The sequence below is a fragment of the Dendrobium catenatum genome, unplaced genomic scaffold (genome assembly GCF_001605985.2).
Source record: "Dendrobium catenatum unplaced genomic scaffold, ASM160598v2 fragScaff_scaffold_79, whole genome shotgun sequence".
Lineage (NCBI taxonomy): Eukaryota > Viridiplantae > Streptophyta > Magnoliopsida > Asparagales > Orchidaceae > Dendrobium > Dendrobium catenatum.
The window spans coordinates 20465-92553 of NW_021318541.1; the positions used below are offsets into that span (position 1 = coordinate 20465).

The window sequence follows — 72089 nt, forward strand, 5'->3', positions numbered from 1 at the left end:
CTTCCCTAAAAATGTTGAACGAACTACCCAAAACCCCATTGGAGTTTCCAAAAGGAACTTAAATGCCCAGTAAAAAGGCCTCTTTTGGAGTTCCTTCAAATAACTCAATGGATGGAATAGGTCCTTCACCCTAAAAAAATTTAAAAATAAAGTTTAAATGGTGAAGGGAAAGGAAAAAGAAGAATCAATCCCTAAAATCAAACAGGTTATCTCTCCAAATGGCAAGGGGAAATCCCCCAAACATATCACTCTCTCTGATTTCATGTATATTTCAAAGGGTGTTAATGAAATGAATGATCTTTTGCATATATGTTATTTGTCTATTATGATTCCAAAAATGAACCACCTATAATCAAATCTTTTGAATTACATGAATCATGTGAATTTAGATCTAATGATGATTTACATGTGTACAAAATGCAGGGAGTAAGGATTGTCAATGAGCTCGAGTCACTTGACTTAGAGACAAACCAAGTGGAAGAAGAATCAAATTCTGAGGTTTTGGTTCGTTTGACCTTAACTTCTCAGCCTAAATAATTAACATAAACAAATCTCAAAAGTGGTCATGTTGTACCATCTCCAATGGCATCCAAGAAAGATAAAGAAAAAGACCCTGTCAATCAAAATGAGGGTGTGGTTCCACCAACACTTTCTTCGCAAGAGAAAATGGGTGGTGGACCATGAAAAGTATATTATAATGTATTAGCTCACCTTAGGAAACTCCTTGTGAGGATGAGTACATATGATGAACTCATACTTTATCCTGAAATGCGAGAGGATAAAATAAAGGCTCTTCTTGATTCTGAAATTTGTTTTGCTAAACTCACAGAGTGCTCCTTTAAGGAGTCTTTAAACTTAAAATAGGTATCTAGAGTAACCTTTTTTAATGAGGATTTACTACTAGGTACCTAAGATCATAATCACCCACTTCATATAACTATTGATATTAACAATTTCAAGTTGAATAGAGTACTTGTTGACCCATGTGCATTGGTCAACATAATGAGCCTAGGTACTATGGCCAACTAGAATGTTGAAACATAGAAATTAAGTTCTGAAAAAATGATGTTGTGTGGATTTAATGAAAAGGGGTAAAGGCTCTATTACTCTTTCACTGTTGATAGGAGATTCGAGAACTAATGCTGAATTTCACATCATTGATTCTGAAATTCTTTTAAAGCATTTCTTAGTTGGACTTTATTTCATGAATACAAAATGGTTCCTTCCTCTCTACACTAATGTGTGAAATATAAATGCAATGGTGTAGAACACTGCATAAGGGGAGATTTGAAACCATTTAGTGTACATAAAGTAAGGAAATATGAAGATGCTTATTACTATATTCCAAAGAGGCTATCAATGTTTTCTAGATTTGTGGTACCAACTAAAGATCAAGTGGAAACCATTGAACCAGAGAAAAAGTCTCCAACATTTGTCTAAGATCACCCTCAAGAAGTATTTAAGGAAAAGATTAGATGGAATCATGCCCCTTCTTCAGCACAATGAGGAGGTAGGATGGCACAGCGAGCCTGTGGTAGGACTCGTGGCAGAGGAGGCAGAGGTCAAGAAGAGTGGAGGATGAGTGCCACCAAATCCCCATCTCCACCACCTACTCCAGAAAGGCCCATCATCCATGTAGGCTTACGGTCTAATTTATAGGATGAGTCAAATGTGATGGGTAGTTCAACAAAATTTAAGTTTAAAATGGGTTATTACTAAAATGCCTATTTGGAACATAAAATAAAATCTCTCATGTGATGAGGACAACTCTTAGAAAGAGGAGGTGTATAAGTTAACTATGTCTGAAAAGTTGAATGATTTTGTAAAGACTTTAACTTCATTATCTATAGTACGATGGATATTTAAATATATGTGTTGCACCAAAGTTAGAAGAAGAGGTGGGGAAGGAGTGTGTCTTCTATAAAGCACATCAACCCTCAATTTCATAAGTGGGTGTAAAACTTGAGGATCTTTCTTTAAATGAAATGATAGAACTATATTTTAATTAATATCCTGCTGGTGTCAAAAATTTAATTGAAAAACTCCTTCTATGTGGTCCAAGGGTAAAGCTCAACAACTATAAAATTGATAGAACTCAAAATACAAATTGAAGAAAAATAGATATGGTGTTGGCTTGGTACTGTTTGACCAATAGATGATAATGACTATTATTTGGTTATTACTAATAATCTGGAGATTGATATGATCTTTACAACGATTACGACACTATTGGGAGGTAGTGTTTAGAGACTACCAATAATCCAGATTACCTTCAAATTAGGGATGAACCTCTTGAGTTTGAAGACAAAATCAAATCAATAATTAATGAACTAAAAGAAATTAATTTAGGTACTGAAGAAAATCTAAGCCCCACTTTCATAAGTGCATTATTAAATGAAATTATTGCCAATGATATGGAATAACTCCTAAGAGAGATTAAGGACTGTTTATATGGAGTTATGATGAAATGCCAGGTTTACATACAGACATAGTAGTCCATAAACTTACCATTCAACCAAATGTTATTCCAATCAAACAAGCTCCTAGAAGGATGCATTTGGAGATTGAACAACAAGTGATTGAAGAAGTGAAAAATTAATTGAAGCTGGTTTATTCGAGAGGAAAAGTACCCCTCTTAGTTGGCTAGCATTAATCCTATTAAGAAAAAGAACAAATAGATTTGCGTAAGCGTTGACTTTAGAGACTTGAATAAATCATGTCAAAAAGATGAGTTCCCATTATCGATACCTAAACTCATGATTGACATTGCTTCTTCTCACAGTCGCTTTTCCTTTATGGATTGATCCTCGGGGTACAACTAAATTAAAATGGCCCTGGAGGACGACTAATATATTTCTTTTAGAAAACCGTTAGAATATACTGCTATAAGGTCATGCCTTTTGGCCTTAAAAATGCTTGTGCAACTTACCAGTGTGCAATGACTAGAATATTCGATGAACTCATTCATGATAAAGTTGAATGTTACATTGATGATCTCATTCTCAAAAGCAAAGAAAGAGAGGATCACATATCCGCTATATCAATTATCATGTATGTGTTTGAAAAGTTTTTATAGAAATTCTTTTTACTAAAGAATTTTTAAAATAACAAATTCAACCCCCCCCCCCCCCTAGTTAGCCTCGGGCTAGTTCATTAGGATTTCACAACCCTCACAAACTTTCATTAACCTCTTTAAGTTTTATCTTATCAAAATAAAATAAAATTCATTTCTAATTTGTTGCCAAAATGCCTTTTAGAACTTCCCAATTAGTGCCAAATTCCTTTTGACCTTTAGGAAACAACAAATGTTCCTAACCCTTCTCAAGTGATAATAAAAATATCGTTGAGAACCTTTTAGGTAGTAGCCAAAAAAAAAACCTGAACTTTTTAGGTTATAGAAAGATATCCCTAAGCTCTTTTAGAAATAATCAAATTTCTTCTAACCAAGTAAAATTCTTTCTAAAGGTACCAAATATCTTTAGAAACCTTGCTTGGGACATGTCAAAATACTTTTATTTGATCCAAGTTCTTCTTGGATATACCCAATATCTCTAGAAGCCTCTATAGAAATTGCCAAAATGCTTCTAAATTCTTCCAAGAATAATCTAAGACACTTTTCATAAGGTGATGTATAGAAATTTTCTTTTCTTCTTAGATCTTGTCCAAATCCAAGTTTAGGCTTTCATAGATCTTTCTTTCCCTTCCAAATTGAACCATATTTTATTTGGAGGATCTCGTTTCACTATTATTTGGTCAATGCCAATATGTATGACGTACTTCTACTCATTCACCACATATTGGGGGTCCTTTTATTGACACATATTTTCACATCAAAGCTGTTTTAGCCCAGATCAAGTCAAGTCGAGCCAGATTAGGCTCAATTATGATCGATCAACTCAATTAAACACCATTAAAGAAAACTAAATCAAATTGGATCCAAATTTCATCAAATTAAATCCATATTAAATAAAATTAAATCAAATCAATTGAGTCGACCCAAAATCAATTCCAATTGAACCCAATTGGGCCTCGTCAATCCTTAAGTGCTAAAAGCATACTGAGCGGCCTTTTTCATTTATTTATTATCGCAAGTTATGGAGATTTTATTTATGAAAGAGCTTGCATGCCTATTTACCTTAATCATTATGTTATTTCAAGTACAAATATAATTTGACGCAATTTAAAGCAGATTTGATTCTAATTTTGCAAAATCAACTAAATCGGACCCGAAATAACCTAAATCAATTTAGGTTCAATTTTAGTAGTAATTGATCAAATTGGGGAAATTGGCTTCCTAGACTTGAAAATGGAATCTAGGGATCATATTTCACCTAAAGTCCCATTCAATTTCATGTCAAATCAATAAAAAAATCTACTCAAGTGGTGTATCCTTCATTTCACGAAATGAGGGAGAGGGATTGGGCATTTTTGATAGCACGCTTGTGTGCACCCTAAGAGGATAATAGGGAGAGGGGAGATCCATTCAGCTCCCCCATATCTTTCCACCCCATGAGTAAAAAGAAGAGATAGTAAAAGGGTAAGACAAAGAAGGCAGAAAAGGGTTTCACGCATTCGTACTGTCCAGATCCTCCTCTAGGAAATCCATCTCCCCTGTCTACCGAGTCCTCGAGGTTCGATTCTCCTTGGCTGCCAAATTCCACCCTTCCTACAAGCTTTTTTCTAGGAGCTAAAGCTAAGTCAAGAGAGATATTTCCTTCTCTAGTTGAAGATCTTTCCTGTTGCGATTTCCTTTCCTTCTTCAACCAAGAAGGAGGGCCTCCTTGTTGTTGTTGTTGTTGGTTTCCTCTTCCAAAACCCAGGACCAAGGAGAGTTTAAGTCAATCCCTGTTGCAGTCAAGAGGAGGTAGGAAGGGTCTACTTCCTTCCAAATCAATTCTGGCAACATCTTGCCAAAGAAATCCACTTATGAAGCACTCACTCAGTGAGGAAAGCAATTTGGAGGCTTTTGGCAGCTTCCAAATAGCAGTTTGGATCCTTTGGAGTAGCTTGGAAAGCACTTGGAGCTTGGATAGAAGCTTTAATGTCAACTTGGACAGCACTTGGAGCTTGGACAACAACTTGGAGTGCTTGGATAGCCCGGGCGAGGTAAAATTCTTGGCTAGTCAGAGCCTTTGATATGTGATATATATAATCAATCAAATCCCACGTCTTTAACAAACATAGATTATGAAATTATGAAGTTCATAAATGTGCTCATTTAATTTCAAATGCTTGTAAAGCTAAATTAGGTGTATACGACGGACCTTCAAAGGTCTATGTGTCATACCTATTTCTATTATTTTTTTTTTTTAATTATGTAAGTTCATTTATGTAATTTTCTAATTAAAGTGGCCACATAAAACCACAAGCAAACTAGACATGTAAGAGGCCTTAGTTTGTAGTCAAATCAATGTGTTTATAAACTCCCAAACGTCCTAATCATGAAAAAACTGATTTAGGAATCCTTCTAAAGCTTTAGGAGATCAATATTTTCCTTCTCCAAATGAGTCCAAAATATTTGTAGCAGAGTAGAAAGTTCTCTATGTTGGAGTTATCATTGATCTCTTTGTTGGTGATGTTGTGAATTTCCTCAAAATACTCAACATGCCATCTCACAAGCTTTCAAATTTAGAGACAAATTTTGAATTCTTTCATTTTATTTGTTGGAATGCAAAGCTGACAAATGATACCCTTACTTGTTTCCTTGAAAGTCCATATAGAAGTTTCCAAAATGATCTCTATAGAGGCCTAGAATAGCACATGTAAATCCTAAGATCAAATCTTAGTTCATTCCTTTTATTTTCTAAAAGCACAAAATTAGCAAATGAACTTTTCATCTTCTTCATACATGATACTTGGGGTTGTCCTCATAACCACAAGTGGTCAATGGCATGAATCTTGTAACCATATGATAAGAAAAAAATCGTAGGTTCATTTGATCTCGTTTGTTGATACAAAATCAACAAGTCAACACCATTCTTCCCTTTCATGTGCGACAGTTTGAAACATCCAAAGTTTCTAAACATCATCATTACATGAATTATTGGATCTTAGAACCAAAATCTAAGTCATCCACTCCCTTGCTTATCATTCTCAAAGCCCTCTTAGAACTCCCAAATGATCTCTAGAGAGCCTGAAAGAGCGATTAAAAAAAACAAAGGGTCAGATCCTAGTTTCATTTGATTTATTTGTAGAAATAAAAAGAATTATCAAACAATAATCCATATCTCTTTCATACATGATACTCAGAGCCTCTTCAAAGCTCTAAGTGTTAGATTGTATTAGAATCTTCTAATGCATCATCCTCCTTCATGTAGCATACTTGAGGCCTCCTCAAAGCTATAAGTTTCGTGTTTCATGAAGTCTAGCACACATTAGAAGTGTTCTAGTGTGTCTTCCTCTCTCTTATGTGTGATGGCTTTGTAACATCTCAGCATTCCAAACACATCATTACATAAATCATTTGGAACTTGGAGCCAAATTCCAAGTTCTTTAACCTCGAATGTTGGAACATAAAAACTAAAAAATATTTTCTCATGGAAGATGTTCTAGGGTTCCTCAAGCTTTTAAACATATTGTTACATGAGTCATTTAATCATAGGATCAAATCCTAGGTTCTTTTGGTTTGTTTGGTGAAACATAAAAACAACAAACAACCTCTCTACCTCTCTCACATGTGTATTTTGGAGCCATCCCCAAGCCCCAAATATTCTATCACATGAATCATTGGATTTTAGAACCAAATTCTAAGCTATCCATCTCTTGTTTGTTGAGACAAAAATCAATAAACAATCATTTATCCCTCCTTATGCATGTTAACTTGGATTTCCCTAAAATCCTAAATGCATGCCAAGAGACCTTCAACATGGAACCAAATCACAAGTTCTTCTATCCTTTGTTTGTTTGAAACACAAAATCAATAAACATACATCTATCTTTTCCTCCACATGCATGATAGTTTGGAGCATCTTAAGGCTCCAAACATATTATTACATGAATCATTTAAAACTTGGAACCAACTTCCAAGTTCTTCAACCTCATTTGTTGGAACATAAAACTAAAAAATAACTTCGCATGCATGATGTTATGAGATTTCTCAGGCCTTTAAACATATCTTTACATGAGCCCCTTAATCTTAGGACTAAATACTAGGTTCTTTACCCTTCTTTGTTTGTTGAAACACAATGTCAACAAACAAACGTCATTTGTCCTTTCATTTATAGTAACTTGAAGTTTCTCCAAAAGTTTTACTTATTATTACATGAAGTTATTGAACTTAGAACCAAACTCTAAGTTCTTTCTTTCAATTTTTTTGAAACTAAGGTTAACAATTGAACATCCCGCTTAGACTTAGGACCTAAATCCTAGTCTTTCTTCTACATTCACTTAAACTAAATAAGGTGAATGATGATCTCTCTTTGAATACCAAATATTCATATCATGAAATTTTTGTAACTCTCAAGTTACATCTCCTTCCTACAACCCCAAAGTTTTAGGGAGTTTATTAAAACATTTATTCATTGGAACACAAAACCAAAGAATAATCTCTTAGCCTTAGGATTCAAATCCTAGACCTCCCTCTCCATTCACTCAACCCCAACTAAGTAAATGATATATTTTACTTCAACAAAAAAATTTCAAGGGATTTCCCTCAACTTGCAACCCATAAGTTTATTGTTGCTTCTCCCTTCTATAACTCAAGAGTTGTAGGAAACCTTATCATTCTTCTAGAAACTCAAAATTATTAAAGCGCATATCCCTCTTCGAACACCAAATGTTAAAATAATGTTTATGAGCTTGTGACCCCTAAGTTTCACACCTTTTCCCTCATGTTCCTAACACACATTTGGTAATTGATTATGTATCATTAAACACATGGTTCAATGATTTACCCTCTCATATCCAGCCTATAGGTTGTGTATTCCTTCACCACTTTCTACAACTCAAAAGTTGTAGGAAGATCTTCTCATTCTTCTAACCAAAAATAGGAGAGTGTGCATCATTCTTTGAATGTTAAATATTCAAAAAAATTTCAAGAGGTTGCAACTTCTAAGTCACACCTTCTTCTCATCCATCCCTCCTATTCAAATTAGAGGAATGAACCTCCTCTCTTTGAACACCAATCATTCAAGAGATTTGCATTACTTGCAACCTTTAAGTTGTATGTTCTTCTCTTTCACCTCTCCAATCCAAATTAGAGGGATGAACCATCACTTTTTGGACACCAAATGTTCAAAGAGCTTTCTCCAATTTGTAACATATAGGTTCCATTTAGCCTTTTCTTTCCCTACGAGTCAAAATTGTAGTAAATCTTCAAATTCTTCTTTTACTCTACTAAACCCAAATAGGGAGAGTGTATATCCTCTCTTTGAACACTAAATGTTCAAAGGGAATTCATAAGATTATAACCCAAAGTTACAAACTTCTCTCCTCCAACTTCCAAGTCATAATAGATTTCCTCTCTCTTTAGCCCCAATGCTAAATGAGGTTCTCAAACATTTAACCCAAAGCTATATGTTGGACACATTTTTCTTAGATCCTAACTCTAAGTTAAACAACTTTAGTGTGACATACCATACAAACCTCACACACATAGGTTCACAGCCCCTTAGGCATGCTAGGATTAGGATTTTTTTTCTTTTTCTACGCATGTGTTTGATGTTGTGCTGTAATTGTCTATTAGATTCTCTACGTTGTGAGCACTTATCCTTAAGTGGTTATTATAAAAATATATGTGCTTTCTTGTAGGTGGCCATGTCCAAAGTGGGGTGCAAATAAATCATAAATATAAAAAATGCTTGCATGACAACCCCAAGCGAGATTGCTAATAGGGTAGAAGTAGGTGCTTAGGACTTCAAGTGCTAGGTAAATTCTGGATGTGATATATTATATGAACTGCTTTCAAACTCTATTTTGCAGCCTTGAGTCTTTTATAATTTCTACATGAATTTGATAGAATTAGGAGTTGTATTAGACTTATGGGAGTTTGAATTTAAAAAAAGGAAGTGGACCAGAAGGATGTACGTACTGAAGGTGAATCCAACTTTCCTCGGCAACTCAGCTACCAAACTTAGTTGTAATAACTGGATATTATTTATATTTCTGCCTTAATTAATTTACACTTTAAAGCATGTGTTGATTGTTTATTAAATGTACAATAGAAATGCATGTTTTTCTTAGGATTCTTTCTTTTTTTGCTTAGGGGTGGTTTGGATGTATGGATGTGGTAGGATCTTAGAATAAAACTAAGATTTCTACATGTTAAAAATATAAACAATCTAAAATTAACTTAGGCTCAATGATTTTCAAATAAAAAGAAAATTACATGGCTCCCTTTCAAAGAGTTAAGTTTTCTAAACATTAATAATTATGCATATCCCAAATATGTTTAATGTAGAATATCCCTCAATAAGTACTAGATAACAAAAAAATTTATTTTTTATGAGTTAGCATTATGCATACCAAACATAATTAGACATCTTGGCTTCAAAGCCAAGTTGTAAGCCCTACTTCCCAAACAAAAATATCCTCCATACTCTTTATATGCATTGAGACCAAAATCATGCTTTTTAAAAGTAACTAGGTAGGTCTAGCTGGTAGCCCTTTCTAGGCAGGAAAGTAAATCTAGATGTCGGACTGGCTATGCCTCATATAAGGTGCAGTTTGTAAGTCCATTTGAATTTTATTATACTTAGGTTCAAGTTACTACTTCTCGGTATTCTTCACCTTAGTTTTAGGATCTGAGGCAATAGTTGATTCCAATCATCATACAAATCATCATCTTTTGGGTAATTTCTCAAACATATGATGTTGGAAAGTAAGCCCCAAAATTCCATGGAAAATATCAACTTAAATCAAACTTAGATTCCTAAAATGTAAAGCATAATATGGGATAGTTTTAATACCTCTGAGTTTCTCTCATAATCAAGTACTCTTATATTTCTTTTATTTTCCCCTCGTTCAAAAAAAAACTAATTTCAATTTGATCCCCTCTCTTCCTTGAAATTTCTAAAGGCCAAAAGCCTTTAAATAAGATTTTATTGGATTTTAAAAAATAAAATTTAATCCAATGTCTAGATAATTTTTAAAAGCAAGAAAATCATTAATTTAATCAAAATTGTTCTCAAGAATCAAAGCTTGAGATATAATTAACCATAGGGGCTAGCCCTATGGGACACATGTACCCCAGAATAAAATAAACCCCATTTAACCAAACCTTTAATGGAGAATCTCTGTTAAATTACAAATTTTATCATTGAGTCCATAAACAAATGATATTTCTATCATTCAGAATAATATATCATCTTTCTTATGTCATACTCGATCATAAAGTATGCAATCCGTTTGAGGATAACAAAAATTCTCCAATAAGTTCTTTTGTATTTGTTCATATTTGGAATGTAGCGTAACCAAAATTCTCCAATAAATTTCCCACCCCCACCCCTTAATCTTATAATAGTGCTTATGGGAAGGTCATAACAAGAATTATCAGCCTTTCATTGCATGCTAATCACCGCCTTCATGTCTTGTTGAGGAACATTTCATGTATTAGACTATTGTTCGCATACATGATATGATTTTTTTCACATGTTTTACTCTTTGCTCATAAGTATGGCATCTATAATTGAGATGAATTGCTTTCACTTAGATTATGTATTCCCCTTCATTCAATTTGATTATCATCTACTGATGTTTGCTAGTATGCATTATTACACACATTAATCTCTTTCATTTGTAGGAGGAAAATATGTTTGTTTGTGTGACTGATACGTGCATCATAATAAATCATCATCATCTTTATATGGCTTTGTAACTTTTTCCTTCATCAGCTTATAATCAAATTACACATGTTCATGTTGATTTTTGTTAGTGAGGTGTTTCACATCATTCCTCATGTGACATTAGGATCTTTATTTTTCATGAGCCATTTCTCTATTCATTGATGTTCACTTAAATGCTTTAAATTATCATTTAGGATGTTACATTTTAATTTTATTATGTATTTATTACATTAAAGTTTGATTCCCTACTGTGCGTTCAAGTTCAAGTCCAAATACAATCCTGTTAATTATTCAAGTTTAGGTCCATTATTTTACCAAAACTTTAGGAAGCCTCCCAACGACTCATCTGTTTAAGGAAAATTTGAGAATTCGACCTTCCCACCATGCTAAGAAGAGCGTGTATGGTTGGTCAGACGATATCGCAATCATGAAACTTCAACCCCCACCACGCTACTAAAAGTGTGTATGGGTCTACGAAGTACTTGTTTGAAAACCCAATTGCTTTCCCAGCAGGCACTGAGGCTCACATGGGTACTTAAAGTTGTACTTGTCACACTATGAAGAGCATGTAGAGGGCCTACCAACCTCACCGTAAGCATCGCATCAGGTTTCCTCCTACCATGCTATGAAGAGTGTATATATGAGGTTCCCTGGCACGTTTCGAATGCCATATACAGGGTTTTAAGTTTTATAAATTATACCTCGATAAAGGGATGAAGTCGACGGTGCTAAAAATGTATATGTACTTTTTTACTCATTTCATTTCTCTCTCTCTCTCTCTCTCTATCTATCTTTTTCTTTCTCTTGTTCTTTTGTTTATACCTACGTATATATATGTACATATATGTATCTTTTAGCAATAATGATATTGCATATAATCAATGGTAATGGCCAATAACATGAATAACAACATTAATTTAATCAATAATAATAATTAATATCAATAGTAGAAAAAATGATAAAAGAAAAGCTTACCACTATGATTTTGTGAGGGAGTATATAGATAGGTTCACAAGCTCTGTTTGGTTCCAAAATAGGCTTATGGTTAAATGGAGTGTAAGTTGGGCTTTAGGATTGCAATAAAGCAGAATTGTCGGAAATGGGATTGGTTAAAGCTAAGCAAGCGGAGTGGTTATTATTAGACCCTCCTCTCTCTCTCTCTCTCTCTCTCTCTCTCTCTCTCTCTCTCTCTCTCTGGAAAAATAGGGGTAGTCATATCCAATTTCATTTCAAAAAATGAAAATTACAAAAGATAACAAATGATAAGTAAGAAAAACAAAAGAAAAAACTTACAATACCAAACTAGAACCTAATAAATAAATAAAAGAACTCTTTAAAAGGAGATAACAAAGAGAAGTCCTTCATAAAAGAAGGAACAAAAATTATAGAGAAGGAAACAAAAAACCTCCTAATCAACCACTAGCTAATAGGAAATCACACTAGAAGGCCAATATAGAACAATCAACCAGAATAGCACTAACCAACAACAATAACAGAGCTCAAATAGCAACAAGTCCTAGAACAACAAACAAACTCTTCCAGCACTGGAGGAACCAAAAACAGAAACAAATCCACTAAAGAAGGCATAAAGAAATATCTCCCCTAAAACAAGCTGCAACCAAAAAAACTTTTAAAACTTCCCAAGCTTCAATAGAATGTTCAAGTACAGCCCAACCAAGAAAAGCCTCCAAAAAAGCACCAACCAATAAAAATAATAGAGTTCCAACAGCATCAAGTCCCAGAATAGCAAACAAGCTCTTCCAGCACCAAATGAGGAACCAAAAATAGAAGTAAATCCACTGAAGAAGGAAGAAAGAAATTTCTCTCCTAAAACAAGCTGCAACCAAAAAAACTCTAATAAACTTCCCAAGCCTCAGTAGAACATTCCAGTCCAGCCCAGTTAAAAAAACTATTAAACCATAAAAACAAGATATTTTTACTGAAGAAACCTAAAAATAAGTAGCCACAAAATAACAACTGGAAAAATCCAGAGCCACTCACTAGCAGGATCAGAGAGTCAAAAAACTAAAAAGAAGCAAAGCCTATCCAAACCAAAAAACCTCCCTCTGAAGAAACATTTCAAACCACAAAAACCAAGTGAATATAAATCATAAAAAAAAAAACAACACCCAAGGAAAAGGACAAACCTAAAAAAGAAAAAACTGGCTATCCACAATTTTAGAGAAAAACCTGGTTACCATTTCTACGGGCTAAAACACCCATAATAGAATGAAAAGATTTCCAATGAGAAGCCTTAGCAATAAGATTAGAATAAATGAGTCTACTCAAAGTATTGAGTTAAAAAATTTATTCTCAAACTTCATATTATTTCTCTCTTTTCAAATAAAATAAATAAAACAACTAACAGACAGAAATAAGAAATTTTTAACTTGAGAATTAAAGTTAAGAGAGGAAATAAAGTCCAGTAATTGAACTAAATTTAGTCTGAACAGAAAAAAAGAATATTAGGAAAGAATTTAGAAATAATACTAAAAGAATAATCACATTCAAACAATAGATGATTGTGATTCTCATTAGCTTTCAAACAAATGATACAAGAAGTAGAGACATTAATATTCCTCTGAACTGGGACATCTGATGTTTTAAGCCCCTTTAATAAAGTCATCCAAGCATAGAAAGAATATCACAAGGCATACCTCATATGCTAAATCAACTTATAAGACTCAACTTTATTAGAGTCTTCAAAAAAGCTCTATATAGCATACTAAAGGAAGGAAGTAAAACTCCATTCCAAGCAATATTCAAAATTTGAGGATCCATGATAGCAACATGAGAAAAAATAGAACTAAGGGTGGGGCTTAAAGAAGAATCCAAATTCTAGCTTTTATCATAAATTTAATTTCCTAATTTCAGATTAAGAGAATCATAATCCAAAATAACCCTATTAGAAGATACAATTTCCTGAACTGATTTTCCCAAACACCACGGATCCCAATATAAAGAAAGAGAGCTGTTAAGAAAAATGTTAAAATGAATCTTTCCTTTAATATTTCTGGCAACCAAAGAGATATTCTTCCATAACATGGAAATCGGCTTCTACCAAGGTTTCCAAAAGGATAAATACTTAAATTTAACCCAAATAGCTAAAGGACCAATGTCATTGATTATTCTCCAGATAAGAGAATAGTTATGAGCAAAAATGAGAGCAACATGATAAAAAAGGCCCAGACCTCCAACATCTCTAGGCTTACAACTTTATTCCAAGCAATAATATGGATTTTCCTACTAGTAGGATCACCATGAAAAAGGAAATTAGAGCAAACTTTTCTAATAAATTTAAAACAATATTTAGGCAAAGCAAAACCCCTGATCCAATACAAAATAATATTGGAAATAGTGAAATTCAAAATTTGAACTCTCTCAATAAAAGAGAGCAATTTAGCTTTCCAATCAGCAAACAAAATAGTAATCCTATTAAATAAAGGCTGAAAATCAGTAACTTTCAATTTCTTACTAGAGGGGAAAACCTAAATATTTAATGGTATTATAAGAAGTTCTAATGCCAACAATGTAACTAATAGTATCTTCTAAAGGACAATCTTTAGAAAAAATAAGAGAGTTTTTACCGGTATTAACCAATAAGCCGGTGGCAGCCGCAAAATAGTCCAAGTTATCATTAAGTTTTCTACATTCTCCAAGGCAACTTTCCCAAAACTGATAATATCATCTGCATAAAGAAGATGAGAAATAGTATTATCACCAACTTTTATCCCCTCAATGATGTTATTTTGAGAATCATCCTCCAAAATAGTAGACAATGCATCCAAAATAATATAGAAAAGATAAGGAGAAAGTGGACATCATTATCGAATACCTGAAGTAGAATTAAAAAAACTCATGCATAGAACCATTAAGAATAATAAAAAAATGAACATCTTCTATGCAACCTATTACCCAAGTAATGAAAATCTCCGGGAAACCTTTTTGAATCATCCTAGAGATTAAGAAATCTCTAGAGACTGTATCAAAAGCCTTATGAATGTCAATTTTACAACAAAAAAACTTATCTCTAGGAAAATGTTTAAAATATCTAAGAAGTTCAACAGCAAGAATAATATTATCCGTAGATATCTTCTTCTTAATAAACCTAGATTGGCTTTTATGAATAATAAAAGGCATCATACTTTGCATTTTGTTAGCAAGAATTTTAGCCACAATTTAATAAAAAAATATTGCATAAAGAGATAGGCCTAAAATCTAAAACATTAAAAGCATTATTCATTTTGGGAATAAAAGAAATGGCAAACACCATAGTAGCTTTAGGAATAAAATAAGAATTAAAATAATAAAGAACAGCTTTACCTAAAGTAGGACCCACAACCTCCAAAGTATACTTAAAAAATTCAAAACTATAGCCATCGAGACTAGGGGAAGAGTTCTTTGGATTATGAAAAATAATCTTTCTAATTTCTTCAACTGAAACGGGGTAAACCAAAGTAACTTTTAAACAATCTGGAATAGTATTTCCCACTGGTATATTGAAAGAAGAAGAATTAGCTGGCACAGGAGAATTAAAAATCAATTTAAAATGATTTACAAAAGAATTATCAATTTCAATAGGGTCCGTAATAATCCCTTTACAAGAAGAAATTCCATTAATCTTATTGTAATTCTACCTACACTTGATTTTGGAATAAAGAAACCCTAAATCATCTTCCCCATGAGTCATCCATTTTTTTTATCCCTCTAAGAAACCCAAGAAGACCAAAGAGAAAGTTGAACTTTATAAAGAGAATTCACATTAATTAGAGCTAAATTGAGATTCTCATTCATTGGATATTTTCAATAGAAGAGGAAAGATGCTTAGAGGAAACCCAATCTTGCTTCTTAATTAAGACTTTAAGAAGCCTAAGCTTATTATAAAGATTATTGATAGGACTACCAACAGAGGCTTTAGAAAAAATCTTAATAAGAAACTCCCATAAACTATCATATTTGCACCAATAATTTTTAAACAAAAATCTATAATTAGAAGAAGAACAGTTATTGCTACAAAAAATTAGAGGTGAATGATTCGAGCAAAGAGGGATATCAACAACATAAAAGGAAGAAGGAAAAGCATTCAATGAAGAGTTATTAACAAAAACCCTATCTAATTTAATATGAATAGGGTTCTTACTCTAGTGATTGAACCAATTACAAAAATTACCAATATTCGAAAGCTCCAAAAGCCCATAATTAAAAATACAATGATTGAAGGCTCCCAAATTATTATAAGAAATAGCACTACCTCCAGATTTTTCATTAGAAAAATGTCAGCAGTTAAAATCTCCTAATAGAATCCATGGTTCAGTAATGTTAGAAGAGAGATGAAGAATATCATTCCAAAGATTAATTCTATTCATAGCAGAATTAGAAGCATAAATAGTCGTAATAAAAAAGGAATTGGAACCAAATTTAATAACCCAATGAATAAGCTGACTAGAAATAAGAATAGAATTGAAGGAAATACAAGAAGTATTCCACTTTAACCAAATTCTACCAGCACCAGAAAAATTAAAATTATTATAACTACCTTCTTGCTAAAAGATTATGTGTCTAGCCTCAAACCAAGAATTACCAAGAATATCAATATTAATTTTAGCTTCAAGAATGCAATAAAAATCAGCCTCAAACTTGTTAACAATATCAACATATGCCTTAACTTTATCTAAACAATTAAAGCCTTTTACATTCTAGGAAATAATATTATGCAAAGACATTAATGTTTAATATTCAAATTGGTGGCCTTCCTGACAGCTTTTGATCTAGTACATTTACTAATAGTAATAGCGATTTTATTACCAAACTATTTTGGAATAGTAATAACCGATGTAGAAATTCCTTGTAAAGCATTATTCGCATCCAAAGAAGCATCATTAATGAGGGAATCCAACACCTGAAACTTATTATGAGAATCAAAAAAATTGAATGAAGATTTCAACAAAAATGGATCATTATAAATACCCAAATTATTATTTAAATTGAGATTATCAACAATCTCATCAGTAGACAGATTTAATTGGATAAAATCTCATTAGAAGAAGAGATAACAAAACTCTCAAAAATTTCAATCGAATTAACCGCAACCTCCTAATTTTCAGAAACATGAATCAAATTATCCTGAGAACTACAAGAAGCTAAATTTGAATCAGAATTTTGCAACTCATTTAAAGAAACCTCTTTAGAATTTAATAAAGAATTAGAAAGTATATGAGTATTAGAAGGATCATGATCTATCTTTTGAAAAAAATTCTGAGGTTGTTTAAAAGAAGAAGATCTTACTGAGCCTGAAGCAACATTCCAAAGCTTCCAATTTTTACTTCTTCCCTTATTCGGTTTCTGAAAGTCTTCCTGGTTCTCACGAACAATTTTTCACTAGCTGTCATCAATTGCTGTGGCGGTTGAGTTGGACACAACACAGATGGATAAACAATTGAACCACAACCTTGACAAGGAGTAGGCTTCCAATCCTAAATAACTTTTAGAGAAAAAATGTTTCCAGCAATAGAGATATTAACTTCATCTGGAAGAATAGAATCCTTAAAAACTAAAATACAAACTTTATTAAAAGTGACTCTCGTTTGCTCTGCAGTTAAGGAATCTACAGCAATAGGAACCCTAATCAAACTAGCAATCTTTGAAATGCCTTTCGGCGTCCAACATAAAAAAGGTAGATCAAGAAATTTGACCCGTAAAGGAATGGATATAAACTCTTCACGCTTAGGACGAAAAAGAGGCGATCATTTCTGGATAATAAAGGGTTTACCAAAGAAAAACCAAGGGCCACTAGACCACACAAGTTCATAATCTTCCGGACAAAAAAACTTCATAAAAAAAAAACCCCTCATTCAAAGAAAGAAGGGTAAAACCACCTTTCAATTTCCACACCTTATGCATGACAGATTTTAAAGCTTCAAAATAAGGGCTCTTACCCAATGAGTATCCTACAAGTGTAAGGCCCCATTTAACCGAAGCAACAGAGACATCACCTTCAGAGACAAAGCAAGATTATCAGAAGACGGTAAAAAAGAAACTGAGAAAGGTTTGGATGAATATTGACTAGAAGTCAATACTCCATTCCACTCTTTAATTCCCATCGGGAAAACATCTGAAACCAAAGAAGAATTCATATCTGATTTTAAAGTAAAATCAGATAAATAATCCATGAAACAACAAAAGAAAAATGATCGCAAACAATAAAAAAGAGAAAATCCTAAGAGAATCCACCAAGATGGTGGAAGAAAGCAAAAAAACAAGCAAACAAAAACTGCTTAGCGAAACCGGGAAACCCTCATCAAGAAAAGATCTGGGATGCAACTCGAGGATCATCAATCATGAAAAAGGAATGAAGAGGGAAATCCATTTCCTTCCGGAATCTCGCTTCCGCTTCCTCCAACGTTCCCTCCACAGTCCAAAACGTAGATCCCTCTCTCTCTCTCTCTCTCTCAATCTTTTCTTTTCTTTTTTTTTGAAGTGAGGCGGGCTATGAGCTGCTTGAGGTGATTTTGGGCCACTGCTGTTGTTGGGAAATGGTATGATAGAAAATAGGGGAGGAAGGCACTTGAATGTGAAGGAATAGTAGTGGAATCTTGTAGTTAGTGTTCAAGCAAAGGGTTCTTAAGAGGTGTTCACGGAAGCAGGAGGCTTGTGGCTAATAGACGGAAGGGGAGGCTTATTGTAGTAGCTAGGTAGGGATTGACAAAGGAGTCCGACTACAGGAACTTTGAACAGGACCGAAAGGGTTGGAATTGGGTTTGACTAGAGCGATTTTCAATCATAGATGAATGAGAGGGTAGTGCGTGAGGTAGATAAGGAGTTCTATCGAAGGCTTGTGCGAGGCTTGCTGATTGGGACAGGAGGTGGGATGGCGAGGGCAAATTATTAGGTCAGGTGACCGGAGGCGTAAAATAAGTTCGGACATTCAATAAAAATTTGCCGCGTCACCTTGCGCTTTAGTTGCGCTTTTTGACTTGCACTTTAGTTGCGCTTTGGTTGCGCTTTAGTTGTGCTTTTTGACTTGCGCTTTAGTTGCGTTTTACCTGCGCTTTAGTTACGCTAATTTTAAAATAATATTTTATTAATATCCGGACCTATCTCTGCATTCGGTCACCTGACCCGAGGTCGATAGTAAGGGGATAGGCATGCTCAACGAGATGCATGAGAACTGCGACTTCAAACAGTGAAGCAGGGCGGCAACTATGTCAATAAAGAGCTCGGGGCTCGGTTAGGCTTCAGGAAGAGCAGACGAAGGTAGGGATTTGGGGGTATCTCGTTAGCAGGAAAGCGAAAGGAGGCAGAAGCCCAGAGAACATTCGAGTCGTTGAGGTCGAAGAAGAAGCGAAGGTTTCATTCCATCAACATTTTAACAAGGAGCGCAGACACTTAGGCGAGGGATGGGCAACTATTGTGTGTTCATGAACATCACGATGCATAAGGATGGGCACTGTAGATGCGGCGAATATGACTTGATCATGATTCGAGCAGGATATCCGGCAGTTAATTATTTGAGCTCTTTTTTTTATTTTGTATATTCTAGCTTGAAGGTCCACAACATCAGGGTACAACCTCTAGCAAATATCTACTGAGAACATTCATGAATAACAAGATGAATACAAATAATAAATTATAGCTTGTTTGCTAAGAGAACCAAGTTGAATACCACTTGAGCTCATTTAAACTCGGCTTGCTTACAAAACCAACAGCATTGAACAAACATTTAAATATCCCCAACACGTGCATGAAACACACATAATTTATAACCAACAAGAATTAATGATGTCATGATAGCCATAAACAGCTCAAGTTCTCAAACTATATGTAAAGATAAAGTTTCACATAAAAATCAGAATATCACGCCAAAGAAAAACTTAATAGGAACTGAAACATGGCCCGTTTTGCATCAATTAGCAGCCAAGAAAAATTCTCTGATTTCTCTGAGTCACAGGTTTTTAAAAGCAGACTCATGAGCTTGTTCCTGGGGTGTCAGCCTTGCTAGTAATGCCTTATTATGACAATGCTCTGCATCGACAAAATAAAAGTTTCCATCAGCTTTGAAGGTTACAAATGGCCGATTGGTCTTGGCAGGTCTGACATCAGAAAACTTGATTGTTCTGGGAATATAAGTTGCCAACCAACTCATCATTTCAACGTCAAAGGAATCAGAACCAGGCTTCCATCTGAGTTTATGAATGTAAGGGCTGACGAACCAGTGTAAAGCTGCGGTTGTGGAAGCACTGAGAACCATTACAGTGCTAGCAACAGCTCCTTTCAGAATAACATTCATGTCAGGTGAGGTCATGAAAGTGATTACAGGGCCCAAGGAAACTGAGAGACAGCAAGTGGAGAGAGAGAGAAGCTTCACTTTCTTTATTGTCGCTGAGATAGGTCCATAGTAGATGAATCCGCTTTCTTTGTCATTTTCTTCGAGTTTTATGTTTTTTGGTCCAATGCTAATCTTGCTGTCATCATCTGTGGTTCTTGTAGCTGCAGAATGTGAAGCCCATCTTTTTTGAGTTGGGATGGACGGAGAGCATAAGTTCAGTATGCCTGTAGGACAAGAAGTGGAGAAGTGGCTCCTTGTTTCATATCTTGAACTATGGAAATCTGGTTCATCAATAAAGAAGGAAATAAATCAAGTTTGCATTCCAGTTTTTACAGTATGTTTACAACATATAAATAGCATATATCAGCTGTATGATAAAATATAACAGATGCCAAAGGTCATTGTCCATTAATAATAAAAATTAACAGGCATAAGCCCCGAAACTTACCCCATGAATAAACAAATTTAATGAGCCTTTTGTATAATTATCAACAACAGAATGGACTTTCTAATTGGAAGCGAGATCCAATTGTTGTCAGCCTTATGCAAATTGGGAGTAAAGTACAGAAACTTTGTTATCGTGTAAACAAATTTCATTATGCATCTTATCAACAATGTAGATCTTTATCAAAATGTAATGAGCCAGACTGCAATAGGTATTCAATTGGGAACAGTGTATGAATCATCATTCTCAAATCGTTCTATCCATTTTATCATTAAAACTTTTTTTTAACAAATTATTTCACAACTTCTATTCACGTTAACTTTGATAGACTCTCTTCCTAATCTTTTAGGACAAATTTTATTTGCCCATCTTATGAATGCATTTTTAACCATTCATTCTACAAGTCCAAACCTCCCAAACCCGCCTCCACCAACGAAAATACTCTCAACATATTCTTAATACAAGCATTCATAATGCTACCACGCATCCATCTTAATATTCTCATTTATAATATGTTTAAATTGATCATTAGCGACTTTTGTTACAAATCAATAATTAGTCAAAAAAGCTAAATTGTTAAGCAACAGCATATTCAATTGAACACAAAGTCGGTGCAGGCACATTACAACAATTAGATTAAATACTAGGAAGAACAATCAAAAGACAACAAGGCAATTATTAAAGTTCGTCAATGAAGAGGAAGAAAACTTAATGACACAAACACATCTCCACAAAAATAGACAGCAAGCTATCAAGCACTATATGCATTCATAAATAATATTTTAATACATTTTCTTTTAATTACAATTTTGCCCAAATGGTCTAATAAATGACCCACAACGGGTTTGATTCACTCATTTTGTCTATAAATCATATAGTTGTAAACATGGGTATGAAATAAGAATTTCTATTTTTCTCTTCTTTCCGTCTTATAGCTTGGAGTTTGCACCTACTTGAAAGGTGCTTCACTTCTTGCTCCATCAAGAAGCATAACAACTCCCCTCTTCTCCACTTAGTCACAGACTTCCAGCCGTTCAGTTCGCCACCCAGTCTGCCGCCAACCTGCTGCAAGAGCCATTCCCATATGCCACAAGAAGCTTCCTGCTCATCTTCGGCCCCTGTCAGCTTTCATTCCAAAGATTTCAACCCTTCGCATCCCAACTGCCCAGCTCCTTCCAATTAGCCGCCACCTATTCAACCCACCACCTTCATGTCTGCAATTTACTGCTGTCCAGTTTTTCCAATTTCTGCAGTCCACCCACTCCTGTAGCCCATACTTCTTCAAGATCCGGATTTCCTGCCATTTCATCTCTCCTTGGTACCATTCTTGTTAACTCCTTGGCTATTTGGTTTCACATCTGCACTCATCATGAAGAATTCTGACCTTGCCAACACATTGCGTTCCATGCAAACGTACCAAAAATCCCAATTTTCAGAAATCCAAAAATAATTTTCAGCAAGCTGACATGCAATTAACATCCGTTGGAACCACTCTACAACAATTTCAAAATTTCATGAACTCTGTGGACAAGCGCCTTGACAGCCTCTGCATGGACAGCCACACAACTCTTCCTCAAGAACCACTACCGTTCGCCAGAATCTTGGGTTCAACCTCCCATTCTCCTTCCCACCAGCAGCCGCTGGTTTTCTTATGTTTTTCGTTCCTTAAAAATATGAAAATTGAACTACCTCGATTTAATGGATCTTATGTGGGAATATGAATATTTAAAGCTCATGAGTATTTCGATTTTCATTCTACTCAGGATTGCATCGTGTTCGCTTTGCTTCATTTCATCTTGAAGGCCCTGCGGCAACATGGTATCAATGGACTCGTATGAAAGACCAAAATCCTTCTTGGCCAGAATTCATGATATCTTTAACAACATTTTGGCACTTCTTCTTACAAAGGTTTGCATGGAAATCTATTGCAATCAACACAAACTCCTTCCGTTCTTGAATATCAAACTTCTTTGAAAATCTTGCTTTTAAAATTTCTCATTATCAAGATCAACCCTAATTAGCTATTTTATTTCTAGTCTTAAATAAGAATTACTTAGGGAACTTTTACTTGCCAAACCTTATGCTCTATTAAATGCCATGGACTTAGCCCGATGACACGAATCAAAATTTCAAGAATTTTTTTCCCTTTCATTATTAGGTAGAGCTCACCAAAAAAGGCTGGATATAAAATATTAAAAATGATCTTTCTTTATTAGATTTAAACAAGAATTTGATTTTTAACATGACACAATGGGAAAAAAGGTTTCATGTAGCCGACCCCACGTATTGGGACAAAGGCTTGATGTTGTTGATGTTGTCATTATCGCATTGGCGCAAAACAAAACCTAATTTGCATTCTACCAAAACCCCTTAATTCCTCTTCCTTCAACCCATCACCCACCACTCCTTCGCCACCATCAACTCTTTCCACTTAAAACACCTTCACTTCCTATTCAAAAACTTCCCCCAGCCAAAATTCAATTTTGTCATGACAAAGGAGTGCTGACCCCTATACGATGAACGAAGCGCAAGGGGGCAAAATTGGTGAATCTAACAGCGCGTGCTTTGACAAAACACATCACTTGAAAGGTCAAATGACATCTAATTTCCAAACGGACTGCACCGTTACGATCAGGACATCGAATTCTTCTAGGTCGAGGCCCCTTGTAATCAAATCAAATGAGATTAGTCCTAGGGGAAGACCGACACCTGAAATTGATGGCGACTGATGTCCAAATGACTTTCGATCGCATAACAGATCGCGATGTTACATCTGGACTATCGTTAACACTCAAGAACTACATCTTCTGCAGTAAATTGGGATCATCCGAAGTTGTGGCCTGGGGGCCAAAGTGACGACACATATCTCGAGAAAAAGGGACCTCGACATCATCAAAATAACCTACAAATGTGAAACTGACTTCTCCATTGCGTTCAGAACGTCCCAAACACCTAAAGATGATAACCAATTTGTTCGCATGAAAATGTGCGAGGTCGATATGCCGCTAATACCTAAGGATGACAGTCAATCGGGAGGCAAAACATGAAATTTCGAGAAAAAATACGCTCGACAACACCCAAATGGCGTCTGATTGATGAACGGACTTCGTCGTTGCGTCCGAAATGCCACTAATATTTAAAACTGATGATCAATTTATTCAATTGAGGTTGCGCACATAAATTGAGGCGATTCTAATGCAACAACACATATTTCAAAAAAATTAGCCTCGACACTGCCCAAATGATGTTCCATCGCAAAGCGGACTGCTCCACTGTGATTAAGACATCGACAATACCCTAAATTCACTATTAATTTGTTTAATTACGATTACCCGGCGAAATTGACACAGAAAATGAGACAAAATGTGCAAACTTTGTAATAAAATGTACGCAAATCGAGACAACTAGGGGAAGAGAGATAAAAAAATGAGAAAGGAAATATTTCTAGAAAAAGAAGAAAACAAAAGTGAAAAAAGTAATGCAAAATGAAAGTTAAAAGGAAATTTTCGTATTTTATTTCGTTGTCGTTGTCGCCAACACTCCACGCACAAGTATAACCTTGAAAACTCAAAACTTTGAGAGCCCATTTTTGGTGTTCGCGGCGCACTGGAAAACCTCCTACACACGCTTTTTTTAGCGTAATGAGATGAAAACCTAGTGCGGCGCATACACAAAATGGGTAATCATCAAAGGCCCCATTTTCGACATTCACGGCGCACCGAAAAACCGCTCATTCACACTTTTCTTAGCCTGGTGGGATGAAAACCCAGTGCAACGCCTACGGTGAAGTAGGGATACTTATAAGTACTCGTACGCGGGGAAACAAGTGTTATAGAAGACCCATGCACACCTTTCTTGGTATGGTGGAGGACGAAAATTACGGCTGCGATATCCAATGACATCTATCATACACGCTTTTCTTAGCATGGAGGGAATGTCCGGATTTCTGTAGTTTCCCCTAAATGGGAGAGATGCCTGGAGGCTGCCAAAATTTTGTCTGAAAAATGACAAGGACTTAGACAAAATAGGGGACTTGAAATGAACAGCAGGGAACTCATCTTGGACTCAAATGGACCTTAAACAAATGATAGTGAACTCAACTTGAATTTGGACATAAATGAAATGAATGATCAATAAAGAAAATAATTTGAATGATAACACAAAAATTTCAATGATATATTAAGGAATCATTGAGATGCAAGTGTTAATAAACGAATTCGCTATTTAAGTCACCTTTAATTGACGTTTAGAGACTTGTAACATCCAATGTGACTCATCCATATGTAACAACCAATTGACTTGTGGCAAATGAATTTTCATATGCCATTTGCTTGCAAGCAAACATAAATAGGCTATAACCAATTGAGTAGGACACATAAGTTAAAATATGAACAATTCACCTCAATTATGAATGATATGCCGATGGGTAAGACATGGAGGATATATGGTGAATGTGATGACTCCCTCACACAACTATGATGCACTATCTACAAACGAAGGACTTGTGACCTAGTTGCAAATATATACATAAGCATATACAGAGTATACATGAGGATTAATGTGTGGCGTTTACATCAATTTTATAAGAAAGCGCGTTGAACAATGATGCTCCCAACAAAATATCCATGAGTGACAGCAAGAGGTCTACCATGATACGCTCATGAGTAAAGCTTGGAAATCTCATGTGTCTATAAGGATGGTAAATACAAAAGCCAATGATAATTGTCCATATTATTGGCAACAATATTGTGGCAAATACACGTCCAACTTCTATAAGAAGAGAGAAATATTGACGTTGGAGGGCTTAGAGGATGATGACTGTTTGCAGCTCCTCAACAACTATGATGCACCGACACTTCTCCTCAAAGAGGCGTGCAGTGTCTAACACCGTGTCCGACACGACACTCCTCCGACACGTGTCGGACACGCCGAAAACGTGTCCGATTAAAAAATATTAAATGCAAATTGGACACGCATGTCCGACAAGCGTATCTTAAATATTTTATAAATTTTTTTAAATATAATTTCTTGTATTTTGCGGGATTTAAACTAAATTTCTTATTTCCTATCCACAACATCAAATCAACATCCGCACTTAATTCCCAATCATCGAATATTCTCATTTTCATTTCTTTTTTGCAGTGAAGATATTTTCATCTCCTCTCTCGGTGACAGATAAATGGCATCAACATCTGACTCTCGACGCCTGAAATATTAATTGTTGTTTTTTGAAACTCACAAAAAAAGCTAATGTATATGCTCGGTACCGCTAGGTACATGCTCGGTACCGCTAGGTATTGCTAGGTACCGCTCAGTACATGCTCGGTACCGCTAGGTTCAAGCTCGGTACCACTCAGTACATGCTCGGTACCGCTCGAAGGCCAAAGATCAACCTCTGAATCTAATTCTATCATTCCCTCTATTGAGTAGTTGGACCTTTATGTTGTACTAAATAGTTTTTTGCCTATATTTGTGTGGTTGTACTAAATATCTTTGTGTTATAAGCTAAACAAGTTATCATGAAATTGATTTATTATTGTCTGTCATTTTTAATATAATGTCACATTAATTTCTATATATTATATTAAAAAATTATTATGCCGTGTCCATGCCGCACCCGTGTCCTATATTTAAAAAAAAAAATGTCGTGTCTCGTGTCCATGTCGTGTCTGTGTCGACGTGTCCGTGTCGGTGCATCATAGCCTTTAAATAATGAACCTCCATCTCTCAAAAATTCTTTAGACAATACACTTTCTTCCATCACCAATAATTTACTTCATTCTATCTCAAGTTTAATTTGGCATTTTAAACACATCTTTCAAACACCACAAGGTTTGCCTCCACATTCGATTAATCACCGTATTAATCTACCACCACAACACAAACCCATTAATATTTTCCCATATCGCGTCCATCATTCCAAAAAGATTAAATGGAACACTTAGTCACTGAAATGCTAGAAGCAGGAGTTATTAGACATAGTCATAGTCCTTTCTCCAAACCAGTACTTCTCATTATAAAATGCAATGGTACTTGACATTGTTGTGTTGATCATCATGCTCTTAATGCTTTAACAATTATAGATAATTTTTTTATTGCTACAGTTGACAAACTCCAAGATGAATTATGTGGTGCCTCTCTTTTTCTGAAATTGATTTTGTCTAGGCTTCCATCATGTCCATATACACCGAAAATACATTCATAAAATAACTTTTCATACTCATGGTCATTTCGAATTCTTGGTTAAGCCTTTTGTCTTAAGAAATGCACCCTAAACATTCCAATCTATAATGAATAAAGTTTTTCATTCTTATCTTCATAGGTTTGTCATTTTTTTTATGATATCCTGATATATAGCCCTACCAATGCTCTTCATTATGATCACCTTTATATTATTTTTCAATGCTTAGTTGCACACCACTTATTTCTTAACCTAGACAAATGCCAATTCAGTAAATCCTCCTTTGAATACTTAGGTCATATTATCTTTTCTGATACAGTTCAAGCGGTCCTGATAAAATTAAAGTAATGAGTGATTGGCCTATTCCTTCATCTATTCACCAGTTTTGATATTTTTTGGGTTTAACAGGGTATTATCATAGTTCTATATCTAACTATGCTTCTATTGTCGCTCCATTAACAAACCTCCTTAAAAGGATGCTTTTAAATGGGAGATATTAATGCATCTAATGCTTTTACTTCTCTCAAAGTTTTCCAAGACATCAGCTCCTATCTTAACATTACCTAACTTCACTAAATATTTCATTATTGAGACAAATGCTTCTAAAATAGGTATAGGCGTTGTTTTATTACAAAGCAATCATTCAATCGCTTACTTTAGTAAAAAACTTAGTTCCCGTTTATCTCACTCATCTACTTTATAAAAGAATTATATGCTATTACGGAGATAGTAGGTAAATGGTGCAATATCTCTTAGGCAGAGAATTTTTAATACACACTGATCATAAAAGCCTTCAGGAACTTTATTCCCAAATCCTCCGAAGTCCTAATCAACAATATTTTCTTCAAAAACTTCTAGACTTTAATTTCCGTATTGAATACAAACCAGGTAAATCAAATATAGATACAGATTCTTTATCACATATCCTAGACAATAAGTAGCCAATTACACTTTCCCAACCTTCTTTTCTTGCTTTAAAAATGCATTTCTCCTTATCCTTTATAAATGATTTAATAAAGGATAAACATCACTTCACCAGACATCCTTCACCTTACTTCACAACTAGCTAATGGTGATTTGTCAAAACAAGATTATCAAATTTGGGATTATAGTACTGCTTATCATCCTAAGACAAAAGGCGAAACTGGGGTTGTTAACCGTTGCTTAGAATATCTCCATACTTTTACCTCTATTACTCCTTGAGCATGGTCTACCTTTCTTTGTTGGGCTGAATTCAGTTACAACACCTCATTCCACACCACTAAAACTAATTCCTTAAAAGTCTTTATATGGTAGACCCCTCCCTCCATCCCAGCATATATCCTTAGATTTTCCGACATCGCTTCTATTGACACATTATTATCCAATAGTACTACACTATTACAAACCCTTCAACCTAATTTTCTCCAAGCAAAACATAGAATGAAACTCATGGTTGATCACCATCATCGCAATTTACAATCATATGTTGGCGTCTTAGTCATGGTAAAACTCCAACCCTTTCAACAAAGCTCGGTAGTTAATCACAACTATTCAAAACTAGCCAAATGCTACTTTGGTCCTTTTCATGTGCAATTAGTTATTATTCCCGTGGCTTACCGACTTACACTTCCACTAGAAAGCAAGATTCATCCGATTTTTCATATTTCGATTCTCAAACACTTCAAAGGAGACCCTCCAATTATTCCATCTCATTACCTGATGTCACTCATAATAATCAACCAACCAATTTACCACATATAATTCTTGCTTCATGATTAATTCAACTTCATGGTCAGCCTCTTAAACAGGTAATCTTGTAATGGGCACTCACTAAGCCAGAAGATGCAACATGGGAAACTTTTTCAACCCTTGCTACCTCCTTTCCATCTCTCTACCTTGAGGATAAGATTATTTTTCGTTGCGATGGGAGTGTTAAGCAACAACATATTTAATTGGATACAAAGATCGAGTAGGTACATTACAACAATTGAGTTAAATACTTGGAAGAACAATCAAAAGACAACAAGAAGAAATAAGTTTGAGTTGACTCTATTTTCTGGAGTGTCGATCATACATTTTGTTTGAATTTCACATCTTTTTATCAAGGAAAACAAAGGTTCTTGGTTATGGTTAAGATTATTTGTATTAATAATTTCTTACAATTATGTAGTCTCAATTTAATTTATTTTTTCTATTATAATTGAGATTGTTTGTATTAATAATGTCTTACAAATATGTAGATAATAGTGGAATCATTCACATTATCTCATGTTATATACCTCTCAACATAATGGGATTATTGAATGCCTACATCATTATTTACTCAATGTACCCCGAGCATTGATATTCCATGTGAATGTTTCACATCAATTCTAGGGTGAAGTTGTGCTGACAACCTAATTATTAAATGGCATGTTTCAATTGTTATTGGTGATATCACCCCCTCTGTATCTTATATCCTAGGCAATCCTCCCTTCTTCATAACCCTAAAATTTTGGATTGTCATTGCTTTGTTCATTCCTTCAATAAAATTCTCCCGTTAGGCCATTCAATGAATCTTTCATAGCTTATTCTCATTCCAAAAGAAAACTAGTGTTGTTTTAACTCATCTACACCATCTGCCCATATTTTCGTTCATCTTCCTACTACAAGCATTATTCCCTCCTCTCCACATAAACACCTCCAACCACACCATCAAATATAACTGTACATCATCCTATAAGATTTTTTTTATTTCTATATGCTCATTGACCGTCAAAAGAGTAAACGACATTAACTAATTATCCTATTCAATCTTATTTGTAATTAAACCATCTTTCCTCAAGCTTTTGGCATTTTAATCTTTTTCATATATTTCTACTCTCAGGATATATCATGAGGCATTGACATTTTGTAATGTCTTTGTCATATGTTTCTACTCTCAGGTTATACCATGAGGTACTTTAGGATGTTTAATCGAAATAGGCTATATATATTGAAAATGTCTGCCTTTTTTAACTGTTGTGTAAGTGATCTGACTAACCTTCTGATAGGGCATTAAATCAATCCCATGTTGATGCATCTACACCATCAAGTTTAATCCTAATAGTTCCATTGATTCATACAAGGCCCATCTTTTTGCCAACACACATCAAGTCAAGTTCAAGCGAGAGTTGAACTAGATTCAAACTCAACATAAAATCCAAGCTAACTCGGACTCGAGAGTCATCATGGAGAAATAAGTTTTGAGTTGACTCTGTTTACTCGAGTGTTAGTCATACATCATGTTTGTATTTAACATCTTTTATTAAGAAAAACAAAGGTCCTTGATTATGAATAAGATTATTTGAACTAATAATTTAATACAATTATGCAGTCTCAATTTCATTTATTATTTATATTATGATTGAGATTGTTTGTATTGATAACGTCTTACAATTATGTAATTAATAGTGGAATCATTCACAATATGTTATATACCTCTCAATATAATGGGATTGTTGAATGTTTGTAGGCAGGGGGGGGGGGTCAAAATAAGTTGAGTTGAAAATTTTGTAAGTTTCTACTAGATTCAGCTCATCAATGTCTAGTAGAGAGCCTTTTCAGCTCATAAATCTGAAATAAATTAAGGTTCATTCCCCCCATTTGCTGCCTCTTTGGTTTCCCCATCTAGCTCCTCTTTTCATGATTGACTTTTCCCCTTCCTTGTGTCTCCTCGGTTTCTTCCTAGTGTTGTTTTCCGTGGCTGGTTCTTCTCCTTTGCTGGTTCTGTTTCCTGCTTTGCCCCTCGGTTACCCCCTTGGGCTGCTGGTTCTGGTTCCCTGTGTGCCTGTTCCGGTTCACCTTGTGCCCCTTCAGTTCACCCTCAAGCTGCTTGTTTCGTGGTTGCTTTTTCTGGTTTCCTGTATTGCCTTTTTGGGTGTTGTTATGGAATTAATTATGGCCTTTAATTGGACTATTTGGCTGTTGTTTCTGGACAGCCAGCTGCCCCCTTTTTTTGACTTTTCAAGTGATGTTTTGGGCTGACTTTTAGCCTTCCATTTACTTGAATTTAATGGGAGAAAAAAAGGACTGTTTGACTGCCCCATTTTCTTCTATAAATAGGAGATGTTTTGTAATGAGAATAAGCTTATATCAAATTCGAGTAAATCATGTTCAGGTTGAAATTATCTCAAGAAAAGATTCAAGTTGATACATGTTGACTTGAAACTAATTTAGTTGATTTCAAATTAACTTAAAAACATGAGTTCGTAGAAAAATTACCATCCCACTTGCCTGCTTTTCAACACTGCGGGTGACGATTTGGCGCACCACTCAGAAATATTATATAATTCTTTATAAGTAGCATTTTGGTACAATTCATATAGTCTTTATTAGAAATTATATGTATAAGATGGCAACATTGGAAGAAATCCAGTCTATAACTAAAGAGAATCAGCATGAAAACTCATGTACAACATGTCGCTGCAGATCAAAAAAATGGATCGTCTACACTGAAGAATTACAAATGCTACAGAAAGGGAATTATGCAGTGGTTCTTCAATAAGGAATAGAGTGCTGCAAAACATCAATATCGTAAAAGAAAGTTCTTTAGGTAAAGCAGTAATCAATGGCGAACAATTGACAATTGCAACTAAACTTAGGCATACTTCACGGGGAAAATTTTCTACTTGGAAATTAAAAACTCATTAATAACATAGGAAAAGTCAAAGTTGAACAATTAAGATTGAAATTGAAGATTTCAGATTTTAGCAAGCTCTAAACTAAACATGCAAGTAATGAAAGTCACAAACAGACGACATCACAGAAGATAAAAATCAGTCAGCAATTATCATAGAAAAAATTGCCAGATCTAGTTTAGCAGCTCCATATCATATAGAAGCATTACCATTTTAGACCAATCAAACACAAGTTCAAACATGCAAGGCCTAAGCAGCAGTATTACTGTTTCTAAAAAAATAAGAGATTTTCATCCAATCGCATGGCTACAGTATTCAATAATTGCCTCCATTCTTGTATTCAGTATTCAATCTGTTTTTCCTTCTTCTAATGGTAAATACTTGTAGCAATGTAGGCAGTAAATGTTATGAACTTGTGGCGCTTAATTTTAAATATGAAACTTTGCAACAACAACATCAAGCCTTTATACCACTACGTGCGCGGCTACATGAATCATTTTTCTCCATTGTGTCCTATTAAGAGTCAAATTCGCATTTAAATCTAATAAAAAAGGTCATTTCTAATATTTTCTAACTAAGTCTTTTTAGATCTACCTCTATTTTTCTTAACATAGATCAAATCTAATACGTCTACTCTTGTAATCAAGTCATCAAAGGTCGACATTTTATGTGTTCAAACCATCTAAGGTGACTCTCTCTAATCTTATCTATCACTAGAGCTACTCCAAACTTTCCCGTTTTCAAGTATATACTCGTTTCACATTCTATCTTTGAGAGTGTAGCACCTCATCCACCTGAGCATCCTCATCTCTGCAATACTTAATTTTATGCTTCTATTTTAATGGCTAATATTCTGCGCCGTAAAGCATTGCAGGTCTCACTACTATCTTAAGAAAAAATTTCTAAAGTTTGAGGGGTACTTTTCTATCACACAACAAACCCGATGCATTCCTCTACTTCAACCATCTAACTTGAATTCCACTAATAATATCCACATCCTTCATCATCACTTTGAGCAATAGACCTAAGATATCTAAAATGTGTACCCATATTAACGATTTTATCACCTAAAGTAAAAATCTCCCACTAGATCTAGTACTAATAAAATTACACTCCATGCATTCGATTTTAGATCTACTCAAACAAAACTTTAAGGTTGACCTCCATAATTCAAGTTTTACTTTAACTCCCTCTTAGCCTTATCAACAACAAAAAGCATACACCAGGGGAAAAGGTGGCAACTAAAGTGGGGAAGGAACATTCAATAACCTAAATAGACAATGTTAATAGCACCTTATGTTACAACCACACAGCTGATGTAATAGAAGATGATATTATTTAAGGTATTATTTATAGGGCCATAGATCATTAATGTGATCAATTGGTGGATGAGAGAGGTACTCTTCTATTATAATTGAAAGAGATAATATTAATTTTTATGGAAAAGTTACTATAAAGGTGGGTGAAATTTGGAGGTATGCCACAAAACTCTGTAATATGTCCAGTGAATGCAAATCCAATTTCTACAAATTGATTCTCTTTTAACAGATATCCAAATCCAGCAAAGTCGGGTTTGATTTGAAGGGAATGTTGTCTAGTCTATTTCTAGAAAGTTTGGTAAGGTTTGAATAGGTTTAAGTGGTCCAAATATGCTCTGGAAGAGATATAGGTAACTTATGCCTAGAACAGAGCAATGTTAAGGAATTGGTAGTAAATTCCTACGTGGAATTCAATAATTCTAATTGGAAATTATAAAAAAAAAAATCTTAAAAGTGTTGAAAATTTTTATATTTTTGGATTTTTAGTTTTTTTTTTATGTGACTGAAAATCCATATATGATAGAAATAGTAAGCAGACTTAAGAACTAAAGATAATTTGTTCTTCATAAATTTGACTAGAAAACCCCCAATTAATTTTAGGGTTATTGAAGTATAAGATGTCGGTTAATTATCTGGAGATTTTGGTGAAAGTTCATGAAATTTTAGTTAGTCAACTAAAAAGAAGAACAAGACTAGTCCAGCAAACATAGATTTCTTGGTTGGGTCTAGTAATTAGGATCAGACTTGAAATTAGAGGAAAATAATTGAATATTTGTAATTTTTAAGATGGATTACACAAACTAGAGCATAATGACCGGCCACCAAGCATCCTAACCTTTTGAAATTCTCTCCAAAATTGTGTAAGCAAACCAAAACTTTTGTCATTTCAATCATAGAATATTTTTTTACAAATGAAAACATCATGAAGAAATACACCCCTTCCTTTAAATTCAAAATAAAGTGTGAAAAGGAAAGGAGGGAATGGTTGGCCCCATGCTTGGGCCCACTAGAGCCCACCTATAACCATCTCCTTCTCTCATGCATACTAGCATGGCCGGCCATTACATCCTTTTCTGTGACTTGGACATAACCTATTAAGCACTAACAAAGCAAAATACATCAATATGAAATCCACATCACATTTACAATACCATATACATGAAAATACATAAAATATTAGACTAAATGCATAAACTAATTCTTCATGTGATGTTACTCTTGTTCATGCTCTTCATGACTTGAGCTTCTTATGCTCTTGTTGACCAAATCATAGGACCACTTTCATGTGCTACATTATGTGCATGAAAGTTGAAACTACAAATCCAACTTGATCCAAGTAAAATTCTGCTTGTAATAACAAATATATATAACTATTTCATAAGATCAAAACATTCTTAAAAGAGAGAAGTTTAGCTTAATTTATCACAAATTGCATCATTTCACTCAACTATAGCACGTACCAAATAATACACCATTCACAGCACAAGAGTTTAAAGAGGAGCGATAACTAAAAATTGGCACTCCATCCTCTCAAACGAATGATAACAAATCAATATCCTGACCAATCAGTTCCTAAAAAATATCCCTAATAAGGTAAATATAGAAAAAAGAGGTTCATAAACTTTATAAATTAAAAAATACATCAAGATCTCAAACCACCCCATCATAAGAAGCTTATCACAATTATTTCGGTCAGTTAACTTCTATCTATATTGCCTTAGGTTTACCTATTTTTCTTTCTAAACTTTTTACACTAATTTTATGTAATAATTATAACAATAGTAGTAGATATCACTCCAATTGTACCACACAAATGTATTGGGGAGTGCAGTGTACAATTCAAAAGCAGTTGAAGTCAAGTTACTAACAAATTGGCAAAATTATAGAACATCAAACCTCTAGTATTTCTACAGGTCGCCTTAAAGTGGGCCAAGTGCTGTTTAGGATTGACATTGTTGTTGAAGGTACTGAATTTTCGCACCGAGTAACCCTTTAGATATGGCATCTGTCCATACTCAACTAGTTACGGGAAACCTTTCCCTATTTGTTTCTCCACATGCTCCGAAGCAATAACAGCTTTAATTTTCTCATGGTGAAATTTATCAAACTAAGCTACCATCATAGGCCCAAATGTACTAGGAATATTTTGAGGAACTGGCTAGAGTATCATTAGATTTGTTTCATTTCTACCATCATAAGTACTCATTCCAGAAGTTTGAGGTATGCAATTTATTGATGGATTAGCAAAGAACGTCGCTTGTGCCTTGTTGGTAATTTAAAATGGAAGGAAAAGGGCTTGTAGTAGTACTTTTCAATATCAACTACATCATTATGCCCATTTGGGTCATCATCTCAATCATTTTAGCATTTAATTGAGAGATTTCCTTATCTTTAGCTTGTAGTTGGCACTAGATTTGGTTTTGCACCTCTGCTAACATGATGGTATCTACAAACAAGGGATTTTCCTCCAATTCCAGTAGCAATTCATCCCCTGAGGAAGAACCTCGCTTTCCCATTGGATCATTGTGCATTTGTTCTTCAGGGGGAGCTGAATTTCCAACAGCTCCTTGTTCATGGAGTTGTTGCCCTTTTATGGGATTATTAGATGTTTTCCCATATTGTCAACCATAAACTTGAAAAATAGGATGCTCGCTTGAATGCCCTACTACGTATACCACTTTAATCTCCATGATCTTGACATCCTCTTCTTATTCTTATACTTGCATTTCTAAACGACGCTTCCAATGAATCTCTGGTTAGACACATGGAATGAGGAGTTCTCGATTGAGGGACTGAGGTCAAGATTGGACTCTTCTAGAGAGAGTGAGATTGGTTGGCAATGAGAACCCTTAGAGGATTCTCCAAGGTGTCAACTATCGCATGTATCCATAATAGTGACCTTCTTCTTAGGCACCCATTCTTGACTACTTTTATCAAAGGTGGATTTCTAAGAGATGACCCCATATGTCACACCTATCTTTTTCTTCCTTCTCTAAAAATTTTTCTTCTTGGGGCTTAGGCCTCTAAATTTGCTTGCCTTTCAACCAAGATGTCGAGCCCCATGCCGACCCAACTCTAAACAGTTGACAGAGCGCAACAGAGGGGAGACTGTAAATCATTTGCATTATATTGCACTACATTTCGAATAAAATTCGTCATCCAAATACAGAACAATTATAACATTAATAGTAGAAGAGTACTTTCTACCTTGTAGTAGATGTCACTCCAATTGCTCCTCAACATCCAAAATTTATTCTTCTTAATTTTTCACACATCTATCTTAACAATAGTATTTTCATCACCCTTAACTTAGATGTGGCTTTTTTGCAATATAAAACTCAAATCCAAATAACAAAGCTAGCATAATTTTTTTTTATGAAATTACATCTTCATGATATATTCTCATCGTATAGAACTCCTAAAGCACATTTAAAACTACATATCTTTAACTCTAGAAGCTTAACCCCTATTTATATGTATAAATGTATAATAAATTCAAGATACTTAAATATATCACACAAATGTATCACTTAATCTTCAAATAATATTATAATTACTAACATCATATCCACTAAATTACAAGTAAAATGTTTAATCTTTGGTTTATTCAATTTAAGTCATTCATCTTCTAAACATCATCTCCAATGTTCTAGCTTTCAAATCTCCCCAAATGGAACTATGTCATTCACAAAATGAATGCACTAAGGCACTTCTCTTAAATATAATTTGTAGGAATTCTCACAACAACTACAACAACAACATCAAGCCTTTGTCTTACTACGTGGGGTTGGCTACATAAATCATTTTTCTCTATTATGTCCTGTTAAAAGTCAAATTCTTGTTCAAATCTAATAAATAAAGACCATTTCTAATATTTTCTAACCAAGTCTTTTTAGGCCTACCTCTAACTTTCTTAACATAAGTCAAATCTAATACCTCTACTTTCCTAATCGGGTCATTGAAACGCCGCCATTTTATGTGACCAAACCATCTAAAGCGACTATCTCTAATCTTATCTTCCATTGGAGCTACTCCAACATTTTCACGTATATGCTCATTTCATATCCTATCTTTAAGGATAAAGCCACTCATCCAGCTAAACATCCTCCTCTCTACAACACTTAACTTAATATTATGCTCATTTTGTATTGGCCAACATTCGGCACCATAAAGCATTGTAGGTCTCACCACCATCTTATAGAATTTTCCCTTAAGTTTGAGGGGGACTTTTCTATCGCACAACAATCCCGATGCAGTCCTCCACTTCAACCATCCAACTTGAATTCTATTTATAATATCCCCATCTATTTCACCATCACTCTGAACAATATATCCAAGATATCTAAAACATGTACTCTTATTAATGACTTGATCACCCAAAGTCACAATCCCCTCATTAAGTCTATCACTATTAAAATAATACTAAATATATTCAGTTTTAGATCTACTCAAGCGAAAAACTTTAGACTCTAAGGTTGACCTCCATAATTCAAGTTTACCTTCAACTCCCTCTCTAGTCTTATCAACAAGAAGAATATCATCTAGAAAAAGCATACACCAAGGGACATCCTCTTGCAAATGTCTAGTGAGAACATCCATGACTAAAGCAAAAAGATATGAGCTTAAGGCTGATGCTTGATGTAATCCAACTGAAATAGAAAAATACTTAGTCAAACCACCTTGTGTTTGGACACAAGTAATAGCTCCTACATACATATCTTTAATGATTTGAATAAAAGCATTATTAACTCATTTCTTTTCAAAAACTCTCCATAGCACTTCTCTTGGAACTTTATCATATGCTTTCTCTAAATCAATAAGTATCATATGTAGATCCTCCTTATTCTCTCTATATTTCTCCATCAAACCTCTCAATAAATGTATGGCTTCCATAGTAGACCTACCCGGCATGAATCCAAATTGATTTTGAGAAACATTAGTATCACGCCACAAGCTAAGCTCCATAACTCGCTCTCATAGTTTTAAAGTATTACACATTAACTTAATTCCTCTATAATTCGCACAATCTTGTGCATCACCTTTATTCTTAAAAATATTAATTAACATACTCATTCTCCACTCATCTGACATCTTTTGTCTTCAAAATAATATTAAAAAATTTAGTAAGGCAAGAAATTCCTTCATTTCCTAAGCATTTCCACACCTCTTTTGGGATATCATCAGGTCCAACAGCTTTTCTACACTTCATTTTCTTTAAAATCTCTCAAACTTCTATTTTACTAATACGCCGATAAAAACAGAAATCTTTATTTTCATTTAAGGTGCTAAGGTCTCTAAATTCAACCGTATTTTCACAATCTTCATTAAAAAGTTCAACAAAATATCTTATCCACCTTTATTGAATATCAACTTCTAAGAAAAGTATTTTTTGATCTTCATCCATAATACAGTTCACTTAAACTAAATTATTACTACTATCTCTTTGTTTGGTTAACTTATACATATATCTTTATCCCTCTTTAGTATCTAATATATTATAAAAATCATTAAAAGCTAAAATTTTTGCATCGCATATTGCTTTATTATATTCCTTACGTGTCTCTTTATATCTATCTCAATTATAAGAATTTTTACATCTAAACCAATTTTTAAAATAAATCTTCTTATTTTTTAACTTTTCTTGCACATTTGGATTCCACAACAAACTATTTTTACTATTAGAAATTTTTCCTCTCTGATACTCGAAGCACATCTTTTGCAATAATCTAAATAACACTCGTTATTTTTCCCACATAACATTAGCATCCACATGGACAAGACAAAATCTTAAGATTTAAAATCTTACTCTCAAAAATATTTTTGTTAATATTCTTTAAATGCCCTCATCTAATTCTAGAATATCGTTTAACTTTATTTTATTTTTTTGTCTCATTATCTTAAAGTCCAAAACTAATAATCGATGTTGGATACATAAATTTTCACTCGGAATAATTTTACAATATTTGCATTCTAAACGATCTAAGTTTCTTAAAAGAAAATAATCAAATGAGTTTTACTATATCAATTTTTATAAGTGATGATATACTCATCTCTTTTCTTAAATAAGGTATTAGCAATTAAAAAATCTTTGCAATCTACTTGAGGAGCATTAAGCACTTATAATTTTAACAATCTTAGCATCAACAACAATCTTTAAAACTATAATTCTATCTCTAATTCTATTAATATTTATAGCATTATCCTTCAAACTCTTATTTATAGTCACACCTACACCATTTCTATTACAACTCCTAACCGAATACCATATTTTAAATCTGAAACTATCAATCTCCTCAGTCTTCTCTCCAACCCATTTAGTTACTTGAATGCACAGAATATTTATCTTCCTATGAATCATAATATCTATTAATTCTATTAATTTATTTAATTCTCGCAACCAATACAAAAATATATGGATTCAATGCTAATCATTAACGTGATTCTACTATAATGTTGTTGTCACTCCACAATTACCTCTAATGTTAGTCAATACTCTATTACATATATATATATATATATATATATATATGAAGCATGAAATCAAATTGATTCTCTAAAGTTAGTGCACTTTTGTAAGTCCATGTTTCATTATGTTGTCCAGTTGCTTCATTGTATTGATCATAAATTTTAGTTTTTATATGCAGCATAATTCTGAACATCCATTTATTTTCAAATGTTGGTACGAAAATAATTCTTCTCTACTCACTTAAAATCCTATTAATCTTCTTAACAAAACAACTGTAATATCCACTATAACTCTCTAAAACTCATATTAAACAAAAACTTTATCTTTATAGCACCCTAAACCCTAGACATTTTCCTCATATTTAACTCTTTTTGGATCAATCAATGAAATACCATATTGAAGAATAAGAAACAAAAATGGACCCTAAATTAAGAATCAATGTGTAAAATATAAAAACAAAAATTTTGAAGACTCCTACATGCAAAAAGGCCATCGTTCCTCAAATTGCAAAAGCATTAACCATCACCATCACACATATTTTCCCTTTCTAAGGCACTGTTTTGATGACACCCATCTCCTCTAATAGCACTATTGGTGCAACCAACAATGATCTTATCTAGAGGTTCAACTACATGGTGAACAAAAAAAATAACAAAGATGAATGAAGTTGTTGTCACTCCAAACAATTTAGAAAATGTGCCCACACAACCTCTCCAAATGATCAATTGTTGTTTGCCAGTTTCTCAATGTCATAGGCTCTTCAATAACTCCCAATTCATTAATTATGGTGGGATACTCCTTACTGTTAAAAAAGAGGAGACAGAATGACAATTGATAACTATGATTTGTTGTGGTCTATAGATGCTTCTGGTGCTTTATATCAACTAGGGATGGCGTGCATGGTGGTGCTATTTCACTTCTGTACTCAAATGACAAGGAAATAAGCCTTGTCCTGCTTTACTACTTGCACAATTGACGTGATAAAATGGTTAAGGAGGCCAGTTAAAAACACCCCTGACTGCAATACAGTGCTCTGGATTGCTAAAGACAATTGGGTCATGGCCGCTGGCACATGCAATGGTCACAATATCATAGTTGCTCATCTCTAAGAGTAATAGGAGTGCTGTGGCTACCATCACTCACCTTTATTTCCTAATATGATTAACCTCCATCTCATTTCAACTATCAAGGCAATTCAATCACCAAAAGAGGTCCATTTCTGCACATACATAGTAGCTAAGATTCCAAGTTTGGATGCACAGACACGGGCACAATGACACTAACACGATATGACATAACACAGATACGACACATGCAATTATTAAAAATACATAATAGATACAGTTTGGAAACGATATTATAATTTTTATATATTAAAAATGGTGCAAAGAAGTTAAATAAGAAAATTCTTAATAATAATAATAATAATATGAAAAGTAAATAAACTCTAACATTAAATTTGTAAAACAATGATTGAAAATTACAACTAAATTTATTTATTCTATTTTCCTTTTCTCTCATTATTTCTTATTTCTTATACAACTAATTTTCAATCAAAGGAACATATTGGAAGAAAGGTCCCTTACACTATTTTGAATATAACAATAATAAAAAACAATTCCTCATATGGGGAGAAATATTTCTTACCATCGATGTGTTGTGAATTTTGAGAGAAATGTGTCCCAATTTCAAAACCTTGACATGCTTTAGAGTAATTAGGGAAGACAACAATGTTGTCGAGAGGCATAGGCCATCAGGCATTGATTTTGGGAGGGCATCGAAGTTAAGATAGTGTTGGATGTCATCGTTGAGATGTGGAGATGTTAAGATGGTGTTGTGGCATGGGGGTGTGATTGTTTAGGGGACATCAGCATCATAATTGAGTCGCTTTTGAGCACCAAAGTAAAACGCAAGCCGCAAGTCACAAAGAAAATGTTTGAGGCAGGAAAGCATTTTGTTGATGCATAGGTAAAAAATTATATTTAAAATTATAAATAATTTCTTAGGAAATTATATTAAAGAAAAAAGATATTATATTTAACAATAGTTTTTAATTAAATATTTAGGATATGCATGTTAGACATATAGGTACAATTTTTTTAAATACTATTTTAACTGAACACATCTTCACAATGTCTAACACTTGTCCAAGCCTTATCGGGCATATTTTAATGTCCAACATGTATCAGATACTGCATACCTTCTTAGGGAGGAGTGTTGTGAAAAAGCATTGATGCCTGCAGCAGCATCTCCACCTGATCACTTACACTCATAATTAAAGACGATTGCTCTGCTCTACTTTTTAGCATTACATTTTTACTTTACGACTCTTTTAATTCTCACCATCCAAGTCAGTTAACTTTAGGGAATCCTGTATTTGATACCCTTACTATATATATTGATAAACACTATAAGTAGAAGTATGGAAGTTGAATACAACTTTCCCTTCTTCAGCTCTTGTCTTCTTTCCTTGCTATTTTCTGCAGTTAATACATTTCATCATGGTATCAAAGCTCCCTTTTGCTTAACAGCACTTTCTTCAAAACAAAAATGGCTGATTCAACTTTATCTTCTCCTTCACCTCAAATCACTACATTGGACAGCTCAATCAAAGTACATATTCCCTCTTTACTGAAGTTTCTTATCTCAAATATTAAGAATTTCGTGCATATTCAACTTCTACCTGACAACTACCCTACATGAAGATCTCAAATCTCCAAACTCTTTGCATCAAATGGTTTTCTCGGTCATCTCGACATAACTGTAACTTTCCACTCTGGTGGTTGATTGATCAAAACCTTGCGGTAGCTCTTTCCTCTACTATCTCCCTGTTCATTTTATTATACATTTTAAATCTTGAAACCTGTTCCCTCATTTGGACTACAATTGAATGCCAATTTTTCTCCTCCAATCAATCTAGAGTAATACATTTGAAAAATGAACTACACTCACTATCAATGCAAAACAAGTCAATGACAGCTTACCTAACCACTGTCAAAATCCTAGTTGACAATATTGGTGCTGTTGGATGTGCTATTGACACTGAAGATGTTATTCTATACATTCTAAATGGCATTCCCTCAAATTATCAGGCATTCAAGACAATGATATGCACAAAACTGACTCTCATCAGCTTAGATGATTTGTATGCCCTCTTATGAAGTGAGGAAGTAAATCAAGCTACTAATGCTGCTAAAGACCTCGCCATTTATGATATATCTAGTTCACAAGAATCACATTTTGCTCTCACTTCCATTTGTGGATGTGGTCGTGGTCATTTCTATCAAGGACGTGGATGATCTTATGCTCAGTCGCACACCTTCAGGGGCAGTAAAATAAATTTTTTTGGTGACTGTCAAATTTGGGGAAAACAAGGTCATTTTGCACTACAATGTTGGCACTGAACAAACCTACAGTACACACCGTCTACATCATCAAACAACATGGCTCTGTTTCCTTACTCAACTTCTCATAACACAACCAACACTCCTTGGTATCTTAATAATGGTGCAACTACACACTTAACTCCATATCAAACAGCTCTCCAGTAGAGCTCTACTTACACTAGATTAGATCAAGTCTTAGTCGGCAATGGAACTCTGCCCATTCATCATTCTAGGAAAGGCCTGCTACCCACTCTTGCTCGTATGCTTTCCTTATCCCTTGTTCTTCATGTTCCACTTCTATCTCACAAACTATTTTCAATCTCTAAACTTTCTCATGATAATCATTGTGTTATTTCTTTTGATAAATCTCGGTTCATCATCAAGGATTTGAAAACTCAACACACTCTTCTCCAAGATTCTTGCTCAATGGCTTATATCCAATATACGATCATCATCTGAATACTCCAATCATTGTGGCTGCTGTTGCAAACTGGGATATCGAGTTTGTGATTTTTATGATAACAAATATTATTGATTGAATTTTCATTTCTCCAACTATTATATATTGCATATATGTTTATGTATGTACTAATATTTCAAATACAACATATATCATGCAAAAGGATTAAGGGTTCAAGTTTGGGTAGAATAGCATGACAAAGAGTATGTAATCTTTATTTCTTTTATTCTTATATTTATTGAATCATAGTCATGGAAAAGGTGTATGCTTCTGTCGACTGTGCACACACACAGGGGCGTAAGAAAATAATTTTTACAGTTTTTAACTAATCATATTGTATGATTAGATACTTTTGAAACGACATGAAACAGCTCATTTTTTTAATTAATTTTCTTTGAACCAATCGTACTAATCAAGATCGTACTATACGATCTGTTTAAAATAGAAACCCTAGCCACCAATCAAAATTAAGTTTTTCAATTTTCGATTTTTGAACTAATCATATTGTTTGATCAAGTTCGTACAATACGATGTTTGAAACTTGCTCAATCAAAACCCCATGATTAGCAATCAAATCATGGGTTAATTAATATAGGCAATCGTATTATACGATCTTCAGATCATACTGTATGAAGAATATTCATCCCGACAGTCGTCTTGAATGAACCCTTGATTTTTTCTCTAGTCGTACCGTACAATGTCAATCATCCAGACAATGAGTAAAGACAATTTTGGTCATCCCACTAATCGTCCTATATGATCACATAATAATTAAACTAATCGTATGGTACAATCTTCAGATCATACTGTATGATCAAGTATGCAGATTTTGAATAGTTCATCCCGGGAATGTTCAATTATACTTATGGGATTTGATTTTAAAGCAATTGTATAGTACGATCATCGATCATGTTGTACGAATAGTTACGGCTTAATTGAAAATTTAGGGTTTTGGACCCCTTTGTATTCAAGCTCACTTAATAGACTTTTGGGAAGTCTTTGGTTGTTGAGTTTTCTAAGAGGGAGATGTTAGAGATCAAAGAGAGCTTGGAAAAGAGAATGAGAGGTTGTGTGCAAGGAAAAAGTAGTGTGAGAGGATTTCACACAGTTGCTCCAGCAAGCTTCTTCCTTGGTTCCTCTGAATGTCTTGCTTGTTTTCCTAGGTGGATCTGGGAAGAAGAACTTCAAGCTCGAAGATCTTCAAGGTTCTTTGCCTTCACCAGGAGAGTGAAAGTAGATTCAGGTTCTATGTCATCACCAGGTGGGTGAAAAAGGATTCCAGTACTCTACCGCACCGAGCTGGTGGAAGAGATTTCATAAGGGCTTCTCCGCCTTGCTGTGGGCGCTAAATAAGAGACACTAAAGGTTTAGTGCAATACCCATAAAAAGAACTTTGGGGAGTAGCCGTAGGTCATTTTTTAATCGAACCACTATAAAATTCAAGTGTATTCATTCTGATTTTTATTTTTTTAATTTTATTTTTCTGTGATTTATTTTTCTAAAAATTGCTTGTTGAAAAATTTGTATTTGATATTATATTGATTTGAGTAACTATCATCACCAATATTATAATTTTTATTTCGTTAATTTGCATCTACATCGGGTGATAACATTGGTAGTTTTAAGTAACTGAAAATTCTCAAAAAGAATTATTGTGTTAAAGAAATTTTTAAACAACCAATTCATATCCCCACTTGGTGTGCTTAGGGATAGTTCAACGAGGCCTAACATTCACCATTGAACTTTCAACTGCTAAATCCGTCTCCACATCAACCTCATCTTCACTTTGGCACCGATGTTTTAGTCATTTGAATCCCTCCACACTTGCAGTACTTGCCAAGTCTTTACCAAATTTATGTATTTCTACTTTAAAACTTTTATGTATACATGTGCTCAAGCTTAAGAGCCATAGACATTCTTTCAATGAATCAAAATCCATTTTTCATTCTCCTTTACAGCTTAAACATGCCAATATTTGGGATCCTTCCCCAACCATCTCAAATTTTGGATATCGTTATTACATATTATTTGTAGATGACTATTCACGATACACTTGGGTTTTATCCTATGCTTAATAAATTAGAAGCTCCACAAAAATTCATTATATTTAAATCGCTTATTGAAAAATAGTTACAAAAATCAATTTGTACCCTTCGGACTGATGCTGTTGGTGAATTTCTCAACCAAACTCTCCAAACTTTCCTAAAAAAATGGTATTCACCACCAATACACCTACCCCTATACACCTCAACAAAATGGGGTTGCCGAATGAAAACACCAACATCTCAATGAGACAACTCGAGCTCTACTCATTGATTCTCAACTTCCATTTTCTTTTTGGATAGATGTTGTCCTTAGAACTATTTATCTAATAAACAGACTACCCTCACCTACAACATCATTCATCTCTACTTTTCAACTCCTCTACAACACTACACCAACTTACAATCACCTTCACTCCATTCGTTGTCATTGCTACCCATGGTTACATCCTCAATCTCAACATAAGCTAGCACCTAGATCAACTCAATGTATCTTTATTGGCTATGCAAGCGCACAAAAAGGTTACAAGCATTACAATCTTACTCCAGGTCGGACCATAATCTCTCATGATGTAAACTATGATGAATCACATTTCTCATCTTCACAAGTAAATGTCCTTACAATTCCTACTGAACCAACCACTACACCTATTATATATCTCATTCCACAACTTCTGTCACACCAAACAAATACTCAACAACCACTATTCCCACCTCAACCCCTCTGCCATCCATTCCCACAACTCCATTTCCACTTACCTCCACATCTAGCTCCACCACAACTCCACATCAGTCCAGATCTTCTGCTTCATTGCTCATTAGCATACAAGATCATCATCCAATGATAACTAGACTACAAATCGGTTCTCTTAAACCCAGACAATTGCTAAATCTCAGCCATACTCACTAAACCACTCCTTCCTGCTATAGCTTAACCATCTAGCTTCCTCAATGGCATCAAGCATTATCAATCGAGTTTCATGCTCTTCAATCTCAAAGCACATGGACCTTAGTACCTCCACCTTTAGATCAGCATGTCATCAGGTGCAAATGGATTTTCAAGATTAAACATAACACAAATGGTTCTATTGCTAGATACAAAGCACGGTTGATGGCATAAGGTTTCAAACAAGATTATCTTGAAACATTCAGCCCGATTACTAAACCCACAACAATTCGTCTATTACTTACAGTGGCTTCTCACTTCCATTGGCAAATACTTCAACTAGATGTAATGAATGCTTTCGTACATGGGCCTTTATCCAAAATTGTCTACACGAGTCAACCTCAAGGTTTTCATGATCCCCAAATTCTAACCATGTTTGTTTGTTCAAAAAAACTATATATGGCCTCAAACAAGCACCACGTCAATGGTTTGCCACTCTAGGTTCATATCTCCTCAAATTGGGCTTTCGCACTAGTTCAACTGATCCTTCACTTCTCATATTTAATCAAAACAATATTCGCATCTACATCAATATCTATGTAGATGATATATTGCTCACCGAAAATGACCACTCCTCCATAACCACCCAACTTTCAAATTTTCATCTTCAATTTCATATGAGAAATCTAGGTCAAATTTGTCATTTTCTCGGTATTGATATAAAGTCTTCTCCAAGTAGCTACTCTCTTACAAAAAAAGCTTACATTTTCAAACTTCTTCAAACAACAGGAATGTCATCTTGCAAATCCTTATCTAACCTAATACCATCCAAAACCACTACATATACAGCTCAACAAAGGCCATTTCACAATTCTTCATTGTACAGGAAACTTGCAGGATCTCTCCAATACTTAACCCAACTAGCCTTTGCAATTAACAAAGTCTGTCAACACATGGATAATCCACTAGATTGCCATTTTTAGCTCATCAAATGTATTCTTCGATGCCTCAAAGGAACACTTCACTATGGTTTAGTTATCCAAAATAACACCCTACAGCTCAGAGCATATTCAGATTCCGACTAGGCAGGTGATAGTGTCAATCGCAAATCCACCACACGTTTTTGTATTTTCCTTGGTAAAACACTAATTTCTTGGTGTGTCAAGAAACAATCTATGGTTGCCAGGTCTTCCACTGAATCAGATTACCAATCTCTTACGCACATTCCTATAAAGCAGCATGATGTTTCTGACAAACACTAAATTAAGGCTTACCATATAGTCCTAAAATGCCCCAATGCTTCTTCTAGTATGCACTGTTAAAATGATCATTCAATTCAATGTGATATGGCCATAATTTCCTAATAGCATTTCCTACAACCACCACTCACGATGCCAAAATCCTCCTCTTATCATCCTATGCTACAAACTAGGACCAAGACGATTTTTTTCTTTTTTTAAATCATAAACTTAAAACTAATTCGACGACCTTCAAGTTTTGCGTTAAAATCAAAAGTGAGCGGCTCACTGGGAAGATCTCCCTCCTTGTATAGTCAAAAGGAACCTGCTTTTTTCATGCAGCTAAGTCTAGTATTACAGGATTCTCTCAGGGGCGAACTCCGTTGGGTCAGGCAAATGTCGTTTCTTGGCAGACAGTGCGCATAAAGCAACATATAGCGACAGGAAAATCCTTATCGAAGTCAGCAACATGTGAAATGTATCCTACAAGCAACACTAATCAATAAACATTTAAAACCACTTATGAAGAACTCTTCGTCGAATCAGCAGTACCTATAGGATTGAATCATTAGTTACCAAACGCAGAAAAATGTCAAAACTATACAGCACCCTTCAAAACTCGTAAAATCTCACAAATACAGAAACAGGGAATAAATTGGTGAAAGAAGATCCAATCAAGGGCCTTCGGTTTTACGACAGTACATAGCGAAAGAGTTAAAAGAGGACAGACCAGCGAGAATGCTTCTAGTAGCCACTACCGTCAACTGATTCGTATGTTGCTGCCGAGCAAGAAGGAGGCGATTTATGTAAATATAAGGCCGTCCCGCAGCCATTTCCAAGTTCCCCCGAAGCTTTACCCTTTCTCCAGCTTTATATAACCGGCTCTTCTTTGATATTTAAAGAGGAAATCCAAAAAAGAATATCCTCGCCTCAAATAACTAAAAAAATGTACTATATGATTAATTTTAATTATAATTTTAGGAAAAAAAAGTATGTCTCATAACATATATACTTGATTAAATATTTTTGTAATATGCTTATTTACATATATCTAAATGTTGATTTCAAACAAACTTATATCAAATAAGGGATAACTTCTTACATTCGTCGGTTACTCATTGGTATGAAAAATAATTTGAGCTTCACTCAAATTGTGATTTGAATTTTGGTTAAAATTGCGATTATGATTTGCTTCTAACACAAATGCTAAAGATGAAACTCTCATCACAACTTTACTTTTTCTTTCACATGTCATTGTCAACCCATTGATATTTGCTCCTAGTGCCCTTGTCACGAACTCCTCTTCTACTTAATAGGTTGTCGCTAGTCCATTGATGATTGCTCTTAGTACTTCTGTCATGAACTCCACCTCTCCTTCAAAAGTCTAAATTAGTTATCAATGCCTGCCTCAAACAAGTTCTCATCACAAACTCTTATTCTCATTCACACACTATTACTAGTTTGTGGCGGTTTGTCAATACTTGCATCCATTCAAATAAGCATGTTGCTATCAAACACAATCATTCCAACAAAATGACCTCAATGACAAAATTGTTGGAAAATAACTAATATATAATAGCAACATAAATCAATGTTTTCGATGCGAGCATTAACATTCAAATAAGCATGTTGCTATCAAACAAAACCATTCTAACAAATTGTACTTAAGGTAGCCACGTTGGTGCAACAAAGTAACATTGGTGGAGAGTAAGAACACCCTCAAATTATCTCCATATTTAATGTCCTCCTTATCTCATTAAAGTTACTTTCTTGTCTAGGTTGTCCATGAGAGTCTCGTGGACAACAAGAATAGCTTCAGTGGAGATATTGTCTAGGCTACCTAATTTATCTAAGCATTCATGAATAAGCATATTTTTTCTTTTTTTGTAATTAATTTATTTGTGTTATTATTATGGCTGACCAATAATTCTATTAATATAACATTGCGTACCTGTTTCTTGTTACAAATATTTTTTCAACTTACATTTTTTGTTGAATGTTTGCTTCTACTCATTAGCATTGCCATAGATTGCTCATTGCCTTCCTCATTAATGTCAACAAAAACTTGATGTTCCTTTTTGTACACTTATCTACAAAACTATTCTCATTTTTAATCATAAAATTATCACGAGTTGGTTGGAAATCCTCGTGTTCCTCTTACTATGCTTGATTAACATCTAGAATGTGCAATTGCCTCGATCGTAATGTTGTCCCAACAAATTTTCTCAAATGTATAATACTGATGAAAATGGTTCTTATGAAACCTTTCTAGCTTGGGGTAATCCTACATAGAAAGGCAAGAAATTTTCTTAGTTAATTTGTTAGTTCAATCCAAATGTACTATGGAAAATTAATTGTTATGGTTTCAATTATATATAAAATATTTCATCCCACACTTCACCTACCATGGTGGGAAAATACAGATTTGCATTCCATCCCCAACCACTATGATTTGAAAATTGTTATAACATATAAAAATTAGATTATATGTTTTTATACTGTATCAAAACTACCAATTTTGTATAATTTGTGCTTAGTCGATGATTCAATGTGAGTATGACCTCGAGCTACGCTACTTTCTTCAATGCACTATTAGTGATGTTTCAATACAAGAACTGCTCCTAAGTAACTCACATAGCTTGTGTCAGACCTTATATAATGTGGTTGCAATCATGCTTCTTAATCGATTGAAGCTTTGTATTCCAAATCTTATTTCTGAGAAACAGATAGCTTTTGTCTCTAAAGATTGATGATTGATCATTGTCTTTTGGCTCAAGATGTATTTTACAAATTCAGATTCTTTGCTTCAAAAAAGGTTTGATGGCTCTTAAATTAGGCATGGAGCAAGCTTATGATAGTATGAGATGGCAAGATTTGTCTAAATCATTGAAATGTGTGGCTATTCCTATTAAATTCTCCAATATGATTATGCAGTGTGTGCTTACTCCAATATTTTCTCTGTTAATAAATGGATGAAAAATTGAATTGATAGAGACAAAAAGTTGAATTCGGTTGAGATTCCCTTTGTTGCCTTATTTGTTTATCATGTGCTCCGAATTGTTATCTAAAGTTTTTCAACAAATAGGTGGTAAATTGTGTATTAAAATTGCTCCCAAAGATGAACTATTTCCAATCTTCTATATGTTGATAATGTGCTAATATTTGCTTAAGCATCTTCCAAATCAATGAGGAAAATAAATTGTATTGTAATTGATTATTGTTCCTTAACATGCCAAAGAATTAACACTGGTAAATCTATGGTAATTTTTGGTAAGTCGATTACTGATCGGAAGAAGAACAAGCTATCTTCTCAATTGGGCTATAGGTTGGTTAAAGAATTTACTTATTTGGGTGTTAAGGTAGCTTTAAGGAGTTTGGTAGCTTCAAATTTTGAATGTTTATTTAAATATTCTTTTTAGCTCTTCTGTCATTTTGTATTACTTATTCTTTAGTGCCTAAAGGATTTCTGAATGATCTTTACAGGTTATGTAGGAATTTTATTTGGCATAAAGACCAAGGGAGACCAAGCCTTCATTTTGTTGCTTGGGATCAACTTTGTATTCTATATGGACGTTGAAGGATGGGTCAGTTTTCAACCATTGCTACCCAAGGTCCCTTGAGGGCTAGAATTGGTTGGAATTTCTTTCATAATGCTAATTCTTTACTTAATATAAAAATTACTGCCAAGTATGTCAGTGACTTGTTGAATGGTGAAATCAAAAGTGGATCTTCGACTATTTGGAAAATTCTTGTTGAGGGAGCTAAATTCCTTAAGCCTTTAATTTGATGGAAGATAGCTAATGGGAAGAGGGTAAATACTTTGGAATATACTTGGATTTGGAATAAAGAGATGCATAATTATCCAATTATAGCATATTTCTAAATTTTGCAAGGGCTGAAGGTGGCCCAGTTACTTGAAGAAAATGGAAATTAGAATTTGAATAAGCATAATCAGTATTTTGGGGAGTAGTTGGTTCACTTTGTTTTATAGATCCCAATCAATATAAACCTTCCAGAAGATCAACATAATATTATGTTTATAATGTCAGGTAAAACTATTACAGGTTTGGCTTATGAAAAGTCTAGTATTCCTATTGTTGTCAAGATCAATAATCTAAAATGGATAAGGAGTCTAAATCTAACTCCTAAATAAAAATTATTCTTGTTGAGATTAAGTAGGAATGCTGTACCTACTAATGATTTGTTGGATTATATAAGGTTGTAGGAAGGGAATGTATGCTCGTGAGGATGACAAGCAATTGAAGATATTAAGCATATTTTTGTTAATTGTAAAAATTTGCATGATATTATCACTAAGCTGAATTAGTGGGGAATTCATATTCCTATGTTTACTTCATGGATATAATGTTTACAAGATATGGAGAGGAATGTTTATCAATGTCCAAGCATGGTTAGGAAGTGCTATAGTGTGGTTTATCATTCATGGAAAGAAAGAAACACATTCAAGCATGGTGTGAATGTTCCTACGTCTTTTATTTTGGTTGTTGATTTTCTTGCTTCTTCATTGAGGCTTCATTTAAATCCAATAAAGAATATATGGGATGCTAAACAGCTGATACAGCTAAATAAATTTTTTTTGGCATCCCCCACCTCCTTGTTGGATTAAAATTAATGTTGACGCATCTTTCCTCAAATCAGATATAATATGTATAGGAGTTGTTGTAATGATCACAAAGAAATGTTTTTACTTGCTTTTGGGAAAAAAATATATTATCATTAGGATATTACAAAGGTTGAGATACTAGTTGTTCTTGCACTTAAGGAGATTTCGCAAAGTTGGATGTATGATATGAAAAGTATGATCATTGAAGCTAATAATGTGAATATTATGAAAATCTACCATAAGTCAATAAATAAATCCAATTATCAAGATGTACAAAACTTGAAAGTGGATTTATCCTTTCTTAGTGATTTCAAGAAAGTCTTTTTTATTTGTATTTTTAGGCATTGTAATAAGTAGGCTTATTATTGTACCTCCATAGCTATTTTTAGATATTTCTTTTGGAATGCTTATTCGTTTAATAATTTTCTACCATCATTTATTGCGATGGTTAAGGAGGATTGTGATAGACTTTATATTACTTAGTTTTTTATATTTCTTTTCAATATGAATGCAAGATACACTTTACTTCAAAAAAAAAGGTAAAAATAGAATAATAATATGATACTCAGGCCACTTAGGTATTCTTTAGTACACTTTGATTGTCCAATATGGATTGAATATGTTGATCTAGACGTGCCTTATCACTTGAGTTGCCAACTTGTGTAGACTTTCCCTTCAATAATATCTCTGTTATCATTGTGAAATTAAAAAAACATGTATTTATGTCAAAATGAATTTAATTGAATGAGATTTTTTATATAATATCATATATATAATTAAATTATACCATTGTTATTCTCATTTTCTATATTTTGATGCTCAGTGTTTCTAAATGAAGGGTAGCTGTGGTTTGAGGACTCCTTATCACTCTAGTTGTTTAAAATGTCAAATGTGTAAGGGTCCAATTTTTTTCTCAGGAGTGTTGAAAATACAACAAGGAAATAACTATATTTTGTAATTATTTTTAGCCACTTTTTCTTTGTCCAGTAGTGTTCAAAGAAAGGAATATCAACTCTGTCATGTTGCATACTTTCTAGTGATCAAGATTTTCTATGTTGTACTCATTTTAAGTTCCCTTAATAATAACCAAATTTGAATTAACAAAATTATTAACGAACAAAAAATGGGCCTGAATAAAGGAATTAAAAGATATTTGGAAGCTTCAAAATATTTATTGGATGATCAAATAATTTCTAAATATGACATGATTATATTCAAATCAAACGGCTTAACTAGACGAATCGAATGATCCCATGATCTCTTAATTCTGACATCATTAAGGCCCTTAAAGCTAAACAAATGTTTTTTGATTGAGGGGAACAATACAGGTAGTATGATGGAGTTCTCCATATTTGCTTCAAATTTTCTCCATATTTAAGGGTCATGTCACTCTCAAAAATCTATAAATTAGCCCCTAATATGTATATGAAAGGAGAGCATGGACTTGGGCTAGCGACTCAAGAGAGCTTTAAAGCCTGAAGAATCTTAGAGCTTGGTCCTCATACCACTATCGCCTGACTACTCCCTCCTACCTATATCTCTAAATTATATCCTTTTACTCTCTCCTAGAGTAGGCAGAGAACCTTGAAATCCTTTTTCACCATCCTGGTGAGGTAGATAACCTGGATTTGATGCTGATGAAAGTCTCCCCAGAGCCACCAAGGAACTAAGGAAGAATCTTGAAGAATACGATGGAAACCTTGCTTGGACTAACCTTTGTAAATCCCTCAAAACTCCCCCTCACAAGAAACCTCTCTCTCTCTCTCAAATCTCTTCTCTTCCTTCTCTATGTTCTCTCTCAAGACAACTCAATAACAAATTATATCTCAAAAGATAATATGGGAGATTAATTAGAGAACCTCTTAAAGAAGCCTTAATTTTTAATTTGTCGTCAAAGATCGTATAGTATGATCCTGAGATCATTATGTATGATTAGTATAAAATAGCCCTTTTAGCTAGTATGATCAGCATTTTCCTATATGATTAGTTCAAGTATTTATACAGATCATCCAGTATGATTCTGTAACTGTCCAGGATGATAAGTTCAAGATATTATATTAATTGTACAATACAACATGGGATGATGGGCGGTGCTTTACATATCATCCCTCACATCCCTCGGGACGTCTAGTACGATCTCATGTACGATTAGAAGAAAATTATGGTTTTCGTCTTGGACGATGGGGGATCATCCCATGAAATATTAAAGATCGTCTAATATAATCATCGTATATTATCCTATATGATTTAATCGAGCAATCTAACCATAATTAGTCCTCTAATCACAAGATCAATTTAGGCATGATTGTCATAAATTTTTCAGTACGATGTATATCATCATGTATGATTAGAACAAAATTTAAAGATTAAAATATTATCTAAATTTTGATTGGAAACTATTTTTCATATATATATAAAAAAAATAGATCATCTTATATGATATGAATCATCCAATATGATTAATTAATCAATCTTACTTAACAAAGGGTGTCCTAATTAGGGTTTTTTGTATAACTGATCATCCAGTATGATTTACATCATATTGTATGATAAGTTCAAAAATATATTTTTCTCCTAACTCACTAATTCACCCCCTTGAGTCTGTGTGTGCAAGGATACTTAACTTGGGGTCCATCAGATACATGACTTGACTAAAGAAAGGTAAAAAAATATTGAAATTGAAATTACAAATAGACTGAACCCTAGTCTACTCGATCTTGAGCTAATTTGCATTACAAGTGAACTCATGAACCTGGAAGGTTAGTAAACAGGGTAAATAAAACAAATATGTAATAATAGCAATAATAAAGAAATCATAATATTTGTTATCATCAAAATCACAGTATTTGGGACCAGATTTGCAAAATTTCTATTATTTTACTTTTCTAACCCTTCTAATATTTTCTTCCTTCCTAACTCATACCTTCTTAGTTTCGCTCGCTCAAATGGATGGAGGTAGCAAGCAAGGTCAACCGACCCAAGGAAGCTCTTCCTCTAATCGCCCTATCGACGATTATTTTCAATCTGCCAAGGATGAAGTGTGTACTATAGGTATAAGGAAGCTTGTATCACCCCACTAGAATGCTAAATCAAAAAGCATTAAACTATGAGGTGATGAGTCTCTTCACATTCATCTCTCTCCAATTTCCCCTTGCCATTGCTTTTCCTTACAACTCTGAGCTTTTCTATGATTTTTTTGCAAATCTTAGGATTAGTGTCGTTGCCTCTATCAAGAGATCATATGTTTATCAGCATCCTATAGAAATTACAAAAGAATATTTAGGTGAACACCTTCACCTTTTCATAGAAGGACCTTGACCTCAATCAATTGCCTCTAGGGGTTACTTTGATTGGAGTGCGATCAATCTAACTATTTGAAATTCCACTCTAAATCAACATCAACCCCTTATTTATTAGATAAATTAAAATATGTGTATTATCCAGCATGTCCTTTAAACCTCTGTAATTCCTAAAGTTGGAGATCGCGTGAATATTACTCCACTTCTTTCATTGGTCACATATTTTATTATATATGAAACCTAATTTGATGAAGTCCAAATGCTCATGACTATATTCAAAACCTTACACCTATTCGTCTTCCTTCCAATAGAAGGAAGCAAAATATTCCTCTTGGACATGTCATTGCTTATATTTTGGACAAAAAGTATGAACTTACCTACCCTCTTACTGCCAATCATTTTCCTATCTTCTACACAAACGGTTCCTTCCATATTCTTTTCCATCATCATCGATGGTAAGAGGCAGAAGAACCAATTTTTAATGAGGAAGAGGGAGCTAATCCTGCAACTGTAGCTGCACAAGTATAAGTGCCACCACCTGTACCAGCATACCAATCTTACCTGTACGAGGGGATGATACAGAGATTTGATCAATTAGAGTCATGCCAAGATAATCATATCTAGCAGTAATAACAAAAACATGAGGTAGACAGGGCATAGTTTGGGGATCAATTTTCTTCAATTTATAAATATTTCATACTTTTAGGTTTTATGTGTTGTGTTTTATGTTCTCCATGTTTTGTAGTTTTCCTTTGTATGTCTTAGTTGATCCTCCTTTTTTTTATCAAAAAAAATTTTTTTTTTTGAAGAAATGCAAAAAGTTGCATTAAAATGAAAGAGTAAACAACCTAATACAAACTAGAAAGTAAAAACTAATAGATCCTTGATCAATAGAAAAATGATCCTTATTGAAATCATATTTGTTTAAATTAAACTTATTATTTTTTAAATGAAACCCACTGTTTCCTATTTCAAAATTGTTGAGATGCAGGGGATACTAAAGTTTTAAACAACCCAAGGATTGGTTAGTATCCCAGAGTTCCCATCCGGTTAAAAAATAGGATCTAGTAATGATCCCATAATCAAATCTGATAAGTTTAAAAAACAAATAGAAAGACAAAAGCAAAAGGAATCTACAAAAAATCCAGGACAATTGCAAAATACCTAAGAATAAGATTAATAGGTATTTCGGATGTCTTTTCCATCTTTCAATGATATAGTGGTAAATTCTTTGGTCATAAGCTCCAACCTCTGGTATCTTTCCACTTTGATGTTTGCAATGTAAATATCGTCTAACATATTACTGAGATGAATGGGAAGAACCTCTCAAGTAGTTCTTCTTTCTAAGATCAGTAATCCCTCTTCTAGTTTGCTCTTTCACCGGTCCTAGAGCTTGTAGTTCCTTAAAAAATTTGTGTTTATAACCGGAAGAATCAAGCTCCATAGTAGAACCCTTTTTATTCTTCAATAATACAGTTTTTTTTGAATTTCAAACTGATTGTTGAAGTAGGAGTAATGGTTTCATAATAACCATCTTTTTCAAAAGACCTTGCTGCTTTTGTTGGAGTCAACACCGGGATCATCTCCTCATAATTTTCTGACTTAGTCAAGTCGTCTTTTGAGCCAATTGTTGAGATAGGTTCAGCAATATGTTTGGATAACAAGTTAGTTATCGAATAATTATCCTCCTTATATGCCTCCAGATTTATGGTAATTCAAAACTTAAATTTTGAATTTCCAAAACTTCAGCATTTATTTGTTGATCCACATAAATAGTTGTATTATCCTCAAGATTATTCATCAAGACAGATTCAGCAAAATCAGTATTAATTTCAGCAATAAAATTTTGTGATTGATTGAATTCAAAATTTGAATTATGAGCTACAACCGGCTCAACAATCAAATATGAATTATTGTTAACAACAACTTCATCTCCTTCCTTGATTTCAGCAATTTCTATAATTTGGCAATTAATTTCTGCATGATTCAATGGATCGACCTTTCGAATTGCCAATTGATTAACAAAGTCTGCATCTTTTAGAGGATCGGTCAATGGATCAGCTACTAAATTGTTGTCATTAGAATTATGATCTACAAATGGATCAACATTTCTGCTTCTTTCAAAGGCTCGGACACCAATTCTTGAGCATTAGCATTCCGATCTACCAATGGTTTTGATTTACCTTTTACAGAAAAAGCCTTGGATTGCTTTTTCACATAATTTTTCTTATTGAATTTTACATGCATCCAAGGTCCATAAAGATTATCAATATGGATTGAGTTGGAAGAGACATCTTTAATATTAGGATAAATGGAATCAAAATGTCCTATTCTCCCACATTTGAAACAAATTAAAGATAGATTTTCGTATTCAAATTTTTGAAAAAATCTACCATGCAAACCTTCAACCCAAATACCAGAAGGGAGTTTAGAATTCAAATTCACCTGAATGCATGCTCTAGCAAATTCTCTTCTCCCCCATCTAAACATATTACCATCCAACAAAAGAGGAGTCCCAATTCTAGAAACAATTCTTGTGATATTAGATTCATCCCAACAATGAAGAGGTAGGTGAGGAAGACGAACCCATAATGGAGAAGAAATTCCATCCAAGGAATTGGGAGAGAAGTTAGGAGACCACTTATCTAACCCAACAATGAAGCCTCCTACAAACCAAGGACCTCCATTAAGAACTTCTTCCATGGCTTCATGAGTTTGAAAGGAACATAGTAGCCAATCTAGACCAGGAAAGGTTATATGAAACCCTCCATATTTCATCCATTGCTTCCTTAATTCAATAGCACATTGTGAAAAAGGTAAATTTTTTCCAAGAATTTTCACAACCAACGATTTACTCAAAACTTGAATATTGGAAATTTCCTTCTCCACGTCAAGTTTAACAACATTTGCATCTTCAATCTCATCATGAATCTGATTCAAATTAACTTTAATGTTTGGTTTTTTGACCCACACATTAGAATTATCCAATCTAGATGAAATAATTGGATTAATACTCTTTTCATTCTTCAATAAATCACTGAAACTGCTCCTTGAAGAAGAAGCCTCCTTGTCATTTGCTCCAGAGATAAAAACTGATGTATGTGATTTTGGTATTTTTTCCAAAACCGAAATTACCTCTTTCCCTTTACATGACTCCGGAAAAGGCTTGTGTTTAGAAATCAAACCTCTCTCTTTGATGACAAGAGGAGATTCAAAAACCCGAATATTGTGAGGGGAGATGCGTTTGAAGGAGAATCTACCTTTTGAATCCAACATAATTGGACTCGCGGTAGAAAGAAAGGATTTGGTGTTCAGGTTATCCATAGATGACCGGCACCTTCTTCCATCTCCAACTTTGGAAAACAAAATCTTCAAATGCTCCTTCAAAATCCTCCTAATTTTGTGGAGCTTCTCTATTAAAATGTCAAGGTTATCCAACACATTTTGAGAACCTTACAAACTACTATGTGATAGAACATCTATCACAATCCTCCTTTAACCATTTGAGAAACAAAGGAGGAATCTTGTTGCTACTTAAGTCTTCCCAAAGAAAATCACCATCTAAAGCATTGTTAGCACAAAAATCAGCTAACTTATTACAATATCTATTTGCAAAATGAAATAAAACATTGTTGAAACCTTCCAAGAATGACAAATCCTCTCCTTCTTCATTATGTACATTCCGGTTAACTTTATCCACAGATTTTTGTAAATAATTGATGATGTTGTGAGTATCCCCTTCAATAACAATCCCTTTTTCATCCAACATCCATTCCATGATGATTTTCTTCAATGACCGAAAAGCAATCAACTCCAATAATCCAATTTCTCAATGAATGCAATTGAATCCAAAAGCTAGCAAGAATCTACCTTTTGAATCTCTAAAAACTCCACCAATCCCACCATTATTAGATCTTATTAAAGAAGCATCAAGGTTTACCTTAATCCATCCTGGGGCGGAGGGTGCCAATGAGAGGACAGCTGATCCAGCTGGTTAGCACCCTAGTGGTCCACGAACAGATTAACATTTGTAATTGATGAAAAACTAATAGCATTGGAAGCTATAAAGTTTGAACGCAATTCTTTCTTACCATGCTTGAAAAAATTTCTACTCTTCCATGAAAAATATACCACAGAACAATATAACTTTGCCACGAACTTGTTATCCACTGCTATCCATTCCATGTTGAATTTGCATTCTCTGGTTGAAGAAAAAGTTGGTACCAAAAAACCCCATTTCTTTAGCAAATCAATGACCTGAAGTATCTTTGAACAATGCACCATTACGTGTTCATAATTTTCCTCTTCATTGCATCCTCTAAGACATAAATTATGTCCTAATAGCCTTCGATACATTAAAAAGACATTAGTTGGGATTGCATTATTGAGAAGCCGCCACCAAAAACATTCCACTCTAGGATTTAGATGTAGCTTTTTTAAGCTGTTTCCATAATCCACCGTCACATTCTCATTATCACTAGAATAAGAGGCCAAAGCTGTGATACTTTTATCCATAGAATTTATGCCTCAATTCCAAGCAGTCATCTCTTAAATTAGAAGAAATTTGAATTTGAAGAATAACATCCATTAGGGAAATCCCAAACAAAATTCTTCAAGATGTTCCTTATTCCAATTTCCATCACTTAAAAAGTAATCGAGAGAAGGAAAATCAAGGTTCCCGACTGCAATAAAAGTTGGCCGTATATCTAGACTTTTATCTAGAATCCATACATCTTTCAAGATGTTAATAGATTTACATGAAGCAATCTTCCATTTAATAATCGGATGAAGAAATTGAGCTCCATTGGATAAAATCTTCCAAGTTGTTGATCTATTGCATTTGCTAGAAGCTTCCCATAAAGCAGTACAATATTTTGCCATTAAAGATCTATTAAGCATATCTCCTTAAAAAACTCCATGCCAATTTAGCTCTCAATGGACCAGCTATTGAGACTGCCGAATGAACTCCTTGACCTCCATCCTTCCACGGTTTGCACAAATCCTCCCAAGCAATATAGTGCAAACCGTGATTCCCTCCTTGCTTGTCCCAAATAAAACTTCTACAAGCCTTGTCAAACTCTTTTATAATACTCATTGGTATTAAAGAATGAGCAGCAATAAAAATCAATAAGGAGGCCACGACCGATTTTACCAATAGCAATCTTCTAGCTAGGGAAATAAATCAATTGCCACATATATTAAGTTTAGTAGCAGCATTCTCTAGGATAACATTGAAATCTGAAGCAACCAACCTTCTCAGCACCATCTTAATCCTAAGATAGTTCAATTCATTCACTGTTTTGTAGCCCCATAAATTTGATATTGCTTTCCTTCTGTTCCTTTTCACCGATTTCCCAAACAAAATAACAGATTTCTAATCATTGACACACTGTCCAGTTCGGCTACAAAAAGTTGATATAATTCTTCTGAAACTCTTCATAAACTACATCTTGGCTTCAGAAAATAAGAGAATATCATCTGCATACAATAAATACAAAATCCTAGGGGCATTGGAAGCAATTTTTATCCCCAAATTCCTTCCTCTATGAAACAAATCATTTATCAAAATTTGAGAGCAAAGGATAAACAAGCAAGGAGAGAGCGAGCAACCTTGTCTAAATCCGCTTTTAGCATTGATCCCAATTGAAATTCTACCATTGATCATAATAAAAAATACTGAATTCTCCACACATTACATTAGAAGATTAGAAAATTTAATTGGAAACCCAAAACGATCCAATACCAATCTCAAAGTTTCCCAAGCCATACTATCATAAGCTTGCTCCATATCTAGTTTGATAGTTTATTAAAAAGTTCTTGAGCTAATAAAACATGATTAGATAAGGATCTACCTCTGATAAAAGCTGCTTGAACTTCTAAAATAAGCCCGTTAACTACTTTCAATAGCCTATTCAACAACATTTTTGCTATAATTTTGTATATAGAACCAAAAGACTGATTGGACGAAAACTTGAAGGATGAACCGGATTTAGCATTTTAGGAATGAGAACCACCAGAGATTCTTTCCACTTAGAACAAAGCTTCCCTGTCAATAGAAATTGCTATACTGCAAGCCACACCTCATTCCCTATTATGCTCCAATAGTTTTTAAAAAATGAGTATGTAATGTCATCTAGTCCAGGAGAAATATTACTACCACTATTTTTAATAACAAATTCCAATTCTAGAAATGTGAATTCAGCTTCTAGTCTTATGTAATCTAATTTAGATAATGACTTTAAAATCAGAGGACATCCATCCAAGCAACAACCCCTACTCTTCCATTTTTTGCTGAAGAAATCCATCATGACTTCTTCAATTTTAGCCTGCTCCTCTACCAAATTCCCTTCCTCATTTCTCAGTTGATGAATTACATTCCTAATTCTTCTTTCATTAGCAAAAGAATGGAAGAACTTTGAATTCATATCATTCTCCTGAATCCACTTCACCTTGGCTCTTTGTCTCCACCATGTGTTTAACCGTGACATTGTCAAATTGAACTCATGAGTTTTGGATATGATCAACAACATCATCTTTTCAGTAGATAAACCTTGGCCATTTGACTCTTCAAACTAAAGAGTAGATATATCATTCTTTAGCGAATCTTTAAGCTCCATAAAATTTTTAACTAATGATCGGATGCAATCCTTGCCAAATGTCTGACCACAGCATTGTGTACCTCATTCAAAGCTCTAGTTTTCAAAATATATATATATCTAGCCTTTCCAGAATACGAGCATTCTCAATTTTGTTGTTGCATCAGGTAAATTTTGGCCCTACCAAACCAACATCATGAAGATCATTCTTAGACATGAAAGCTGTCATCTCTTGTGGTCCTTGAGCAAAGGAGAACTTCTTCCCACCCCTCTTTTCTTCTTGAGATAATATACTATTACAATCATCCCCCACAACCAAAGGGATCCCCTTATCACAATTAACTTCTAATTTTTCCCACAACCTCCTTCTCATGTACAAGTTTTTGTTGCCATACACCGTTGAAACCATCCAAGTCCCTTTATTAAATATATTTAACTCCCCAATTACACATTGGGGTGAAACATCCAGTAAAGAGAAAGTAGCCAAATTAGATTTTCATAATACCATAATTCCTCCCGAAGAATCTTCAGAAGGATATAAGAAAAAATCCCAATCTTCACCCAAAAATATATTAATTTCATCTCTCTTAAAAGAAGATATTTTAGTTTCTACCACACCAAAAAAAAAACACATTCTAATCTTTCATGAATTCTTTTAAATAAAGAGAGGCTTCCCTCTTGTTAGCCCCCCTATAATTCCAAAAAGTTAAGGAAGTCATTTTGATAAAGAGGGGGAAGGACCCCCACCCCAACCTTTAATAAATACCTCAGATTTTTTGGTTATGGATGCATTGCTCAAGTGGCCAAGACGCCTTAGTTCTTTCAGGAGTTTTGATTTTTGAGATCCAGGATTAGCCTTTTCCAGAATAATATTCCCTATGTCTTTGGGAACCTCTTCAGTATTTCTATCATTGTTTATAGGAGCTACAAAAACTCCATTACTAATATCATCATTTTTGCAAATTTCTCCTTCTTCCAGCTCCGATTCAGCCAGGATAATTAATTCACTTTTTTCTACTAAACTGTCTCCTTCAGCCTCTATTTCCAGCAATTTGAACATGTTCTCTTGAATTGAAAAAGTCATATTATTGAAACCAGGATTCTTAACAAATTTATCTGTAGAACTCCTTGTAAAGTCTCTAGTATCCCCAACAGCAATCTCCTTATTATTTATAGTTCCAGCATCAGCATTTTCAATTGCATTTTCATCTATAATCTCTTCTTCTAGCTGTAGACCCGAAACAGTCACTTGTTCCTCAAGAAAAAATGGAGTTAAAGTTTTATTAGCAGCCAATCCATCCTTTATTCATCTCCACGTTCTTCTTTTGATAAGTAACATTTACCTTCCTCCTTCTTTTATTATTAACATGAACCCACGGTCCATATTTTGTTTCTACCTTAGGATCACTCACCACTGGTAATCCTAAACCTCCTATAGAAACAGGAGGAGAACAATTATTATCTAAACCATTCTTTGCATTACAAACATTTCTCAGGTGACTTATCCTTCCACACTTGTAGCAAAAGGTTGAGATTTTTTCATACTCAACTTTCTGGAAGAAACGTCCATCCAGCCCATCCACCCAAACACCCATAGGCAATTTTTTATCTAATTCCAAACGGATGCAGACTCTTGCAAACTCCCTTCTTCTCCATTGGAACATATCACTGTTGATTAACATAGGAGTACCAATTAATGAAGCAATCCTGGCAACATTAATTTCATCTTAATAATAAAGTGGAAGATTTGGAAATCTCACCCACACAGGAGATGTTAGACCCCTTAAGGATGTAGTTGAAATTTTTGGATTCCATTTGTCAAGCCCAATAATATGGCCATTTACAAACCACGTCCCTCCTGAAATCACCTTTTCCATAGCATCTTGTGAGAAGAAAGAACACATCATCCAACCTAAGCCAAGAATAGTAATATGAAATTTTTCGAATTGAGACCATTGATGTCTCAATTCCATAGCTATTATATGAATTGGAATTTCTTTACCAAATACATTCACCATAATGGATTTTTGGAGCTTCTCAGTATTTTCAATCATCTCTGGTTCAAACAACTTAATTTTCTTGCTATCATCTGACATGAATGAGTCTCCATCTGGAAAATTCAACCTGATGTAAGGACGTTTTGTCCATGGATTCTATCCAGATTTTATCGGATTAGAAATCAATCCTTCAACATTTGTTTGGACGTCTCATGAACATCAGATGTGCTTGCACCCATATTTTGAATTGAAGGCTCTCCCTTTGATAGATTGGCATTATTTTGAAACCTGTTAATAAAGATCTTGATACCATATGATGAGGAATCGATATCATTTGATTTAAAATTCACCATCGAGGAAGGAGTTTCCACATTTAAATCTATTATCACTTGCTTGCCTTTACCGATAATTGGGGACGAAACTTTCATCCAATCTACATTTTGTTCTCTGATAACCAAAGGTCCATTGGTAAGAAATTTTAAATTACTTTCACAATTTGAAATAGATGATTCTTACTGCACCATTGATCTACCGCAATTCAGGCCGACCATTGTCCAGACACCTGAGTTGGTAGCTGCCTGGCCAATCATCACCTCCGGTGAAGCCGCCAATCAAACAAGAAATCAAATTTTGAAACTTTCTCTCTCTAGAAAACAGCTCTCTCTCTCTCTAAAAAATTGCTCAAGGTCCCTTTTGTATCATTTAAGGTTGATAGAAAAGGAAGTCATTTAAGGTTGATACACACTTGTGCACTAACATTTCAGGTACATCATATACTACTCAAGATTGACCAAGACTAAAGTTTGGATAGAATAGGAAGTCATTCAAAAGAGTCTGTATTTTTTATTTTTTCTTTATTTTATATTACTTGAGTTTAATCATGTAAGTGTGTATGTTAAATTGGCGACCAAGTACACACATATGGGAGTGAATAATTGAGATGAAAATTCTTTGAACTAAATTAAGTATTATAATCATACTGCTTGAATAATTATATGAAAAAGAGATTTAACGACTAACTATATCATTAATGCTAATGAAGTAAACATACTATACGATTCTATTGTATTGTACTAGTTGGCACATAAATTATGTAATTTTAAAATTATATTTTGAATTAATTATAATGTACAACCTAATCATATTATATGATATTTAAACCTTACTTAAATTATTCCCATGATTAGTTAATTAAATTAATATTTAATAAATATGGCATATCATAATGTACAATAAAGATCATATCATATGATTGTCAAAGACCAAATTTGCACGTCTAAATGTCGTAATGAATGAAAACCTTAATTTTTGAACTAATTGTATAGTACAATGTTAATCATACTGTATAAACCACTAATGTTTGAATTGTATGTATTATATGATATAAATTATATCGGACGATCGACAAAGATGATTTCTGATCATCCTAGTAATCGTCTTGTACGAACAAAGTAAAATTGAACTAATCGTACAGTACAAACTTACGATCATACTGTACGATAAACATGAAGAATTTGAAAAGTTCATCTGAACGACTGTTCCATAATAGTGGAAGAACATATATTTTTGATTTAATCAAACAGTATGAACCAAATTATATTGTATGAACATTGATAGTCTAATTAAAAATTTAAGGTTTTTTTAAGCCTTGTACTTAAGCAACTCAATAAGTCTTTTAGAAGACTTTTCACTGTTGAAGAAACTCTGAGGGAAAATTCTTGAGAGAGCTTTGGGCTTAGAGAGGGAAAAGGTGAGGTTATACATGAGGGAGAAGGACTGTGAGGTGTTATTACACAATTGTTCTAGGCAAGCTTGCATATGCTTTCTCTAGTGGCCTTGGTGAGTTCTTGGAGTTGCTCTTGAGAGAGAAGCTTCAAAGTCAGGGTCTCTATGCCTTCCCCAGGAGGGTGAAAAAGAATTAACGGTTCTCTTCCACTACCAAGAGGGTAAGAAAGATTTTATGATTTCTCTACCTTCACAAGAAGGGTGAAAAAGGATTGAAGGTTCACTACCGTCACCAAGAGGGTAACATAGCTTTTGGTTCTCTGTTGCATCAGGTTTGGTAGAAGTGATTTTTTAAGGGCTTTTCTACCTTGCTAAGGGGGGAAAAGGAGAGTCACTATATTGTTAGTGCAATACCTAGAGAGGAGGACTCTAGGGAGTTGACGTAAGTCAAGGTTAACCGAACCACTATAAGATTTATGGAGTATTATGTTTGATTTTTATCTTTTATGCATTTTTAATTTTTGCACATTAAAATTTTTACACAAACTTATTTCTCATTTTAATTTTCATATATTTTAATTTGTGTTAGCAAGTAAATTCATATTTAGCTTGATTTTTTTATGCTTTAAAATTTCAAATATTATTATTATGTATTAATTTGCTTCCACTTTTGTTAGTTACTAATTTAGATTTTTTTTTGAAAATCATTATCTAGCATAAAAAAAACTTGTTATAGTTTTTTTTTTTAAAGTATCTATTCACCTCCCCCCACCCTCTTGGTGCGCCTAGGGATAGTTCAACGAGGTCTTACAACCTCCACAAGCTTTCAATTCATGTAATTAGAATGAAGCATAATTACAAAAAATATCAAAACTTGAAAAAATCAATCAAAAGTGGAAACTATCCAAGATTTTATTTTTAAAAATTTTCATCTATAGTACAACTATAAGGAAACCCAAAATATGTAACTTTGAACATATTATTGACCTCACTTTAGCCCCTTCTTACAATGACAAAGGTAAACAAAAAACAAAAACTAAACCTATGACTATTTTAGCCAATTACATTTTCTTATGAACTATAAATCATACCATTAAATCTTAAATTCATAATTATATATTTTTGTTTATTTCATAACTTCCCTTTTTTAAACTCAAAAGCTATCATATCTAGGTACCTTGGTCTAGGTATATAGCCCATAGGCTCTTGGGCACTGCCTCCTGACATCTCATTGCCTCTATAGCCCGTAGGCTCTACAACTTGTAGCTCTCAAATACTATAAGCTCTATCATACTAAGGTCACATTTTTTTTATTGGGTCACAATGCCCATAGGAGTCACCCTGGCCCCCTCCCCCCGAATCACCTAACATGACATTTTCTTAAGCTTATTCAATTGTTGCATTTTCCTCTCTTCTTATAAAAACTTGCTATATGATACATGTTTGTAAGCATAACTATTTACATACATATATATCAATATGATCATAATTTGTTTCAGTATATATGCAAATATAGTTATATAAACCATATATCTTAATTTTAAAAAAAATCATGTGGCAATGTATATAATATAATCAGATCATAAAGCATGGCGTGTGAAATGATTATATTCAACATGGTGCAAGATAATTATGATGATAATAGAGTTCCAAGTTAAATTTCACACACACATGTAACTACTTTAAATACATAAACCTTCAAACCTGCATATTGTATATAATGCATACCTTACCTCCTTGACTCATAGACTAACCAAGTCTGACCCCCTGTGTCCTCCTGAACATGTAGGTCACCTAATAAGCCCAAACCATTAATTGAAAATTCACACCATTTACTATTTAACTCATACCAATAAATTGGATCTTAATAACATAACTTCCCATTTTCATGTCACATACATTACTATAGATATTAACTCCCTCTGAATTACAAATATCATCTTCCCTTATTTCCTTTTTCTTCTCCCTAACCTCTTAGATTTATTCTTTCCACTTCCCTCATTCCCTTTTTTCTTCTCCTTAACATCTTATAATTCATCTTACCTCTTCATTTTATTTTGTTTTCTCAACCTTAATAAGCTTACCTTCAGCTAGCCCCCCCAGTACTTTAGCATCTCTAGAATTCCACCTCTACAGTAATCTAGCATCCGCTCCAACACTACTGTGGACTCCTAACAAATGAATAAAAGGAAAAAAAATAATGTTTCAATTGCTTAGGTAGTTTAAATCCCTAATCAAAGGCTGATGACCTAAATGCCCCCTCCACCAACCAATGTATGCCTTTAAAAGTGACTTACCCAAAATTTTTATTAACCCTGCTATATTATTTTTCATTTTTAAACAATAATTCAATTTTTAAACATTGGAAAAAAATAATTTAGATTTAATTCCCTAACTTTCAAATCCTTCACATATAGGCATATAATGTTATATGTTAAATTGCTATATTTTATGAGTAGAACACAATGGCATTAAATTTGTTAAATTTTGTAAAAATTGAAATTTTGGTTTGTTTTAAATTGAGTCAAATGTGGCACATACCTTATCAAATGTGGGTTTTACATACCTCTAACTTTCTTTAAAAAAAAAAATTCAAATCTAATATATATACTCCCCTAATTAGGTCATTAGAAGGTTGAAGTTTTATGTGACTAAACCATCTATGGTGACACTCTCTAATCTTATTTACCACTAGAGCTACCCCAACCTTTTCATGTATATACTCATTTCACATTCTATCTCTAATAGTAAATCCACTCATCCACCTAAGCATCCTCATCTCTACAACACTTAATTTTATTCTTCATAAAGTATTATAGGTCTCACCCATCTTATAGAATTTTACCTTAAGTTTGGGGGAACTTTTTCTATCACACAATAAGCATAATGTATTCCTCCACTTTAACCATCCAACAAGAATTATTGATCCTATTTGAGTTAAATCTTACTTGCATCACAATTGAAATATATATATATATATATATATATATATATATATATATACCAATAAAAAAAACAGTTTTTTTTTTTCAAAACTTTTTTAACCTATCATGCAAGAGATACAAAAAAGATTTGTTACCTATTTGTGGGAATTAGATAGTTGATGAGCTTACAGGCATTTAGGTTAAATGATGAGGTTGGATGCCGAATTGAGGAAATTAGATCAACATTGAGGAGGTGGTTCCTAGAGATGAACTACCATGTCCTTAAAATTTCAAGGAATGGACAACCAAAGGGGATGGACGTCTAGACAAGGTAAGATGAAGATGATAGAAATCACATTGTAAGGCAGTAACGGAGCCAAAAAAGTTTTTCAGTGGGGCCCTAAATTTATTTTCCAAAAAAAAAAAAAATCATTCATCCCAATTGATAAAAAATTTACTCAAAAGATATCAAACTTTTGGATTTTTTTTCAAATTATTTTTCTCCAAAATCATCACAATTGATTTAGCAAAACCTGTAGAAACTAGTTAAGTCATTGCAATCGAACAAGCTAAACCAAACTCTTTTGCTAAGCGTGAAATAGAAATGGAAGCAGAATTTGAAGATCAAAACAAGATTGAACCAGGGAGATGACATTGCGGGTGACAATAATGAGGATATCAGTGCAGGAGACCTTGTTTCAGCATTAGGTGATAGCGTCAATGACAGCCTTGGCCTTCATAACAGTGTTAAAACCATCACCGGTGAGGGAGAGATTGTCCAAATTATCCTTTTCCACCTTATTGTTCATCGTTGACACCATAATTACCGACTCATCGCAACTCTACATGTCACAGGATAAGAAGATCACAAATAGAGACAAAGTGAGAAAATAAGATTGAAGTAGAACTGTGAAGTACATTGATGAAACAATCATGGAAGAAGAGGTGGAGTGTTCTGGAACGATGACAAAGGCTTGCTGAAACTTTTGGGGAACAACATTCTAAATGTTATTTTCTACATTAAGTCAAATTTTAGAGTAATAATTCTGTTGCAGTTTGGTGGAGCTCAACTGAACCAAGAACTAAGTAGCACAGACTGAGACAAGCAACATAAGATCTAAATTGAGTTTATTCATTTTCTTAGGAGGGGCATCATTTTTTTAGGAGGGGCACGTGCCCCCGCTGGACCCCCCTTAAATCTCTCGTTGTTGTAAGGGAATGGTACATGGAATAACTTAACACTCAAAGAAAAGACATGAATGGTTCCTTTCTTTCCTCTCGCATAGGATAAGATGTTAAATCCATTGAACTATATAAATTTGGGATGTACTTCAAAAGGAACAAAATAATGAATTTATTTTGTCTTGACTTTGAGGAGCAGCTCAAATCCTATTTGGCATGATTTATCTTAAATCCTATACCCAAACAACCTCTTCCACTAATACAACTCTTGTTTAGTTTTCCATTTCCCTGACAACACCACTACTTTCTCTTTCCTCTCAAACCCGTAATTGGGGTCTACTCCAAACTTTTCTTTAATGGCCCTTTCACCCTTGTCTCTATCAAGATCTCCAACATCCAGTCACTCCTTCATTTTAACATTTTATTCAAGCTTATGAATAAATGAGAAGGGGATTCACAAAGGGAAATCTGACTTTATATGTGCCCCATAATAATATTGTAGAAATATAGCAGATATTTAATTCTCAGAAAAATATACCTAAAATTTATTTATAACCAAACACATTCTTTATTTTTATAAGCAAGGTCTAAATTTTTTTAAACTGCTATGTGACTTTCAATCAAAGGATCTCATCAAGTTTTCTTTTCTCATGATCTTCTCTTATTTGTAGTGTGTGCATGTTGGAGTTGTGATGTTTTAAATTGGAAGTCTCTCCATTCATCTACTATGAAGGCTAGTGATGTCCTACATTTGGTTATCTTAGTTTGAATATATTTTTTGCATTTTAAACTATAAACTCATAATGTCAATAGATGTTATATTGCCTGGGTGAAAACTTTTAGAATCAAATGTAAACCATAATTAAATCAAAATAATCATCAAATAATGATTGAATTATCTATAAACATAGTTTAATTTTATTTTGAACACGAAACAAAGATGGCTAAAAAATTGTTTAAATCATGGTCGAAGGTATTTCATCGTAGTTTGAAGATTATTTGAATATAGTTAAAAAAATAATTCAATCATGGTTGAATTATTGTTGAAATGTTGTTAAAATATGGTTTGAATATTGTTTAATCATAGTTCAAAGATTATTAGAATACAATTCAAACAATATTAGATCATGGTTCAAAGATTGTTAAAATCATGATAAAATTTGAAACATGATTCAAACAATCTTCAATTCATGATCGAAGATGATTCAATTATGCATCAAGTATGATTCTATGATTCCCTAGGATCTAATGGAAGAATTGGATCACTTAAGCTTATAATTAATTAATTCATCCATTAAGCATATACAGTCAAAGCTAATAAAATCTAAAATATAAAGGAAATAAAAATAAATTCATTTCATCAAAAACATACATATAATTATTCAAAAACTTTCAATTATATACATCAAAATAAATAAGGCTAGATTATCATAAGAATGCCTTAAACTCAAAACTCTAAGATTCCACCCCTACACATTATCTACTCCACTAGTCCTTTACATTTTCATGAAATATTAGAAAGAACAGAATGTGAACAACTAGCTGAATAGGCTCCCTCCCTTATTCATCATAGATATCAATATCCAATTCAAATATTTAATAGCAATGAATTAAATAAAACATAAATATTTATGAAATAATTAAAGTATAAGAAAAAGTTGAATTTACTAGAGTTTAGTATATACTTGATTTTAGGGTTAGCACTTATACCTATATAACCACTTACACAAAAGTTCCCCTAAATAGTACATAATACTTATTTTCATAGGTTCATTTGCATCTCTCTTCCACTTTCCTCAGAATTCATACAGAGGTTCAAAGTTTTTCGATGTTTTATTTAGAACATTTCTTAAACTTGGTTCATTAGAGTATTGACATATGAAATGCAATGATTATAATACATATATTCTCATGCCTGCTTGTAACCCCACATCCATTTATGCCTCCCATTAATTTACTCACCTGCATATAACAAGTGGAGCTTGAATCAAAATAGGCTAGTTGCATCCAGGAGTATTCGCGGCGGTAGAGAAATATAAAGTTTAACGTCTTAACATTGTATGAAAATCTGGCACGCAATCAGATAAGAGAGAGGGTGTGTCATTCATTAGGGACACAAAGATTTTTACGTGGAAAACCCCTAAAAAGGGGGAAAGACAATGAGGCCTGGCCCAGTATAAATGAATCCACTAGTATTGTAGTTGATTACAAATGAGGTCCTTCCTTAGAAGAAGGCCTTAGCTTGATATCAGTACATCTTATAGAGTACATTATATGGTGAGAATACAAAATCATCACTATTGATGTGTTTGTTTGGTCTGAATGACTATAATCGCTCTACGATGTAAGTCGGAAGGACCGTTGTCAGCGGGCGACGGAGGTCGGAAGTATTATTGTCTGATAACGAAGGCCAGAAGAATGGCAGCAATTAGAACTTCATCAACGGATAGAAATCTAGCATCATATAGATGTTCGGTGAAAGTCTAACAAAAGGTAGAACTCTAGCGTCGAGTATAAGTCTGACATCAGTTGGCGGTCGGGGAGAACTCTGTCGTTGGATGGTATTTGGGCAA

General features: G+C 33.9%; 1 protein-coding gene and 1 long non-coding RNA gene across 2 annotated transcripts; both read right to left on the reverse strand.

Moving 5' to 3' along the window:
- Positions 1–14087: 14087 nt before the first annotated feature.
- On the reverse strand, positions 14088–18576 carry LOC114579942. The gene is made up of 3 exons (XR_003701195.1): positions 17717–18576; positions 17067–17229; positions 14088–14469 (listed from the first exon to the last, which is right to left on the reverse strand). It is a non-coding gene; the product is annotated as an uncharacterized LOC114579942 (long non-coding RNA).
- A 992-nt stretch (positions 18577–19568) lies between these two features.
- Positions 19569–48059, reverse strand: LOC110100830. The gene is made up of 2 exons (XM_020828517.2): positions 47900–48059; positions 19569–20387 (listed from the first exon to the last, which is right to left on the reverse strand). Exons 1-2 carry the CDS (start codon positions 48000–48002, stop codon positions 19723–19725), a joined length of 768 nt encoding a protein of 255 aa, XP_020684176.1. The 5' UTR covers positions 48003–48059; the 3' UTR covers positions 19569–19722.
- Positions 48060–72089: the final 24030 nt, after the last annotated feature.

Coding starts and splice junctions, on each gene's coding strand:
- LOC110100830 (XM_020828517.2), bottom strand. CDS start 48,002: ATGGCTGCGGGACGGCCTTATATTTACATAAATCGCCTCCTTCTTGCT. Junction 20,388..47,899: donor TACTAGAAGCATTCTCGCTG/GTCTGTCCTCTT, acceptor TTGATGAACCAG/ATTTCCATAGTTCAAGATAT.